This window comes from Narcine bancroftii, chromosome 3 (genome assembly GCF_036971445.1).
Source record: "Narcine bancroftii isolate sNarBan1 chromosome 3, sNarBan1.hap1, whole genome shotgun sequence".
Lineage (NCBI taxonomy): Eukaryota > Metazoa > Chordata > Chondrichthyes > Torpediniformes > Narcinidae > Narcine > Narcine bancroftii.
Window position 1 is genome coordinate 242,871,478 of NC_091471.1, and position 72,089 is coordinate 242,943,566.

The 72,089-nt window shown below is 44.7% G+C and overlaps 2 protein-coding genes and 1 pseudogene across 4 annotated transcripts; all 3 read left to right on the top strand.

Annotated features, from left to right (window-relative positions):
- Window positions 1-7,716, top strand: part of LOC138758430 (ras-related protein Rab-3D-like) — a 34,072-nt pseudogene extending 26,356 nt beyond the window's left edge.
- A 10,166-nt stretch (window positions 7,717-17,882) lies between these two features.
- LOC138756430 (tetraspanin-1-like) lies at window positions 17,883-32,329 on the top strand. The gene is made up of 7 exons (XM_069922926.1): window positions 17,883-17,939; window positions 18,805-19,011; window positions 22,396-22,470; window positions 26,694-26,801; window positions 28,061-28,186; window positions 30,554-30,637; window positions 32,182-32,329. Exons 1-7 carry the CDS (start codon window positions 17,883-17,885, stop codon window positions 32,245-32,247), a joined length of 723 nt encoding a protein of 240 aa, XP_069779027.1. The 3' UTR covers window positions 32,248-32,329.
- A 2,029-nt stretch (window positions 32,330-34,358) lies between these two features.
- LOC138756431 (tetraspanin-16-like) lies at window positions 34,359-48,332 on the top strand. 3 transcript variants are annotated; one of them, XM_069922927.1, is made up of 8 exons: window positions 34,361-34,548; window positions 35,834-35,923; window positions 37,295-37,492; window positions 40,574-40,648; window positions 43,206-43,313; window positions 45,733-45,885; window positions 46,012-46,095; window positions 48,174-48,332. In XM_069922927.1, the coding sequence occupies exons 1-8, from the start codon at window positions 34,537-34,539 to the stop codon at window positions 48,225-48,227; spliced, it is 774 nt and encodes a 257-aa protein (XP_069779028.1). In that variant the 5' UTR covers window positions 34,361-34,536; the 3' UTR covers window positions 48,228-48,332. The 3 variants fall into 3 exon arrangements, with proteins under 3 accessions (XP_069779030.1, XP_069779029.1, XP_069779028.1); XM_069922929.1 differs by lacking the exon at window positions 45,733-45,885 and having other exon boundaries at window positions 34,359-34,548; XM_069922928.1 differs by lacking the exon at window positions 43,206-43,313 and having other exon boundaries at window positions 34,360-34,548.
- The last annotated feature ends 23,757 nt before the right edge of the window (window positions 48,333-72,089 follow it).

The following is a 72,089-nucleotide window of genomic DNA, read 5'->3' on the forward strand; positions in this document are numbered from 1 at the left end:
TTCATTGGCCAGTCTCCTTGTTGTAGAATCTGGGGCAGTGGTGGGGGGAATAGTGGGATTGATATAGGATTAATGTAAATGGAGGGTTGGTGGTTATGATAGCTTGTTAGCGGAGCGGTTAGTGTGATGCTATTATAGTGCAAGCCACCGCATTTGAATCCCGCAATGTCTTTAAGGAGTTTGTATGTTCTGCGTGGGTTTACCCCAAGTTCCTCCCACCTTTCATTTAGGTGTAATTGGGTGACAGGTTTAAATGGCTGAGATCTGCTTCGACTGTGTTGTAATTAAAATTCTAAAAATTTGGCGGGGTGGAGGACTCGTTTCTGTTTTGAATTCTGTTTGACGATGCTCGCATCCTGCAGGTACAACCCAACGAAACCGTGTTCTCTGGTCCTCTGTACAAAAAAAAACATGTAACCAGATGTAACATGAATGCAGACAAACAATACATATACAGTTCCTCAGCCTGGTGGTTCTGGTTTTGATACCCTGGTGGGAGCAGCTGAAAGGTGCTGTGTGTGGGTTACCATTTCCTCTTTGATTTCCTTGGATCTGCAGTGATAGTTTGTGCCCTGGGTTCTTCTAAAATGTGCAGACGTGGATGGAAGATCGGGGTGGGTTACTGTGGAAACTTGCTGAAGTGGTGAATCTCTGCCCCTGCGGGTTGTGAAGTTGGATCAGTGGAGATGGATAAATATTCGCATGTTGGAGGAATAGAGGGTTATGGAGAAATCTTTCTGATGTGGCGTGGAGGCTGGCATAGATTAGCACGGTTAGCACCGTGGTTAGCCCAATGCTATACAGCGCCAGCGAACTGGGTTGGAATCCCACCACTTTCTATAAGGAGTTTGTACGTGTTTCCGCCCCCCCCCCCCCCGGCGTGTGTTTCCTCTGGGCCCTCCGGTTTCCTTCCACCTTTCAGAAATGTGCAGTGGTTGTAGGTTAATTGGTGTATTTGGGTGGGAAGATCCTGTTACTGTGCTGTATGTCTAAATTTCAATTGAATAACTCACTCTTAAATTTAAATGCTATTCAGCGGTGGAGTTAAACAAGTAGTGGTGCCCTGCCAAACCGAGGCTATGCAAATTGAGGAACAACACCTAATATTCCATCTGGGGACTCTGCGACTAGACGGCATTGCACCGACTTCTCCGGTATCCATTCAGTTCATTCCCCAAGACCCTTTCTTTCCCTCTGTCTGCGTTCCTCTAGCTCCTCACCCCATTCTCTCTCCATTCAGAGAGCTACTATTCAGACGCAAGGTTTGAAAGACTGGACAACAGGCTTTATTTTAGTTAAAGTCTTCTGCTGTAGTTAGCTGCAACTCTGTGTGACTAACCTCGAGGAGCCGGATGCAGCTTATATCCCGATGGATGATTGGCAGCCGACCTGGTGGGGCTTGATCCATTCAGGTTGGCTGATTGACAGCCAGCCAGGTGTGGTCTGTCTTCCGGTGATCTTCCTGCAGGTACACAGGTCGCCCCCTGCAGTTGGCTAGTGGTGTAACACCACAACCCTCCCACCTGTATCATCTTTTACCTGTGTTCCTCTCCCCATCCCACTTCCCCACTCAGGCCTGTTGTATTGCTCATCCCTTGACGAAGGGCTCAGGCCCGAAACGTTGGCTTCCTGTGGATGCAGCGTGGCCTTGCTGAGTTTCTCCCAACAGATCGGTGTATTAATTGAAGGCTTGGATGGCCTACTCCTGCTCCAATCATCTTGTGTTTGTAAGGTGCATTACATTGAGTGGAAGCACATTTCCATTTCGGGGAGATTATAATAGGCAGCTGTTACTGATCCAACAAGATGCAGAAAGAAAATAAGATTGGTGGTTAGCTGTGGAGCCAAACCACATCTCCTAATTGCTTCAGATATCTTAAATACATCTGAAATGATGGATTGCTCGAGGCAAATGACCGGAGCCTGGTGATCTGATTGATTTTAATGCACAGTAAGTGCATTTATATTTCCCTTCCTGTTTTGGTCACTCAAGCTGATGTGCTCAGGAATGTATCCGGTGTGTGGAAAGACTCTCTGTGAATTCGAAGGCGTTCTCTACTTAATTATTCCCAAAGGGATCTCAGGAACAACTGGGTGCCGTGGGGATTGGAGCAGTGACATCACACAGTTCCCGTGGCCTGCCCAATGTGGCCAAGGATGCTGGCGGGGCAGGGCATAGTGGTTAGCGCAATGCCAGCGACAAGGACCAAGGTTTGAATCCCGCGCTGTCTGCAAGGATTTTTGTACATTTTCCCCGTGCCTGCGTGGGTTTCCCCCAGGGGCTCCAGTTTCCTCCCACCCTTCAAAATGTATCTGGGGTGTAGGTCAATAGGGTGTAAATTGGGTGGCACGGACTCGTGGGCCGGTGGGCCTGTTACCGTACTGTATGCCTAAATTTAAATTTTTTAAAAATTCCCGCATCTCGGTTGACTTGAAACAGGCTCAGTCGCCATCCAGTGGTTTAAGTGTTGAACATAGAATTGTGAGGTGGAATCTTGTCAGGCTGTTCTACAGAACCTGATCCTACCAGTAAGGGCAGTATTCAAATGGTAGTGACTGCTCCGAGACAGGTTCTGAGTTCCTCTCTCGGGGGGGGGGGGGCTGTGCGCACACTCAGTGACATGCAAATTTGTCCAGCCACCTGAACATGCACGCCTTGTTTGCGAATGCACCTCCTCCCATGGCCAGTCAGCCCAGATTGCTGCTGTGAACAGTTACTGCCCGATCACCACTGGAAATTTTGGGTAGAGAGAGGTAACGGCTCTGTAGGTGGGTGGGAAGGGAGTCTGGCCCAATCCTGCTCTGTCAGTGACTTGCAACCGTGGCGCAAGTCATAAGGTAGAACAGGAATGAAGAGGATTAGTGGGGGTGAGAGGCTGGGACGTTGAGATTGCGGTTCACCGTTGAGCTGTGACTGGTATTTATTTCTTCAGGACACTGCTGGCCAGGAGCGTTACCGAACCATCACCACAGCCTATTACAGGGGGGCCATGGGGTTCCTGTTAATGTATGACATCACCAACCAGGACTCCTTTGGTGCAGTGCATGACTGGTAAGTGTTGCGGGCTTCCAAAAGGCAGGTCAAATCCATCCATCCCATCCGAGCACCACTCCATGGATGTGCCTGAGTGGATTTTAGCCCTTGACTGTATTTTGAAAGCCCACAGACCAATCACGCTCCTGCTCTCAAGTGTGACTGCAGGTATTTGCAAATCATGATCTTGGCCTGGGCTGGCGTCCAGTATATTTCTGGCCTCGGTGTTGTGGTGGTTTACCTACAAAGAGGAACGGGAATGTGGGAGTGTTCTCTTTGGAGTCGATCAACGGCTTTGGCCGGACGAGAAAGAACTGAGCTACTTCCCGAATCAAATCAGTCGGTCATCAGAAGATTGGGAACACCTTTCCTAAAAGGCTGGTGATCCGGATTCAAATGGAGTTGCCGCAGAGGTCAGGACATAGAACATTACAGCACAGTACAGGCCCTTCGGCCCTCAGTGTTGTACTGACCTATATATTCCTACCAAAAAAAAGTACTTTGTAACCCTCTTTTTCTTTCATCCATGTGCCTGTCTAAGAGTCTCTTAAATGCCCCTAATGTTTCAGCCTCCACCACCATCCCTGACAAGGCATTCCAGACACCCACAACTCCTGTGTGTGGTGGGCAGAAACCTGAAAAAACACAACCTCACCCCTAATGTTTCACTTAAATATTCCTCCCTTCACTTTGTAGAGATGTCCCTTGGTGTTTGCTATTCTTGCCTTGGGATAAAAGTGCTGGCTAACCACCTCTCAGAATCTTGTAGACCTCTAATAAGTCTCCTCTCATCCTCCTCCTTCTCCAAAGAGAAAAGTCCCAGCTCTGCTAACCTTGCCTCATGAGACTTATTTTCCTGGTCAATCTCCTCTGCCCCCCATCCATAGCTTCCACATCCTTCCTGTAATGAGGTGACCAGAACAATGTCACCAGAGATTTGAGGAATTGCAATGTGGCCTCTCGTTTGGAGTTTGGAGAGTTGAAAAGGTGGGCTGAATAGCTGTCCTTTGTGTAATCCGATTCAGAATCATCTTAAGGCCCAAATGGAGTGATCAGGCCCTGTTGTTTAACTGTGGTATCCTATTGTTTTCCTATTGTTCAACAGGGCCACGCAGATCAAAACGTACTCGTGGGACAATGCGCAAGTGATCCTCGTTGGCAATAAATCGGATCTGGAGGATAACCGTGTTGTACCCACAGAAGAGGGAAAGAGATTGGCTGATGAATTAGGTATGCAAAATGGCCTTACTCAGGCCCCACTCCTCTTTCGCTTTCCCCCCCCCACCACTTGCCCGTCACCCACACCCACCATTTCCTTCCCTCCCACCAACTCCAAATCCCTACATCCCTTCCAGTGTTCCAAAGAAAAATATCTACCTTTTTATATCCGCTAAACCTTAAACTTTTGGTTGTTTTCTTCCACTCTTTTTAATTCCACCTCAAAGTTGACTCCCTACGACCTACTTGTTTGAAAGTCTGTTACCCATGCTCAGCCATTGTCAACCTTTTGTCACCTATGGACCCTCCTTCTCCTCAATGTCTTCAATTTAAAAGGTTTTTTCCCCACAATAATGAATAGCATGTCCTCATGACTATATGAAATGATTCTTTATTCTAAATTGTATTTATTAAAGCATTGTCCAGGAATGCAATCCTATCATGAATCAGAGTATACAACCTGTAGGATTTAAAATGATGTTCCAGCAAAATGGAGCCATATTCAGTAAAGTCACTGTTATCTGGAATTCAAGTAACGGGAAAAAAAATCGCAGAAAATGAATAGGCTTTTTTTAAAAAAAATTAAAATTGGCGCCCCCCTCATGGTCAGTTCTCCATTCGCGTAACGCGCAATCTCAAACAACCTGAAAATTAGCTTATCTGACATCTACCAATTCCAATATTTGTCGGACACTGGAGGTTTTACTGTAGTAGAAAGAGTGGCCATAAACTTTTTTTTTCAAAATTTTAAAAGCTGCTTATAAATGGATGTGGAAGATTGAAAGGGAATTCTAGAACTTGAGGTCTTAGAAGCTCAAGACTGAGTTGCCAGCAATGGAACCAAGGCACGTGAGGTTGGCAAGATATTAAAAGAGAGATGATATCTTTCATAAAGGCAGCTTTCAGAATGTTTTAGCACTAGGAGAAGGCTGATGGCATTTTGTGGGACTAGAGGGTTGTGAAGTTTCACAAATAATTAACTTCACAGTCGCTGAGAAGTCTTGATGATGTTCTTTTTCCACAGGAGGGAATATATCTCTGAGTTAGGACGCAGATGTGAGGATTTAGGTTGACACTCTCTATTTCCTTTTTTTGGGGCAGGATTTGAGTTTTTCGAGGCGAGTGCGAAAGAAAACATCAATGTGAAGCAGGTCTTCGAGCGTCTGGTCGACATCATCTGCGTGAAGATGTCCGAAAGCCTCGAGGTTGACCCCTCGGTGCTCGGCAACAAGAACCCCTCCCTTGTCGAGAACTCTCGGCCACACGAAGGCAACTGCGCATGCTAGGGTCCCTCACCTCTGACCTTTGACCTAAGCCATCCTCCACACGGCGGTCACATGGATACGAATGGATTTGGGGAAGGGGGTGACATTAAAAAAAATATGCTCAAGGTTCAGGATTACAACTTGCATTTTACTTTTATTAAGTATTTTTACGTGATGGCGAGATTCGTTGGCCCATCCAGTTAAGGGATTCCTTCCGATGTTCGCTCATTTAAAACCTGAAGCCCCCATTGCAAGGTCACCAAGGGCACACTGCGAGAGCCATCTGATTGATGCAAGTTCTTCTCTGCAGTCGGGTGTGGATCCTGCACCACTTTTGTGGCTTCCATCTTTTGGGAGGGATGTTCCCGAATTTGAAATTGAGAGCTCGGGTTCCAGTTGGGACTGAAACATTATAAATAAAACAGGCCCTGTCGGAGGATCGGATCAGGGCAGGGGTTGCCCTCTGCAGTTGACCCTAACCTGGAGGGAGATCTCTGTGCCTCATTAAATCAAATAAAACTTCTTCACAGCCAAGTCTGGCCATTGAAACCTGTGCCACCCAATTATATCCAATCGTCAGCGTCAGAGCAAGTCTAATTGGAGGGCATTAGGGTAACCACGGAGCTGAATTGAGAAGCCATGTTCAGATTTGCTGAATGAGTGTTTTGCGCACCAATACTTGGTGAACATGGTTTTGATTTCTATTTGCATCAGTGATGCCTACATTAGCCGAACTGCAGTTCGTAGGACTCCTTGCAGGTTAATGTGCTTGCTTGTCTCTCATTTGCTTTTACTGGTGTCCCTCCATAGATTCAGAGAGTTACCCTGCTTAGAGACAGGTCCTTCATCCCAATTCCTGCCAAGATGTTTATCCATGTTCATCTAATTCCCTCTATACCTTTCCTATGGATATTCCCCAGGGGTTACGAACACCCAACACATGGCCGCTCTCCTGCACTCTTTCTGCTCTCCCCACACACTCCCCCGTGCCCCCTCGCCTGGTCACTCTCCCATCACACGCCCCCCCCCCCACCCTTCCTGTGATCTGCACCCACAGGCGATTTTTGTCCTCAGACATGCAGGCAGTTCAGGATGCGAGCGGTTCCCAGGAACAGGGAGACTTGCACCTGTCCAAATGTCATTCCAAACCTGGGAATTGTATCTGCCTCAATCACCTCCTCAGGCATAAACCATCCACTTTCGGGGGGTGAGGTGGGGGAGAAAACCTGCCTCTCAGATCCTGTGAAATCTTTTCCCTCTCAGCTTAAAAAAATATGCCCATTGTTTTTAGACTCTCCAACTGTGAAGGTAAAGGTTCCATTATTGTCACATAATACTACATTTAAAATGTAACATGCATCAAATTCTTTGACTTTTGCCTGTCAGCTTTTTATTAAAAAAAAAATCCAGAACGTGACCACTGCCAGTATTATGACTTTTAGTTCAGTAACTGGGGGCCTTGAGGACTGATTGGCCCTCTTGTCAATCCAAAGGGCTTTACAGCCAGTGACGTGCCATCAGCCATGCCTTTGGTAGATGGTGTGGGCTGCGCAGGGTGACTCTTCCCATGTACATCCTATTTTGTGCCAAATAAACTTCCGCCTCAAAATTGCACAGGAAATAGGGCCATGCTCCAGGCCCATGATATTCCTCCAATTAACATGCGGAGACCTGTTTGAAGTTGCATTTGGGATGGATGGTCCTTTACAAACATACTAATGACACAGAGATGTTTGGGCTGAAACGTGTTCTTGAGGACGGAGGTTACTCTCCACCACCTCTTTCAAGCAGGGAGTTGACTCTCTGACCCGCTGCAACCTGTTTCCTTAACGGCGTCCACCTGCTTCATGTCTGTGCAATAGGTCTCCTCCTCCCTCCATTCACGAAGCCCAGCGCTGACTTGTTTTTGAATGCCTGCGTGTTTAGAGCTGTAAATTATTGAACCAAATTCCACAAGAAGCGTTTCCCCTGTGCTGCCTGGGGGAGGATGTGTTAATTTCATGCCAAATTTGGGAGAAAGAAGTACTTTCAAGGGAAGTTTTAAAAATATATATATAAAGGTGCTGTGAATATGAACCTCTTGATCTTGTACCTGAATGTATTGTTGGGACTTTGGCTGGAGCCAGCTTGTTCGTGTTTGCAACTTGTGTGTCCGGAAAAAGAAATGGACAAAAATAAATAAATATTGACATTCAAAAAGTGACTACGTTTTTTCTGTTGTATTCCACAAATCCATTAAATAGGTAGTTGATCTCATGAGCTTCATGTCAGTTCCAGGCAGTAATAAATACTCAGAATTACTGGAGAAACTCGGCATCCAAGATTATTGCTATGTAATGAAATTGAAAATGTGATATTACACAAAATTCCCTTTACCAAAGGCAGACAAGGATTCACCAGAAATTACCTGGTTTCCCTCATAGACGGAGAAAGAAGCAAAAGGGAGCCCCCCCACCCACCCAGAGTCTGAGTATTCGTGGATTCTCCTCCAGCTCTCCCACAGCCTTCAGTCTAAACAAGGGGTGGGCCATCTTTTTTTTAAATTCACAAGTGTTTTGTGATTAGTGAGGGATTGCTTAAGATGGTATATGAGTGGAAAGAAAATCACTGTTTTAATCGTTCCTGATTGACTCGTTCTGTGCATGGTTTCATAACTCCAAAGGAAATGGACCAATGACAATTTTTCTCCAGCTAAATATTTCAGTCACAATTGGGTATAGAGTAGTGATTCTCAACCTTCCCTTCCCACCTTAAACAACCCCTCACTAATCACAGAGCACATAGGGAATATTTAAAGTAGAATGTGAGGTTTTTTTAAAAAAAATGTTGCCCACCCCCTGGTCTAAACCATCAGCAACTGGAGCTCCAGTTGCAAAGCTCTGACCCTTGGCACCCTCTTGCGTCTCGGTTGCGATACCTAATGTCCCTTTTATCTTGATCCCGTCTGCAGGCTGGTGCGATTCCCTTGACGGCAGTTGCCAGCAGCCTGCATGGGTATCTCGCCTCGAGCCACCAACGACCAGCCATTTGTGAGTTCTTCAACCTCAGAGCCCACCGTCCCGTGGGTCATCTCTGCTTCTCCTTCTCTGGCTGGGAGAAGACTGAAGATTAGGAAGGAAAAGATGAATTATGAAAGGAGGTTAGAAATTAATATCGGAGGATATTAAAACTTAAAAAAAATCTATAAAGAGTAAAAGAATGGCCAAAGGAGACAGGATGGATAGAAAAAGACAATGGAGGAATTGTAATGGGAGACAAGGAGATAGTAGAGGAACTATTAGTTGTGGAAGTATTATTCCTGGCTCTCTGGGAAGAGAAGTGAGTGTGGTCAAGATGATGAGAGAGAAGATGCTTGGAAAGCGAAATGGTCTAAGGGTAGATCAATGGTTCTCGACCTTTTTCCTTCCACTCCTATACCACTTTAAGTATTCCCTATGCCATCGGTGCTCTGTGATTAGTAAAGTGATAGGTGAGTGGGAAGGGAAGATTGAGAATCGCTGCTCTAGACCCAATGGTGACTGAAATATTTGGCTTGAGAAAAATTGTAATTGGCCCATTTCCTTTGCAGTTCTGAAACCGTCCCCATAACGAGTTCATTAGGTACGATTAAAACTGGTTTTCAAACTTTTTCTTCCCACCCACATAGCAATCCCTTTCACTAATCACAGAGCACCTGTGGCATAGGGATTGTTTTAAAGTGGGATGTGAGTGGAAGGAAAAAGATGGAATATGGGTTCTGAAGGAGGTCCTGAAGAGATTGTGGAGGCATTGGTAATAATCTTCCAGGAATCAATGGACTCTGAGATGGTTCCAGTAGACTGGAGGATCCTGTTTAAGAAGCAAAAAGGAAATTATGGACCTATTAGTATGACATTGGTGGCTGGGAGGCTGTTGGGAGTCAATTGTCAAGGATGAGGTTATCGAATACCTGGAGATGCATGAAAAGATAGGTCCCAGTCATCATGGTTTCCATAAAGGAAAATCAGGCCAGACAAGCCCACTGCAATTTTTTGAAGAGATGGCAAGTCGGGAAGACAGGGAAGATGCAGTGGATGTTATGTATTTGGACTTTCGACAAGGTTCTACATAGAAGGCTGATAAATAAAATGAGAGCCCATGGAATTACAGGAAGGATACTAGCATGGGCAGACCATTGGCTGGTCAGCAGGAAACAGACTAGAAATAATGGGATCCTATTCTGCTTGGCTACTGGTTACCAGTGGAGTTCCGTGAGGGGGTGGGGGGGGGTGCGCTTCTTTTGCATGTAAATGATTTGGATTATGGAATAGATGGGTTTGTGGCTAAATTTGTAGATGACAGCAAAAAAAGGTGGTGGGGGTGGTGCTGAGGATATGGAAAGGCTGCAGAGAGACTTGGGTAGTTAAGGAGAATGGCAAAGAGGTGGCAGATGAAATTTCCCCTAAATTTTAAATTTAAACATACAGCACAAAAACAGGCCATTTTGGCCCATGAGTCCTTGCTGCCCAATTTAAACCCCATTAACCTACACCCTCTGTATGTTTTGAATGGTGGGAGGAAACTGGAGCCCCTGGGGAAATCCTATGCAGACATGGGGTGAACATACAAACTCCTTATAGATAGCGCAGGATTCGAACCCTGGTCGCGATCGCTGGTGCTGTAAAGGCATTGCGCCATCCTGCCACCCCACTACTAGAATGATAGCAGGAATGAAAGGGTTAGTATATGAGGAATGATTGCCGGCTGATATTCTGTACGGAAGGATAAGGGGAGACCTCATAGAGACATTTTCAATGCTGAAAGGCCTGGACAGAGCAGATATGGCAAGGGTGTTTCCCATGGTAGGGGAGTTGAGGACAGGAGAGTATGCCTTCATGATAAAAGGGCGTCAACTAGAAAAATGTTTTTAGTCAGAGGGTCGTGAGTCTATAGGACTTGTTGCCACAGGTGGCTGTGGAAGCGAGGTTGTTGGGTGTATTTAAGGCAGAGATTGAGAGCTATTTGATTAATCAGGACATCGAGGGTTATGGGGAGAAAGCAGAGGAGTGGGAAGATGGATCAGCTCATGATTAGAATGGCAGAACAGATTTGTTGGGCTGATGGGCCTCCTTCTGCTCCAATATCTTGTGATTTTTCTGCAAAATATTCTTTTTTGAGTTCCAACCAGTTGCCAAGGGCTTCCGTGTGGGTGATGACTCTTTAAACCTAACAAGGCAGACCGACTTTATGCAGCCAATGAGGTGAACATGTAAAGCCTATTCAGAACTTTTCCCAATGGGAAAGCAGGAGATCAGGTGTAGATCCAAAGTTAAACACCTGGGCATTTGCATAACTAAAGAGGGCTGCTCTCTTGCAGACAACACCGATCCTTCGCTGCACAACTGATTTAAAACTGAACAATATCCTCAGTTTCAGACTTAGAGGAAAATCAACTCACCTTTGTATATGAGAAGATTCGAACAGTTTTATTTCTTCAGGTAAGCAAACAAGCTAAACCTGCTTGTGACTCTTTGTTTCTCCCTGGCCTAATATTTGTTGGATGCAAAATCAACCACCATTTTCTTGGACGGATTACATTTCCATGATAGATATCCCGCATGATTCGAGATGTTCGTTGTTTTAGTTTATTGGCCTGAGATTGTATGTTCAGTTCGACTTCATCTGGTTTAATGTTAGAATAGATTTCTGTGATGGTCTGGAGTACTAGTTGTATAATGAGATACATGACATCGGACAATGAAGATTTTGCTTCCTGAACACTTTTGGGTGTATTTTATCGACTTGGGATTGCTGATCATAAAAATAACCTTAAAATCTTTCTATCACATACTGGTTTTTTTAGATATAATCTATTTTTGTGATTTCCTGTCATATTTTAAGCCTATTTTCATGCATGCAGAACTGTGAAGTGCAACGTGTCATTGAAAATTCATTTCCTGCATTCACTGGTCTTGCCGTCAGTGACCAACACGGTGAAAGGTTTCACCAGGACATTGCGACCATGGGAAAAAATGGGATCAGGGCAACTGGAATCCATCAGTGCCGGCCGACTATTGTTGGACACTGACACAAGAGGCATCAGATGCTGAGTACAAACGAAAATCAGCGGCAAAACATTTTAGGTCAGTTGAACTCATGCAATGTGTCAGCATCGTGATGTGACTAAACATCAATAAATGTTTACGTAATGTTTCTCCAACTTCCGACGTGATGCAGCAGATCGGAAATTATCTTTGTCTTCAGCTTGAAGTTGAAGCAAACGTTTTGAAAAATCATTATCGTCCAGTGTCATCAACCTCCCCTTCCCAAATATGCTGTAGGGTTGGAAAAATAGTGTTGCCTTCTTCTACACAATGAATCTTTTCCCTTTTTCATTGACTTTAGAGAGGTTGAGGGCTGCTTAAAAGATAAGCTAAAAAAAAAGTGTGAATGAAACATTTCTGTTGTGGCTCTGTAGTTACAGTGTGTCTTTAGAGTGAGCCATTGTGGTTGTACGAATGTATTAGAATTTCTGTCCAGAAAATCTAATTCATAATATCAGTTCAAAAACAAAGAGGTAGCAAGTCTGGAGCAAAACTCGAATGTGATTGCAATAAAAGCTGGAGGAACTCGGCTGGTTTCACAGCGTCCACAGCAGGGAAAGATATATAACCAACACTTCTTACCTTGAGGAATGGCCCGAAACATCAGTTATGTATCTTTACCTCCTATGGACGCTGCAAGACTGGTTGAGTTCCTTCAGCATTTACTGTGCTTCTACTAGGTAAAAGGTTTGGCCCAATTTCTTCTTAGATCCTGCAGGTCCAGGTGAAAAGCAAGCTTAGGAATTGATTCATACTTTTACGTACAATGAAAACCTATGGTGGGAAAGATTTCAAAGTAAAAGGGGCATCCGTTGTCTAGCAGGGATTATTTATATTCTCCCTGTCTAAAACTGGACTCTGGATGAGTAAATTCAGAATTTCAACCCCTTTCTGATAATAAGGATTTTCTCCCGGATATGCAGCCAAGTTAATGACGCATCATCAATAATCACAAAAGACTGAAATTGTGAAACGGACAGGCTTTTATTAACTCTAGACTGGAACATCCAACAACCTCATTGACTGGTCGAGGCAGAGTGGAATGGGGGAGCAAGGGGCTAAGAGCGTGTCCAGCCACTGCCGGTTGCATGACAATTGTTTAAAATATGAAGTGTTTCCTGCAACCATCGAGCAAAAATAAACTTTATTTCTGCGTAGTTATAAATGATTCTACACAGTAAAAGTGCTGGAATTTTATTGTTCCCTCGTTGCATGGTTAATGGTCAACCGTTAATTTTAGATCTGAGATTCAGAGAAGCAGGGAACTTGAACTAAATTCAGACCACTGTTCTCAAAATGCATATGGCGTAGGAGCAGGAATAGGCCATTCAGCCCATTGAGTCTGCCCCGCCATTTAATCATGAGCTGATTTCCCCATTCAGTCCCACTGCCCGGCCTTCTCCCCATAACCTATGATACCCTGGCTTATCATTCCCTGCCTTCAATAGACCCAGTGATTTGGCCTCCACAACCTGTGGCAACAAATTCCACAGATTTACCACCCTCTGGCTGAAGAAATTCCTCCACATCTCTGTTCTAAGTGAACATCCTTTTGTAACCATCCTCCCATACAATGCACTTAGACTGTTTGTTAAAAATCTTGTAAAAGAGCCTCGTTAGAAGAACAGGTTGACACTTCCATGCAGATAAATTAACTTCAATCGTGAAGTTGTGCCCTCTTGCCCTAGATTCTCCCTCCATGGGAAACAACCTTTCCACATCTACTCTGTCCACACCTTCCAACATTCAAAATGCTTCAATGAGATCCCCCTCATTCTCCTAAATTCCAATGAATATAGGCCAAAAGCTGTAAATGTTTCTCCTATGATAACCCATTTAGCCCATTGCCTGTCTACCAGCTCACAAGTAATCCCATTCCCCCAATACTTTTACCTGTAACCTATTCTCTCTGTATTGTGAAAGTAGATTAGTTGTCAAACCATGGTTACAAATTTCACCGTACTTTATTATTGCTTTGCAAAGCACTATAACTCTGTTGCAGCAAGGACCATTGCCACAAAGAGCCAGTCTCACCACAAGGGAGTCTGCCGCAAGTTGCATATTTATACAGACAAACTTCTAGTTTTCCAGAACATCTAAACAGACTTTTCCATCTAAGTGCATATTTCTTAGGATTCGTTATTATTGGACCTTGTTCCTTGCCCGAAGGTTGTTATTTTTTTTAGACACACAGTACAGTAACAGGCCATTTCGGCCTGCAAGCCCCTGCTGCCCAATTCCACCTAATTAACCTACAACCCCTGGTACATTTTGAAAGGTGGGAGCAAACCGGAGACCCTGAAGGAAACCCACGCAAACGCTGGGAGAACGTACAAACTCTTTACAGACAGCGCAGGTCTCGAACCCCGATCACTGGCGCTGTAACAGCATTACGCTAACCGCTGTGCCACCCCACATAATGGTCTAACATATAATAATCAAATAATAGTTTGATGGTCTTTTACTATCTTTACCAAATATAGAGTTGTTGTTGTAGCTTTTCACAATCATCAAACACTTAAAATTATATCCCAGCTGGCTGGACATATGATGAGATTGGTGTAACTCTAAGAGTTTTGTGTGCATTTCCAGAACGATCCTTTTAATGAACAGCACTTGATGACACCCAACTGTGTGATTTATCCAATGAATCCCTAATGTCATAACATACTGAGCATTTGCTAGTGGGCCTTACTTTACGCAGTGATTTGAAGAGGGGCATTCACTGTGAACTGGAAAAATAGCAAATCAATTTAATCTAGTGCTTTTGTCAATAATGGATGCTGTTCAACAATGCGACAACACACTGTTTGCACATTCTACTTCTTGCAGTAAACTAAGGCTGTACCACAAAGCTGAGTGTTGTACCCTCTGGGACTGCCATTCCACAACAGTTCATCAACATCATTAGAATTAAAAAATAAGTCCTGTTTGTTCAGGTTAAATTGCTCCTGTGATTATAGGGAGAAATAATAACTGAGTACAAGGAACTCATTTAAGATTCAAAACCATTCTCCCAATTAAAAGGGACTTGCGTAGCTTCTTTGAAGAGAAGGGAAGGCAATCTTTTTTTCTAATTCATGCACAAATAAACAGCAGGCAGAAAGAACATAGCAGATTACAGGCCCTTCGGCCCACAATGTTTTGCCGACCAATAAAAACAAAACCCTTCCTACTTCATAACCCTCTATTTTTGTTTCATCCATGTGCCTGCCTGAGTCTCTTAAACGCTTCTATTGTTCCTGCAGGGAACTGGGATTCACTGGTAGGGTGTGTGCTGATGGCTGGTTCCACCCCTATCAGCTCACTTATAACCCTGACTTCCCGCCTAAACCCAGAACCCTTCCGAAGACTACTGTGAGACCCTACCCTTGGTTATAAGCTAATAAAAGCGCTTGTTCTCTCTCCAGTCATGAGAACTTTTTTTCATGCTAAAGTTCCAGCCTCCACCACCCCCGGCAAAGCATTCCAGGCACCCACTCATTATGAAAAAAAAACAATAGCCCCTGACGTCTCCCCTAAACTTTCCTCCCTTCACTTTGTGTAGATGTCCTCTGGTGTTTACTACTCCCGCCCTGGGAAAAAAAGTGCTAAAACTGAAATTGCTTCTCTTTCCAAAAAATGTTGATTATGACTCTTAGAAACTGAAAAGTGGAAACAAAGTTATACAGTGTGCAAATGGCCATTTGGTCCATCATAGAGCTGCTGTCTGGTAGGTGCTCATCCAGCACTTGACCCATAGCTCTCAAAGTCTAGGCAATTGAACTCTCATCTGTACACCCAAAGGCTCCTTTTATTGTCACATAATAGTTGCCTTAAGCATCGCCCAACGCCCCTAACAACAGGAGAAAGAGAAGCAAAGGAGAGCCCCTTCAGAGACACTGAGAGTCCGAGGATTCACCTCCAGTGCTCCCACAGGCTCTGCAGCCACACAGATTCCTTCACAAACCACCGGCCACCCGAGCTCTGCAGAGGCCTTTCAGGTCCCTTTCATTGCCCTCAGCACCCTCCTGAATCTCGGTTCGGATGAGCAGGCCTCCTGCATCCTGCAGGTGTCCTTTGACCTCAAGTTGCCAGGAGCCCACAGCCTTCAGCCGCTGAACCCCTCGATGGTCCACTGCCATCACACAACGTCAATGCGATTCATCCACTCTCTCTGCCCCTGCATGCCAGGCACTCCCCACCACTGATCGATCCTTCTGAGTTGTGCGTGTGTGCGTGCACACATTCGTTTTGCAACCGGCACACAAAAGGTTAGTTACCTAAAATAACAGTAATTAATAATGACTTATTGAAAATAATCTCTTAGCAAACTTTTTCTGTTAACCTACATAACTGTGCTATTTGTTTGTCAACTAGCTTTGTAATTGGATGAGTTTGATTTAACCATTTCCAGCAACTTTAATAATTATAATCTATGAATTGAAGGGTGTTATGGTTATTTATTTATTCAGACATTGCATCATGTAAAAATAAGAAATACTCATTGATATTTGATTTAATGCAACATCAAACTGAACAAAGTAGTTCAAAGTCTAGAATAAAATCTTAACTGTCTCTGCTGTGACATCATGTTTAAGTATGGAGAAAATGTGGAGTCGGACAGTTGATACATCTTTTAAATTTGAAGTTTGGCGTCCTTTTATTCAATATTTCCATATGGTTTAAGAATTATAATTTTATACTGGATTCTCTCCTAGTTCTTTATGGTAAATTTGGTTTTAACCAGGAAACCACATGGACGGCCCAGCCCCTCCTTTATTTATTTATTTGTTTGTTGATTTTTAGATTAGAGGGGATTTTGTAATAAAAATCAACATTTTCTTTTCTCTCGTCTTTTGGTTTTTTCAGAGGAGAAGAAATTTATGGTTAATATATATTTGTTTAAAAACTAATATGTTCTTTTTCTTATATAATTGTAAATGAATGTAATGTAACTCTCTCCTTGTATAAATGTTCGATAAACAGATTGAAAAAGAAAGAAAATGTTAACTAAATATGTGACTTTGTAGAATGAAATCATACTTGTGTAATATTAAAACATGCCAATACAGTTTTATTAGCTATGAGAAATGGGATGTGCCAAAATGATCTTGAAACAATTTCAAGTTTACATTTGCACAAGCATTCAGTGCACACATACTTTTGTCATAGGAAGAAAATTAACACACTGACTACTAAAAATTTGAGGGAACATTGCCCCCACTCTCTGGATGAAAAAGATCCTTCTCATATCCCCGCTAAATCTCTTACCCTTGTGCAACATCTATGTCCTCTTGCTTTGTTCACCTTTGATAAGGGGAAAAAGTTACCTGCAATCTACCAATCTTTACATTTTAACTTCATTTCCACCAAATGTTATATATAGTCCTTTGATTACAGTTCATGTGTGACAGCTCTGCCCACTGCCTGTACCCCATCTAATGCCAGGCCTCTTGCCAATTATTGACCTACCCTTGATCAGATTTACATCCACTGGGTCTCTCTTACAAGCCCACCTCACTGTACTTTGTGAGGTGTCTGAGGAGATTCGCTATGTCACTGAAGGCACTCGTAAACTTCTACAGGTGTACCATGGAGAGCATTCTGGCTGGTTGCATCATTGCCTGGTATGGAGGTCCCAACCCTCAGGACAAGAATAAACTCCAGAGGATTGTTAACTCGGCCTGCGACATCACAGGCATCAGACTTCACTCCGTTGAGGGCATCTGGGGAAAAGGGTACAGGAACCTAAAGACGAGCACTCAGCGGCACAAGGTCAGCTTCTTCACCGCTGCCATCAGATTCCTGAATGATCAATGAACCAAAGACACTGCCTTACTTTTTGTGCACTATTATTTTAATTTTTTTATAGTAATGTTAGAAGATGTGATTGTTTGTACTGGGATGCTGCCTCAAAACACTGAATTTCACGACTTGTTCATGTCAATGAATTCTGATTCTCTTGATCAAAGACTTTACATCTCCTGGCAGGCCTGGTAAATATTTAATGTAATAACTCTTTGTATTACCTGCACTATGTGTGGATTAAGCACAAATTAATTTGAATGCAGCTTCTCTGACTTGATTTGGTGAACATGTTTAGAATTATTGCGAATTGTATAATTGTTTTCAGGAAGCGCTGTTACTTGGCCGGGATCTGGTCATTATAAATATCCTTCTTAATGGATTTCCAAATAATGGTTGCACCAAAGAACTATTAAGAGGGGAACTGTTCATACTTAAGGAGATGGTGAAGAAAAGACTTGAAATCAAATGATTTTTACTCTTGTTTCCAGATAACACAGCGCACAAACAAAAAAGATGTCTTTCTACAAATTTTTGAAGATGTCAATGGTCATCTTCAATTTCATCATCTTTGTAAGTAAATACTGGGCGGCACGGTTGATGTAGCAGATAGCGCAACCCTGATACAGCGCCAGCGAACAGGACCTGGGTTTGAATCCGGCGCTGTCTGTAAGGAGTTTGTATGTTCTCCCCGTGTCTGCGTGGGTTTCCGCCTGGGGCTCCAGTTTCCTCCCACCTTTCAAAGGGGGGGGGGGTGTAGGTTAATTGGGTGTAATTGGGCAGCATGGGCTCGTGGGCTGAAATGGCCTTTTATCGTGCTGTACATCTAAATTTAAAATTAAACTAAATTTAAATTTAAAGTTCTTGACACTGCAGATCATTTCAACATTATAGATAAGCTCATGGATGAACCAACAAGTTTGAAGCTTATAAGAGACTTATTTTAAATGATGCAAAACGGTTGATACTGAGCATTTGAAAATGCTGAGGGAATTTGGCATGTTAAGTGCTAAAAAGAATTTTCCACGATCAGTAATCCAGAACTTGGGATATAATTTCACAACAAGGGGTCATCCATCAATGGTAAAGATGGGGATTTCATCTCTCTGGGGGATGGGGGGTTATGTTCTCTCTACCACACAAAATTGTGGAGGCATTGACGACGTTCAATATGCTTTTGGGCTATTCTCGTTACTGTGTAATAGTGGATCCCGTGTAAGTCGACTGCCCTATTTTTGGCCTTGACCGCCCGCCCGTCTGAGCTCCTGACGCTCCGTCCATGGACACTCGGCTCGTCCATCCACCTGTACTGAACTCCTGATGCCCCAGCCGTCTGTGCACCGGAGCTTCTAACACCCCGAAAGGGACATGATGGGCAAGTCTTTCTCAACCAGTGAATGATCTTTGCACGAGAACCAATGTTCCTCATCTTTTGCAGATTGGAGGTGCCATTTTATTGGGAGTAGGAATCTGGATTAAAGTGGATGGCAACTCCTTATTCCAGCTCCTGGAGAAAGTGACAGGGTCCCTGAAGGTGCTGGCCCATGTAGGGTATCTCTGCATCGCATTAGGTACCTTCTTAATGGTCGTTGGTTTCCTTGGGTACTGTGGAGCAAGAAAAGAAAACCAGTGCATGTTGATGACGGTGAGTAAAACCTTCTTATTTGTCCATCTCTCTTTATTGCCCAAGGGAAAATGAGGTGACAAAATTGACTTTCCGGTTAAGCACAAATCCCTAAAATTAGTTGGTTGAATGAGTTCCAAGGATATAGACCATTCATTTATTTCAGATTTATTGTCAGAGAACGCACGTGTCATCACATAAAACATTGAGTTTCTTTTCTCCTGCAGACAGGGCAGAATTAGCACTTATTGGCAGTGCAAAAAAACTGACTCAAAGTGCACATGTAAACAAATAAAGAAATGTAAACAAACTGACTGCGATACAGAGAGGGAAATATTCAATCGATTCAGATTTATCGTCAGAGTACGTACATGACGACTCACACAACCCTGAGTTTCTTTTTCCTGTAAGCACACCAGAATTATCACTAATTGGTAGTGCAGAAATGTACCGTACACAATGTAAACCTGTAAATAAATAAAAAACTGTACACAGATAATGAATATAAATGAACTGACTGCAATGCAAGGAGAATTTTAAAAAATCAATAAAATGCAAAAGTCCTTAAATGAGCCCCTGATTGAGTTTGTGGTTGAGGAGTCTGATGGTGGAGGGGGATCAGCTGTTCCTGAACCTAGTGGTGTGAGTCTTGTGGCCCCGATACCTCTTTCCTGATGGTAGCAGCGAGGACAGAGCGTGTGCTGGGTGGTGGGGATTGACCATTGTCCACAGAATCACTGAATCATTTCAGAATAATATAATTGATATCAGGAGTAAGAGGATTGTGTATTTTTTTAAGTGCGACCAAAACGTTCTGAATCAAAATTGGTTCAAATTTCAAAGTTCTGATTTATTGTGAGAGTATATACATGACAATGCATACAACCCTGAGATTCTTTTATCCCGAAGGCCAGGCAGGATTTACTGCAATAAACTATACTCAAGAAAAGGTACATTTGGAAAAGAGAGAACTATAAACAATGAAATAAATATAAACGAACTGTGCAATACAGAGAAAAATAATTAGTAATAAATAATGTGCCAAGTATAGTCCTAAAATGAGTCCCTGATTGTTTGTTGTTGAGAAGTCTGATGGTGGAGGGGTAGCTGCTGTTCCTAAACTTGGTGGTACGAGTCTTGTGTCCCCTATACCTCTATCCCGACAGCAGCAGCGAGAACAGAGCATGTGCTGGGTGGGTCTTTGATGTTTGCTGCTGCTCTCCGACAGCAGCGCTCCTTGTAGATGCCCTCAATACTGGGGAAGGTTTTTCCTATGATGTCCTGGGCTGTGTCCACAGGGCTTTCCACTCAGGGTTATTGGCACCCCCATACCAGACCATGATGCACACTTTCCACCACACCTCTGTAGAAATTTGTAGAATGTCAGTTGGCCAATATTAATCACTCCTGATGTGTAGGTAAGTGGTAGAGATGTCAGGGGTAATTTTTTTAAAATACAGAGTTGTGGGTACCTGGAATGAATTTGTAAGAGTGGTGGCGGAAGATGGTACAATAGGGACATTAAAAAGAAATGCTTAGACAGGCACGTGGATGAAAAAAAAATAGAGGATTAAGTTTGTGATTGAGGAGTTTGATGGTGGAGGAGTAGCAGCTGTTCCTGAACCTGGTGGGTGTGAGTCTTGTGGTCCATTGTCCACAGGTAAAATAGATGGGGGACAGCCAGTGGATGTGGTGTACCTGGACTTCCAAAAGGCCTTCGATAAGGTCCCGCATAAATGACTGGCTTACAAAATCAAGGCTCATGGGATTGGGGGAAAAGTATTGATGTGGATTGAGAACTGGCTGGCAGGTAGAAGACAGAGAGTTGGGATAAATGGCTCATTTTCTGAGTGGCAGGCGGTGACCAGTGGGGTGCCACAGGGATCTGTACTGGGACCCCAGCTGTTCACAATTTACATTAATGATCTGGATGAGGGGGATTGGATGTAATATCTCCAAATTTGCAGATGACACTAAGCTAGGAGGGGTTGTGTGCACGGAAGAGGGGGTCAGGAAGCTCCAGTGTGATTTGGATAAATTGAGGGACTGGGCAGATCCATGGCAAATGCACTACAATGTGGACAGATGTGAGGTTACCCACTTTGGTAATACAAACCGGAGGGCAGATTTCTATTTGAATGGCAATAGATTAAGAGATGGGGAAGTGCAGAGAGACCTAGGGGTACTGTACACCAGTCTCTGAAGGCGAGCATGCAGGTACAGCAGGCGGTTAAAAAGGCAAATGGTATGTTGGCCTTCATATCAAGAGGGTTTGAGTAGAGGAACAAGGATACCTTACTGCAGCTGTACAGGGCCTTGGTGAGACCCCACCTGGAGTATTGTGTGCAGTTTTGGTCACCTTATCTAAGGAAGGATGTTCTTGCAATGGAGGGAGTGCAGAGGCGATTCACCAGGCTGATACCTGGAATGGCAGGAATGACTGATGAGGAAAGATTGCACAAATTGGGATTGTACTCGCCGGAGTTTAGAGGATTGAGAGGGGATCTCATAGAGACATATCAAATTCTGGCAGGACTGGACAGAATGGATGCAGATGGGATGTTTCCAAGGATGGGAAAATCCAGAACCCGGGGCCATGGTTTGAGAATAATAGGCAAACCATTTAGGACCGAGATGAGGAGGAATTTCTTGACCCAGAGGGGGGTGAATCTGTGGAATTCATTGCCACAGAGGGCAGTAGAGGCAGGTTCATTAAATCTATTTGAGGGAATTAGATCTATTTCTTCAGTTTAAGGGTATTAAAGGTTACGGAGAGAAGGCGGGGACGGGGTCAGCCATGATCTCGTTGAATGGCGGAGCAGGCTCGAAGGGTCGAATGACCTACTCCTGCTCCTATCTTCTATGTTTCTTTGTTTCTATGTTTCTATGTAAGGAAGGTTACGTTTGTTTAGATCGGCCACATCATCATGGGGCTGAAGGGCCTGTATTGGGCTGTAATGTTCCATGATAAGTACACAAGACAGTAACAAGTAATGAACCAGTAATGCTTCATAATTCAGTAAAAACCCCTGGTATTCGGCACCTCTGGTGATTGGTAGATGCCGGATAAGTGAATTCCCGGTTACTTGAGATTGCATGCTGGATGATTGATGAACCAATTTTAAACTTTCATATATTTTACCTATTTATATTTCGTGATTTTTTTTGGGGGGCTGGTAACTTGAATTCCGAATAATGGGGATTTCACTGCATTAAAGCAATAATACCAAAGCTCGCACAGAAACATAAATTGTGCTGGTGTCAGGTGAAAATAATTTCAGATCAATGATCAGAAGTTACATAGGGGGTCAGCTTTATCCTGCAATGGAAAGAGGTGGGGGTGGGAGTGGGCTGCCCCAGAAGCTCTGGCCCTGCGCCAGTAAATGCTGTTGTTTCTCCTTCCAGTTCTTCTTGATAATCCTGGTGATCTTCCTCGCACAGCTCGTGGCCGCTGTCATTATCCTGGTATTTTCTGCTATGGTAAGCTTAGTTTGAAATGAAAGATTCACTGATACTGAAATGATAACCGCCAGGATGGCGTCTATTTCAGACACGCGCAATAACATTGACTAAGTCTAAAACATACTGATGTTGATCAGAGGGGCATGTGTTGAGTGAGTTGTTCCTGCTAATAGTAACATTATATAAGAATGAAATATGCATGATATACTTTGACTTCTGCCTGGCATATGGCAAAGAGTCACCATTAGCATGGCCCGGCGGCGCCCCTAACAATGAGAGAAAGAAAAGCAAAGGGGAGTCCCTTCGCAGACACTGAATGTCTGTGGATTCACCTCCAGCCCTCCCACGGCTTCTGCAGCCCAACGGATTCCTGTTCAAACCCTCGGTAACCCGAGCTCCAGATCCAAACCTCCGACGTCCTCAGTACTCTCTCGAATGCTGGTTTCTGATACCTGGTTCCCATGAGCCAGTCTCCGGCAGCCCCCAACCCGTGTGAGTGCACCAGCTGTTGTGGTCACCCTCTGTAACATGATCGATAGTACTCAGAGACCACTTTTATTAGCTTACAACTGAAGGCCAGATGCAACCAGATGAAGCAGTGTTTTTTTGGAACACGGTGGACACCCATACACTCACAATACCACTGCCTATCATCATCATGTACAGACATAAAACAAAGATATGTAAATATTCTGGAATAATTCATTTGTTTCATTCATAAATGGACCATTCATGAAATATAGACAATAGACAATAGACAATAGGAGCTGGAGTAGGCCATTTGGCCCATCAGGCCAGCACCGCCATTTTAGATCATGGCTGATCATTACCATCAGTACCCCTTTCCAGCCTTATCCCTATAACCCTTAACTCCGTTACCCACAAGAGTCTTATCTAACTCTCTTTTGAACATAGTCAGCGAATCCGCCTCTACCACCCTCTGTGGCAGAGCATTCCACAGATTCACACTTCTCTGGGTAAAAAAATGCTTTTTCATCTCCGTCCTAAAGGGCCTACCCTGTATTCTTAAACTATGCCCTATAGTCCTCGTCTCCCCCATCATTGGGAACAAGTAATCCGACTTCACCCTGTCTATCCCCCTGATGATTTTGTATACCTCAATCATGTCCCCCCTCATCCTTCTAAACTCCAATGGATACAAGTCCAGTTTTTCTAGCCTTGCTGCATATGACAACCCTGCCATCCCTGGAACTAACCTTGTAAATCTGCGCTGCACACCCTCTATAGCTAGTATGTCCTTCCTCAAGTTTGGAGACCAGAACTGGACGCAATACTCCAGGTGGGGTCTCACCAGGGCCCTGTATAACTGCAGAAGGGCGTCTCTGTTCCTATACTCCAATCCCCTCTTTATGAAAGCCAACATTCCATTTGCCTTCTTCACAGCTTTCTGAACCTGCATGCTACCCTTCAGTGACCGGTGAACAAGTACACCCAGATCCATTTGCACTTCCCCACTCCCTAGCTTGTCTCCATTTAAATAATACTCACCTTTCCTATTACTTCCCCCAAAATGAATAACCTCACATTTGTTCACATTGAAATTCATCTTCCATTTAGCCGCCCACTCCTCCAGCCTGTCCAAGTCCCTCTGCATTTTCCTTACCTCCTCCTCACACCCCACACTACCACCCAGTTTAGTGTCATCTGCAAATTTGCTCATGTTATTTATAATCCCCTCATCCAAATCATTAACATAAATTACAAACAACTGAGGACCCAACACCGATCCCTGAGGCACTCCACTCGTCACAGCCTGCCATTCTGAAAAAGACCCATTTACTCCAACCCTTTGTTTCCTATCTCTTAACCAATTTCCTATCCATGTCAGCACCTTACCTCCAATACCATGCTCCCTGATCTTGCCCACTAGACTCCCGTGCGGTACCTTATCAAAGGCCTTCTAGAAGTCCAAATACACCACATCCACTGGCTCTCCCGAGTCCACCTTCTTTGTCACATCCTCAAAAAATTCCAGAAGGTTAGTCAAGCATGACTTACCCTTAAGGAATCCATGCTGACTAGCCCTTATACTATTATTACTGACTAAGTGTTCTGCTATTTCTCCTTTTATGATGGACTCCAATATCTTCCCCACTACTGATGTCAGGCTAACCGGTCTATAATTTCCTGTTTTCTCCCTCCCTCCTTTCTTAATAAGCGGCACCACATCAGCCACTCTCCAATCCTCAGGGACCTCCCCGGAATATATGGAACTTTGGAAAATGTCGACCAGTGCCTCCACAATTTCCATAGCCACCTCTTTAAGCACCCTAGGATGCAGCCCATCAGGCCCTGGGGATTTATCAGCCCTCAGTCCCAACAATTTACTCATAACCTCCTGCTTCTGGATCCGGATATCCATTAGATCCCCTACCTCCCCAGTAAAGTTCCCCAAGTCTCTTGGTACCGCATGACCACTACCCCCTAACTGACTATAACCTATATCCTCCTTGGTGAAGACAGTTGCAAAGTATTTGTTAAATACCTCTGCCATCTCCTTGTTTCCGGTAATAATTTCACCCTTGCCCATTTTCAAAGGGCCAATTTTAGACCGAACCAATTTCTTCCTCTTCACATACTTAAAAAAGCTTATGCTATCCTCCGCAATATTATTTGCTAATTTCCTCTCGTACTTCATTTTCCCGTCTCTTATGGCTTTCTTAGTTACCCTCTGATGTTCTTTGAAGGTTTCCCAATCCTCTAATTTCCCACTCCGCTTTGCTATCTTATAATTACTCCCTTTGGACTTGATAATGCACTTGATTTCCTTAGTTAGCCAGGGCTGCCATTTGCATCTCCTAGAGCCTTTCCTCCACTTTGGAATAAATTTGTCCTGAATCCTGTGAAAAATGTCCATAAAAACCTGCCATTTTTCCCCAGTTGTCCTCCCAGCTAGTGTATCTTCCCATTTTATTTTGGATAGCTCCTCCCTCATAGCTGCAAAATTCCCTTTATTTAACTGAAGTACAGATGCTTCCGACTTCCTTTCCATTTCCCTTTCTAATTGCAGCTTAAAAGTAACCATACCATGGTCACTATTCCCTAATGGCTCCCCTACATCAAGGTCACTTATTAAGTCTGCGTCGCTGCACAGCACCCAGTCCAGAATCGACTTCCCCCTGGTAGGTTCCTCCACTAGCTGTTCCAAGAAAGTATCTCGTAGACATTCTATAAACTCGCTCTCTTGTGTTCCTGCCCCCGTCTGATTATCCCAGTCCACCTTCATGTTGAAGTCCCCCATAACTACCGTATTGCTACCACTTTGACATGCCACTCTTAATTCCTGATTTATACTACTACCGATATCTGAGCTACTTTTCGGAGGCCTGTAAATGACCCCCATTATATTCCTCTTGCCCTTGCAATTTCTTAATTCAATCCAAACAGACTCTACCTCACCTGTTTCAATGTCCTTCCTTTCAAACGCCTGAATCTCATTTCTTACCAACAGAGCTACCCCACCTCCTCTTCTTAACTTTCTGTCCTTTCTAAAGGACGTGTACCCTGGAACATTTATTTCCCAATCCTGCCCTTCCCGCAGCCATGTCTCCATTATTCCGACAATGTCATAACCTCCCATCGCCATTTGCGCCTCAAGCTCATCCATTTTATTCCTTACACTCCTTGCATTCATACACAATACCTTTATGCCATACCTCCTTTCTCCCTCCACCTTGGTTCTTGGTGCATTCGTTCTTATTCTCCTATCACTTTTAGCTCCCTTATTCCTTATTGTTTCACCGTCTATCGGAACCACCCCTATATTCTCTCTCCTATCTACTTCCCTATCAGTCCTGTTCCCTTCCCCCTGCCAAATTAGTTTAAATCAGCTCCGACAGCTTTATTAAACCTAACTGCCAGTATATTGGCCCCCTTCGCATTCAGGTGTAAACCATCCCTCCTGTATCTACCAAGCCTGAATTTCATGGTTAATTCTATAATGAAGGAACTAGTCTTTGTAAGTTGTGATACTGGTAATGCTCACGGCTTTGATTTAAATTTAAATTAGAGATACAGCAGAGTAACAGGCCCTTCTGGCCCACGAGCCCATGCTGCCCAATTTGAGCCCAATTAATCCCCGGTATGTTACAAAGAATGGGAGGAGACCAGAGCTCCCTCCTCACACTGGGGGAAACCCACGCAGACACGAGGAGAATGTGTAAACTCCATGCAGACCGTGCCGCCCTCTCAGTTGAAAATCATTTCTTGGTGTTTTCCAGGCTGACATCTTTTTGAGCTATATGAAGGCCTGGTTCCTGAACTTTCTTCAAAACGAATATCATAAAGATATGTCGATCTTCAATGCATTTGATGCAGTGATGATTCAGGTAAACAAAAGACAAGAGTATAAATAAAAAAATAAGCAGGCGCGCGTGCGCATGCGCGCACACACACACACACACACACACACACACACACACACACACACACACACACACACACACACACACACACACACACACACACACACACACACTCTCACGCTGTGCCATAATATTGTCCCATTCTCCAGTGAGCTTGAGGAAGATTTTCATGTTGGCGCTTGCAGCATGCCATACCAGTTCAATGCATCCTTCATAATTCCTTGAGCCTTTGGATAAAGCTGTAGTTTCCATCTCAATTTTGTGAGGAACAGAACAGCTGGGCCGTTTACTTGTAGCCCAGTTACATTACAATATGAACGAGGTAAAACACGCAAGTCTGCAGACACCATGGTTGAAGTGAAGGCACGATGTTGGAGAAACTCAGCAGGTCAAGCAGTAGCAAAGATAAAAATACAGAACCTTCATCAAGGTATGGAAAATGTAGGCAGGCGCCCGAATTAAAAAGCTATAACTTTATAATAAAATATAAACATTGAACAATATAGGCACTTCGATCCTTGATGTGGTGCCAACCCATATATTCCTTCCTAAAAAAAGTCCTAAACCCTCCCTACCCTGTAACCCTCTATTTTTCTTCCATCCATGTGTCTAAGCGTCTCTTAAATGCCCCTAATGTTTCAGCCTCCAACACTAACCCTGGCAAGGCTTTCCAGGCTCCCACAACTCTGTGTCAAAAAAAAAACATACCCCTGATGTCTCCCCTAAACTTCCCTCCCTTCACTTTGTACAGACGTCCTCTGGTGTTTGCTGATCCTTCCCTGGGAAACAAGTGCTAGTTGTCCACCTTTGATCTATACCTCTCATAATCATGTAGACCTCTAATAAGTCTCCCCTCATCCTTCTACACTCCAATGAGAAAAGTCCCAGCTCTGCTAAACTTGCCTCATAAGACTTGTTTCCCGATCCAAAAAGTTACAATTTAACTTTTAAAGGATTAATACGTCCTTCAGGGCATCACAGTTTTTGTGAATGAGCATTCAGGAGTTAATATCCAGAGATGTGAACTAGGTCATTTGCAGGACAGCACAGTCTGCACAATCAAGGATGCACATTGGACACGTGTCTACAGAAACAAATTGGAATTCTTACATAATAAAAAACTGACAGCTTATCGTTTTAAACTCTCCTGCAGTCTGATACTTCTTTGGAAACCTTAGGAAATGGAAAAGTGAACTAATTATTCAATTATTTTATCTTTCCAGTTTAAATGCTGTGGCATAGATGGATACATTGATTTCACAAACTCGGATTATGTGAATGAAACAGGTTTCTATCCCAGTGCATGCTGCCAATCACTAATTCATTGCAAGCAACCTGCTGAGATACCGGTAATGTATGTGTTTCTAAATCTTGTACATTGACACCTCACTATTTATGGATATATTCATTTGCTAAAAAAAAATCTGTCCAACTTCCAAAGTCCTCAGTTGGTTAAAGCAGTGAAAAATAGAGCCATTATCATCAATTATGATCATCATATTCTTATTGCTCTATTTGGGGAGGTCTGGGCCTGACGTCCCGCTCACCTAGGGAAATACATTGCCTCTCCTTTCTCTGTGTAGTAATCACTGCGAGGCCGCATCTGTAGCAGCACTTCCTCGTCGGTGTCCCCCCCCCCACCCCACATTTTTGGTGAGCTTTCTACGTCACGGCGCGACCGAGCGTCCGGCGGTATAACTGGACGGGTGGGCTGGGCTCATTAGCCTTGGCAGCCAGCCTGAGAGATGGAAAACTCTGATTTCAAACCCGGGCAGATGGGGCTCAGCCTAGGAGAAGGACACTCCGACGTAACACCTATGTCCCGAGGACTTGGTTGTCAACGTCTCAGCAGATAAACCCCGGGTGTAAAGGGTGGGGCCTGTTTCGCGCACACTGCACTCCACCTAAAAAAATCCATTGTGCAGGATCAAAGGTCATGCCCTTGTAGCTGCTGTATATACTACTGTGCCTGCCCATTGATGACTCGCTGGCCATAAAGGTCAATCTCCCTCCCTGTATCCATTCACACATGGAGTTGGGCCAATCTAGAGCGTATAAGTCTGACCCACATTGGCTTGGTCAGCCAACAGCAAACGTGGACAAGAATTGGTCTGAACCCAGATTATGCACTTACTGATGCCCTGCTCTAAAGGAGCTACGGGGAATTGAACCCAGCACCCTCTGTTTCCTGGGCAGCTGCTTTCCCATGTAAACCATGGTGCTGGTTCACTCATGTACAACATAGCTCTGAAGTTCTCTGCTCAATCTCAAGATCTACCAAATTGGTTGAATTCACCCACACTGAGGAAAATACATGAAATTATGTAACCACTTTTATGACCTTAATGTTTCGTCCATTATTTGATGTGAGATAAAACAAGACAATTTAACTTTACACCGACAAGCCCCACAAGACCAAAATCTAATGATGGCATTAATCTGGCTTATGCTGTTAATAAATAATAATTGTAGACCAGTATCATTTGATCTTTAGATCCACCAACAACAACTTTAATTACTCTTTTTTATGCCCAAAATTGCATATTTTCCATATACCCCGTGTAAAGTTTGACCCTCCAACCCCATTTTTGGCCCCAGCTGCCCACTCATCTGAACTCCAGATGTCCTGACCACAGATCCTCACTCTGGCCGCCTGCCCCCCTGAGGTCCCTATGTCCCATCTGCCCACTCATCCGAGGTCCCAACCCCCCAACTGTGGACCTTTGCTCTCGCTGCCTACCCACCTGAGCTGCCTACGACCCATCTGCCCACCCATCCGAGCTCCCAGTGCCCCAACTGTAGATTCTTACCCTCGCTGCCTGCCCATCTGAGCTCCCTACGACCCAACTGGCCACCCACCCAAGCTCTCAATGCCCTGACTGCAGATCCTTGCACCGGCCACCTGCCCATCTGAGCTCCCGACGCCCTGACTACAAAATCTCACCTTGGCCATCCATCCTGACACCCCGAACTTGGACGTACCCCCTCGTTCCTGTCATCCAAGCTCCCGACACCTTGAATGACGCAGGTCAAAAGTAGTATCCATGTAAAAGTTGACACCTCACATTTGACCTGAAAAATTGATCCTTAAATCTCGACTAACACTTATGGTACTTAATGTCTCATCTGCAACATGTCACCAACATGCAGTGTCACAATGGAGCTCATCCCCCCACCCCCAATATGAATCAATGTCAAGAGTGCTCCTATCATCTGAGGCTTTATTCAAGGAAGAAGCAACTGGCTATCCTCCCTGGACCTGATCATTGGGCCTCACTGGAACCGCACTTGTATGGACAAAAGACAGAACCGATCAGGATATCTTCTACACTAACACTGACTTGTCAACTAGCCAGCAGAATTTCAAGTTTATTTTATCATCCGATTGCACAAGTACAACCCAACAAAACAGTGTTCTCCAGCCCTCAGTGCAAAACCTTCAGACACACATACAGACGTAACGCACATACGGACAAATGCAGAGTATTTATAGACACATATTAAAATAAATAAATAATAGAGTTGGAAGTGTTTGTAAGAGCAGTGCATTCATCGTAAGACATAGGAGCAGCAGTAGGCCATCCGGCCCACCAAGCATGTCAGAGAATCGAAGTTGTCCTTCATTATAGCCTCTGCACCCCCACCCTCAGACAGGGGCGATGGGTCCAAGACATTAGCGGTAGATTGTTGTTGAGCCTCTGTTTTGTTGCTTTTAGGGTTGTTATCAGATAATCCTGATGTTTCTGAAGAAGAATACTATAATACTTGCTGCAATTGCACTGGTGGTCGCCGTGCTTGAGGTAACGTACCGTACACTCAATGTGAACGTGGGTGATGGAATGTAGCTAAGAGTGTTAAATTATGGGAAGACTGATCAACCTTATATTCTCTTAAAGACCAAAAGGAAGTAGGTGACCTACAGGTAAATTAATAAATGTTATTACTAAGACAGATGAAAGGGAATTATTTTGATTTAAGTGAAGGCAAGATTAAGAACTTTGAAAATATCTCAGACTGACATTATATTTCATCTTCCATGCCTTGTGATTTATTGACTATTGGTGAGTAATTTAACAATAATAAGCTTCAAATGTCACAGCCATGAGGAAATTCAAAATGAAACCCTTTCCCACTGGCACCTTGTCCCAGGAATTAACATGGAATTAACCGGTTAAGGGTCCAGTGGAAAAGGAAAACAATCAGCATGCCGGTGTCAAATCACGCCGGGGATTGACGGCCTCGACCCTTACTCCTATTCCTGGCATCAGCTGACATCAGCGGGCCGATTAAACCAATGGAAAAAGGACAACTTCCATCCATTCCATTCGAAGGAAGACTCTCTGATCCCCAGGGATGAGCTGTGCTCAGTGTAAAAGCAGTCAGGTTAAAGGTGGCCCAGTGGAAACAGCACAAACAGCTCCCTGTCCTGGGACACTCCACACCCATTTCACTAGGTGATGCACGATCAATTGCACAAAGGGTGAAGTAATCGAAACTGAAGGCTTTTATTTGGAAGAGATGGGCAGCATCCCTGTATTGTTCACTCATGCTGACCTGGACTCGAGCTGGGGGCCAGCTTGTGGCATGACAGCCTTGATGGGGAAGAAATGTCACGAGGCAGCCAGCGAGAGCAGGGTCAACCAGGACAGGTCATGTAATTTACGTACAACGAATATGTATCGTAGTGGTTTCACCACAGTGGGATGCCAGTGGGAAAAGGGCCATAGAATTGGTGATGTAACTGTTGTCACTTCAATAACTGATAGGTCTTTGAAACCTCCATTGTCAGGCAGGAATCAATGACTTCAACATCCCATCATTTATTTTTGTGTGTTTAAAAATTAAATGCACTACGTTCAATGGTTCAACTTACGATTTTTCGAAGTTACGATGGTTCGCTAATGATACGGATTCGGTAATATCCGTACTTCGATTGTTGAATTTCGATCTGTTCCCATGCTTTGGATATAGGCTGTGAGCTACGGTAAGTGGTCTGAACACATTTGAGGTAGGCTAGGCTAGGATGTTCGGGCAGTATTCTTTCCCGGCTTATGATTTCTCCACTTGCGATGGGTTTTATTGGAATGTAATCCCATCGTAAGTTGTGGAGCAGCTGTACATGATCAAGGAAGCCTGAAAAAAAATCCCATTGTATTAATTTCAGCCAACACCTAATATTTCTCAGTGGACCATCAAGCTGAAAGGACTGATCTGTAATAGACAGGAGAGAACTGAAATTAATGTTTAAGATGCATCTCATCAATGTTTGCATTTTTATTTTCTCTTGTAGAGAAGTTAAAAGAAATATGGATGGCCTTAACCTCCTTTTTCTCTAATTTTTCAGATGGGGGCAATGGTATCATCCATGATATTATACTGTCAGGTCAACAAGCAGAAAACTGTTGCATAAAAGTGGAGAAAAATGTGCTTCCAGCACCATTTTAATGATTGTTTCTTTCTTTTGATTGTAAAGGGTGATTATAGTGAATAAATAAAAAGCTTTTCAATAACTGTCGATCATGGAGCATTTACAAAGGGTATCGGTGAGAGAGAAATGTGACTCTTTACAACTATCATCCCACCATTCCCACTGCTCGGTCAACAGCTGCAGTCCCGAATTGCCTCTACCCTCCCCCACCCCGTGACTGGTCTCTCCTGTTCCGCCCAGCCAGCTGCCTCTTCCTCTGCCCCACCTCAGCCATCTCTAATAATTCCCCAAGCTCAATATTGGGGCCAGAAACGGTCCTTGGTGGACATTGACGGCTTTTTTTTTAAACACGTTTTTGAAAAAAAAATTGTCGCTGCAGCCTATACACATTTTCCTACAGGCTGGCTTAGCCCAGGATTAGGAGTGGGACAAGGGAATTTGTTTTTCAAAAGGTTTGCTTCCCGAAAAAGAAAATTATGATAGACAACTTCAATCTGAACACAAAGATAATTTCAGATTTGCTGCATCATGTAGGAAGATGGGGAAACATTAAATGAGCTTTGATTGAATTTATCATCTTTATCGCATAATGACGCTGACACATTGCGTTAGTTCAACTGAGCTAAAAATGCTTTGCCGCTGATTTTCATTTGCACTCACCATCTGATGCCTCTCTTGTCAATGTTCAACAATAGTGGTCCGGCACTGATGGATCCCAATGGCCCCGATCCCGCTTTTCCATGGTCACGGTGTCCCGGTGAAACCTTTCACCGTGTTCGTCACTGACGGCACCAAGATCAGCAGGGAAGATGTCCAAGTGCAAATGCAGAAAATGAATCTTCAACAACACGTTGCACTTCATGGTTTTGTCTACTTGAAGCAGACTTAAAATATGACAGGGAATCACAAAAATAGGTTATATCTAAAAAACAGTGCGTGATAGGAAAGTTTTAAGGTGATTTTCATGATCAGCGGCCCAAAGTCCATAAAATACACCGAAAAGTGTAATTTGTCCCGACACATCTCCATCGGGCACACAAAACTCAAAACGGTCAACCAGTTTACCTATCTCGGCTGCACCATATCATCAGATGCAAGGATCGACAATGAGATAGACAACAGACTCGCCAAGGCAAATAGCGCCTTTGGAAGACTACACAAAAGAGTCTGGAAAAACAACCAACTGAAAAACCTCACAAAGATAAGCGTATACAGAGCCGTTGTCATACCCACACTCCTGTTCGGCTCCGAATCATGGGTCCTCTACCGGCATCACCTACGGCTCCTAGAACGCTTCCACCAGCGTTGTCTCCGCTCCATCCTCAACATCCATTGGAGCGCTTTCATCCCTAATGTCGAAGTACTTGAGATGGCAGAGGTCGACAGCATCGAGTCCACGCTGCTGAAGATCCAGCTGCGCTGGGTGGGTCACGTCTCCAGAATGGAGGACCATCGCCTTCCCAAGATCGTGTTGTATGGCGAGCTCTCCACTGGCCACCGTAACAGAGGTGCACCAAAGAAAAGGTACAAGGACTGCCTAAAGAAATCTCTTGGTGCCTGCCACATTGACCACCGCCAGTGGGCTGATATCGCCTCAAACCGTGCATCTTGGCGCCTCACAGTTTGGCGGGCAGCAACCTCCTTTGAAGAAGACCGCAGAGCCCACCTCACTGACAAAAGGCAAAGGAGGAAAAACCCAACACCCAACCCCAACCAACCAATTTTCCCCTGCAGCCGCTGCAACCGTGTCTGCCTGTCCCGCATCGGACTTGTCAGCCACAAAGGAGCCTGCAGCTGACGTGGACTTTTAACCCTCCATAAATCTTCGTCCGCGAAGCCAAGCCAAAGAAAGAAAATGATGTGGCTCTAAATAATGTAAACTAAGGCTAAAATCTGGAGGAGAAATTATCAATGAAAATCTTTCTTAAAAAATAAATGACTGTCATGAGATGAAATGGAAACAATTAAACAAGAATTATTCTCCAAATAATAACATCAATGAGTTGGTTTCTGGGGGGGCGGGGCTTGGACGGCGTGAGGGGGGGCGGGGCCGGCGCACTCGCTCGCTCCTTTTGAAACGGCGGGGGGTTCGATTCCCGTTAACTCCCCTCGCTCGACAACAACAACAACAACAACTCCGCAAGTCCCAGACTCGATTCCATTTGCTTCCTGTCTCCTTGCACCCAAGTGGTGGCATCTCATTATCAACCCCGTGGATTAAAAATTCGTTCATTCCACCTGCTCTGCTCAAGTTTCTCCTGCATTGCCAGAATGGAAGAGAAGGTAATGATGGAAAGAGAAACTAATTTGCACTGAGAGAGAGAGAGAGAGAGAGATGGGTCCTTCATTGTGCAACTTCAGCCACATATGGTACCAGCCAAGTATCCCAATGCAAGTCCAGCAGTTAGATTATCATTGCCCTTTTGAGGGGGTTGAGTGCTGATTTTCCACTTGCCCCCCCCCCCCCCCTCCCATTCCCTTCCCCTTTCTGCATTTCTAACACACCAGAAATGACAAATTCTGGGCCAGCCTTTTGCAGGTGACCCATAGAAACATTCAGGCTTCTCTGGGATTTCGGGGTTGAAGTGGGCTCTTTGCCTTCTGTTGAAACTTCTTAGCCTTTCGATTCAAGAGTTTGAGGAGCCCATCTTATTGGCATTTAGCTTGCCGACAAATTGCGCCGTTCATTATTTTAGGAGGCAGCCAATCCACGAGGGAGTCTAGGATCAAATACTTTCCCTGTCAGGTAAAAGATTAACAATTCTCCTTCTTAATGAGAGGCAAAAGTAGAATAGTCTGAAATGGATTACCTCAGTAATTGCCCAATAATTGATCTCTCTGCTCTGGCATTTGTGCTCTTCTCCTCTCTGAACGTGAGTGACAACTTGCCGGGCAGCTCGCAGAAGAACCTTTCCCCGCCGTGTTCGGTAATTTCGACAAATAAATGGCAGCGCCCAAGATTGTCCGATCTTGGAAGCTAAGCAGGCTCAGGACTTGGGGGGGGGGGGGGGGACCGCCTAGGAGCACCAGGTGCTCTGGGTTTCCGTGAGGGACGCTGGGCAAAGGGGTTGTGGTGATAGGTTTCCTCCATTGTCTATAGTTATCATTGTCGGTTGTATATGTACATGGTGCTGGCCCGCCCACGGATGAATCATACCCTATGACTCCTCCCCTGTGGTCCAGGGCCATAAAGGTCGAGCCACCACTTCCTTGCCGCCAATTCCTATCCAGGGATCCGAGCCAGCAAGGTTCTTCTGTGTATTAGACCTTATCGTTTCCTCAGCTTGGTTAGTGCCTGACTCTTACGTTAAAGAATTTCATGTAGGTTATATTCTAAACGTAGGATTACATGACAATAACGGAACCTTTACCTTGACTTTTTCAACCTAAATTTAAATCTCTGGTGTTCCCCATTGATTTCTCTGTCCCACTGTTTTTCCTTTGGTGACATCTGCATGACCATTGGTGACAGATTAGAGTAAGGAATAGAACCCAATTTTCTAAGCATGTTGTATACATGAATAAAATGTGATTATTCTCTAATTTTCTTTTCATTTGTTTTAATTAGACAGAGAAAGTGGAAAACAAGAAGTCACGTGCCAGCAGTGTTTTCTTTTGTATAAAATTATTAATGATTGCAATCAATACTATTATATCAGTAAGTCATTAAAGATATCTATGTTTTCGGTCATTGTTAATGACCTTTTGCATTAAAAAGTACCAGCTGAGAAGCAATCTCCAGGAGAAGGGGCAAAGGCAACTTGAAACCAGTTGCTCCGGGCAGATGGGACTCATTAACCACGGATGGTAACTCATCTAGGAGAGGGAAAACTTTGATTTTAGATCTCCGCTGCTTTGTGGTTTATACCCGCTCACAGGGAAAGGTTTTGGGAGCAAACCCCAGGGAAAAATCCGGTCAGAGTCCTGAAGGCAGCTGACTGCTCTATCCGGCACTGGCACGGCAACTCCTGTGATGCTGCTGGCACCAAACTGAATCCACTTTTGTCGTTCCTTTGGACCTGGCATTAGTATGGAGGGGGGGGGGGGTCCCACTTCATGGGCAACAGATGGATCTCCATATCAACTCTGCCCTGGCTTGTGCTCTGGAGAGGCCACTCCAGCTTCGCTTTGGACACAGTACAATGCTATTGCAGCGCCAGTGACCCAAGTTTGTTCTGCTGGATGCTCTGGGTTTCACCCACATTCCAAATAAGTTCCAGGGTTGTAGTTTCATTGGGTGTAATTGAATGGAATGGGCTTGTGTGCACTGAAATTCATCTTTGCAAGAAGATAGATTTCAGATTTATTGTCAGAGTACATACAGCCCCGAGATTCATACTCCTGTGGGTGAGGCAGAATGACCACTTATTGGTAGTGCAAAAAAATAAACTGTACTCAACGTACACATATAAACAAATAAAGAAATGTAAACAAACTGACTGTGCAATACAGAAAGGAGAAAAAAATCAATAAAATGTCAAAGTACGAGTCCTTAAATGAGTCCCTAATTGAGTTTGTTGTTGAGGGGTCTGATGGTGGAGGGGGAGCAGCTGTTCCTGAACCTGGTGGTGCAAGACTTGAGGCTCCTACACCTCTTTCCTGATGGCAGCAGTGAGAACAGAGCGTGTGCTGGGTGGTGGGGATCCCTGATGATTGCTGATGTTCTCCAACGGCAGCGTTCCCTAGAGATGTTCTCGATGGTGTGGGTGGGAGCGGGGGTTCTTCTCTGTGATGTCCTGGGCTGTGTCCATTACCATCTGCAGGGCTTTCCACTCAGGGGTGTTGGTGTTTCCATACCAGATCATGATGCAGCCGGACAGCACGCTTTCCACAACTCATCTATAGATGATTTTCCAGGGTTCCTGGTGTCAATCCAAACCTCCGTAAACTCCTGAGGAAGTAGGGGTGCTTTCTTTATGATGCTATTAGTGTGTTGGGCCTAGGCAAAATCCCTGAGATAGTGATTCCCAAGAACCTCTGCAGAAGCATTATGTTGAACAAGACTGCAATGTCAAAATATTTGTTCCAGGTGGCTGGTTTGGTACTTCTTGGGTTCGGAGTCTGGATGATGGTTCATGGATATTCTATCCTACAAATCCTGGGGATCCGTGCAGGGCACTTGCTGAATGTGAGCTACTTCTGTGTTGTAGCAGGGTGCATCCTAGCCCTGCTCGGCATCTTCGGATGTTGTGGTACCATCAAGGAGAGCAAGATAAAATTGATGTTGGTAAGTTAATAATGCTGCTGTTCATAGAAACCTTTGATGTGGAAACAGTTTTGTAATGCCTAGAAGATGATCAAGTTCAAGTTTGTATACAACCAGACAAAACAGTGTTTCTCCTGACCACAATGCACACAGACACACACACAATACACAGTATATAATAATCACATGTATACATAAAGGTATAGTATAGAATGCAATATCCATCTATCTATCTATCTATATATATATATATATATATATATATATATTGTATCTGTATATATCTGTGTATGTGTCTAGCTACATACACACACACCCTAACACACCCACCCCCCACACACACTCCCACACATACACACACACAATATGTATATATATGTGTGTGAATTTTGTTACATACACAACAGCAATAGAAATGAGCCCAGATGGTGTTATACTTAAAATAATATTTTTAATTATTAATTAACAATTATATAACACCTAATGTAATTTAATGAATTTATCTAAACTTCACTAAATTTATATACAATTATCTAACTTAAAACTTTAACTATGTATGAATGTATTGGTGCGTGTGCGTGTGTGTAATACCCCAGGCCACTACAGCTTAAGGCTCAATTCTGGGAAAACAGTTCCAAATTCAAAATTCAGAAATTTAGTGATGACACATGGGCTTGAGATTAATGCGACTCGCAGGCTTTAGATGGTTGAGGCCCGCAGGCCTTAAATGAATGGTGCGACATGTAGGCCTTAGATGAAGTTAGCAGTTTCTGAAGTGGGTGTGTGGTGCGCTGTTAGACAGAATCAGACACACACAAGGTAAAGACTGAACAACAGGCTTTAATCCACAAAAACTTCCGCAGAGCCAGGCTGGCTGTGGCTGCAGCAACTCAGTGTGAGGCGTCGGGAGGCCGGCACAGGCATATCCCGGAAGGTGATTGACACCTGACTGGTAGGGGCTTGATCCATTCAGACCAACTGATTGGCAGCCGGCCAGGTGTTGTCCTGTCCCCTTACACTCCTGCAGGTACAGAGGCTGCCGCCTGCAGAAGGCCGGTGGTGTACCACCGCAGGGTGAAAAAGAATGAGGGTAAGAGAAGGATGACCTGGTTGAGATACTTCAGAGAAATGCCCTTTTGGGACCCTTGCTTTCTTCAGAAATTAGAACCCTTTTCGTGGGTCAGTGGAAGTAGAGGGGTCTCTCATTCCTCGGTAAGCAAAAGGAAGAACTCCGGCAGTGTTGTCTATGGCCACACAATGAGGCCAAGTGGGTTTCTCAATCCCACGAAGGAGGTCGAAGAGCTGGTTCTCTTGTGTCACTTCCTTTAAAATGGCCTCCAGCCACTCCTGTGCGTTCAGTCTCAATCTGTTGGTCACATGGTCTCTGCGCCTGGGTTTTGAAAACGCTGCCTTGCTTCTCTTCAACTGTCTGCATTTAGGAAGGCACTGTCCTCAGCCTGCCAGCTCAGTTTCACAGACCCTCCAAATCCTGCAGGCAGGCTGTTAATTCCGTTCTCGTAAAGGGATTGTCCCACACAAATAACATGAACTGAAAAATGGGGGGAGGTACACAGATATTGAAGGAATTTGCTTGGAGACATGATGATGTATTCATCAATCATACAGCCTGTGGAAAGAAGCCTGGCAGCCCAAATTTTGACTTTCCTGTAGCTGCTCCCTCTTGGTGGGGCAAAGGTGGGAGTTCTGAAATTCCGGATGTGGTGCGCTATCGAACAGAAGCAAACACACAAAACAAAGTCTGTTCTACAGGCTTTATTCAACATAAACTTCCACAGAGCTGGCTGTGAGGAGTGCTGTTGCAAGCTCTGAGTGTGTCTTCGAAGGGCCGGATCTGGCTTATATCCCAGAGGGTGATTGACAACTGACCGGGTGGGGCTTGGTCCATTCAGGTCGGCTGATTGACCGCCGGCCAGGTGTTGCCTTGTCCCTGTGCCCTTCTGCAGGTACAGAGGTCGGCCCCTGCAGTAGGCCGGTGGTGTACCACCACACCGGACAATAGTTTTCTCCTCTTCAGGCGAGTCGTGGGTGTGAATCCCACGCAAAGAGCAAACTGCAGAATGTTAATTAGGTGAGACCTTTCAAACTCATCATGAAACAATGTCATTTCAAATAAGAACAAGAAGCTGATAGTGTTAGAAATCCCAGATAGAAATCCTGGAATTAACGCAGGGTAGACAGTGTATGTGGGAGAGATGATGCACCATGGTTACTTCAAAGACTAAGATTTATAGAGAAACTGATTGACAACAGGCCTGTCCGTGCTGGTCGCTTGCCCTGGACTGTGGCACAGTTGCCTTTATTCAGGTGCAGTCAGCAAGGGGCGTGTCCTAACCCAACCAAACATATATACAGAGGTTTACCACAGGAGAAAAGCAAATCCCTAGTTTTATGAAAGGCCATCGACCTGAAATGCTAATTCGGGTTTTCTCTCTCCACAGGTGCTACTTCACTAGGTAGGACCAGCATTTTCTCTCATGCTTTTCCAAATGACCCCCTCTCACTTTCTTTTGAGGATGCTTTCCTTTACTCTTTTTAAAAAATCCAGCATGGACAACCCTGGCACTTTGTTTTACTGCCGCAGATTTGTGCGATTTCCTTTCCAAGTCCTGGAGTTATTAGAACATTGATTTCTTTTACACCAGCACATTCCCACTGCAGGGTGTCCTCATGCCTCTAAATGGCTGGGTGACGTCCATTGGTTAGGAAGAATTCCTTCTCTACAATCGTGACTGTAAGCTCGGGTCTCAGGGGAATCAATCTAGACCACATGATCTGACAAAAACATACGGCGTATTCCCCAAGGGTTACTCCTCCCACATAGCAACATTTTCAATGTTACGGAACTAGACTCAAATTAAATATCTTGGGTATTGTTTTGCTAAGTGGTTATTACTGAATGCGATCACTTCCTGTACTCAGTAATTTAATCTTCCATATTTCTTCTGAAATAAAATGTTAAATCTGCATTTATTGCATAGTGTAGGAACAATAGATTGTAAGAAATCTCTTTTTTAAAATGATTGAATTGATATAGTCATGAAATTAATTAAAATTAACAATGTTCTTTTTTTAAAATTGCAGTTCTTCATTGCCTTATCAGTGATTTTTATTGGAGGAGTAACATGTGCGATCGTCGTTTTGATCTTTAAATCAATTGTAAATATCACTCTTTTGGTTTTAGTCATTAATACAATGTTGTTTTCTTTTATATCATCTATTCCATTGTCCTCTCTGCCATAACGTTAATGTCCTAAAAGCTTTCTCTCTGTTATTCTGTTTATTTCTGAGCTGTCATTTTCAGATCTTTGGGACCTTCACATGGCATCACCAGGATCAAAATAGTGTTCTAATCAGTAACTTGTGAACTGGTTTTGCATTAATTTCTAAGCAACAACATGTAAACATGAATCAAAATCATGACTCTTCTGCAATTGAATTTGATGGATTGATTCTAGTAGAAGCAACGTGCCAACTTTTCTTGATCCTCAACTAATAGAAAGAAAGGCCTGCCCATCAAATCGATGTGTGCGCGCGCACACGCACACACATGCAGACATGTACATACATACATGCGCCCACACATCCACACAAGCATCCACATAAACACTTGCATGCGCACACAGACACACACATACATGTGCATACACACATAAACACTTGTGCACGCACAGACACACATGCACACACACATACGCACATATACATGCACACACATACACACATATAAACACTTGCACACACAGACACATGCATGCTCATACACTTACACACACACATGCAGACATGCATATACACACATACATGTGCCCACACACACACATACATGTGCCCACACACACACACACACACACACACACACACACATGGGCACACACATCCACACAAGCATACACATAAACACTTGCATGCGCACACAGACACACATACATGTGCATACACACATAAACACTTGTGCACGCAGACACACATGCACACACATACGCAAACACACACACGCACATATACATGTACACACATATAAACACTTGCACAGACAGACACATGCATGCACATACACTTACACACACACATACAGACATGCACATACACACATACATGTGCCCACATACACACACACACACACACACACACACACACACACACACACACACACGCACGCACGCACGCGCACACAGACACACATACTCCAACTTTCAACTCACTTAAAGCAAAACTACTTTACTTGTTTAGAACAGTGCCATTTCATTTATTGGATGGGGTTGATCTGAACCCAGAGGAGATCTCCTTCACTAAAACGCCTCTGAAAATATGACTAGGTTTCAATGCAATTTCTAACATAATTTAAGCAAGTGCCAAAAATCCTTTTGCTCAATTTCAGAGGGAATTGGTATTTTCATTCAAACTAGATAAATAGGTTTGAAATTGCAAAAGAATCTCATTTTTGAAAAAGTGAGAGAATTTTTTTGTGAACTTAATTTGCTGAGTGGGTTAACTTATCATAGAGCTGAAATGAAGGAAGTCTTTACAATCTAATTATTTTTTCTTCTTTTTACCATGTGGCAGAAGTGAGTGAAGAGATAAGTTGGCAGATGTGTTATATATTCAGATTTTAATAAGGCCTTTGACATTATTCTCTCTGGAAATTTCATACTAAGGAAAATCAGAAAGAATATAACAATTGAACTCCTGTTCCTCTTTCAAGATTGTGATCACTGTTTTTTTTTAAAGCCTTTATTTCCCAGAAGAGAATTCTGGCTTCTCTTCACAACCCGCCAACTGAATTTGACGTGGAGAAGGTTTCACTGCGAAATCTTCTGCCAAAGTCCACCTTTCAAGCAATGCTGATTTCCATTGGTGGATAAAAGTGATAATTCACAAGCAAAATACTTCCAATTTCACGGCTGGAAGTTTGTGCAGATCCTCTTTCTCCCAGCACAAAGTTGTTAACATTCCAGTTTTATTCCCAAGCTTCTAAAGACTTGGAACACATTTTTAGTCAGGCATTTAAGTTTCCTTCTTCAAGACTTATTCCTTTTTCAGCTCGGGTCTTCCCCCTGCTCTTTGGCATTTCTCCTTTCCTGCTCTTTCTACAGCCACCAGCGTTATTAAAGGGCCTACCTTTTGTCAACATCTTTCTCCTGTAAAAGGGGCAAAACCCTTTCCAAACTCCGCTTCTTTTCTCACGACGCATCGCCACACTCACACAAGAAAAGGAAAACACGAAAGCCTGCAGACGCAGTGATTGAGGTAAAACTGGAGGATCGGGCTTGAGGTATAATTGATGAAGGGCTCAAGCTCGTAACGTTGGCTATCTTTGCTGAATAAAGTACACTGTCTGTCCCGCTGAGCTTCTCCAGCACAAGTCTGGCTCTGTGAAGGCATCGTGAGTTTTTACTGGCTGTGACAGCTGTGGGCATGCAGTGTAACTTTTACTGGTCTAATAATCAAAATGCCTATTTAGTTTTTAATATCATTAAAAGAAAATGTTTAATTATTCTGTGCAGTGGACGTCAAGAATGTACTTTTGGGAAATTAGAATTCATCATCCTTACCCAGTCTACATCTGTATCTGCCTCCGATCCCATATCAATGTAGTTTACACATAAACTACAGGCCACTTTAATAAATAAGGATGCCTATTAAATGCTGCCCTCACACTCTAGAGGTGTAAACAGGAAGAAAGGGCTGCTGACTGGCTTTGTATCTTCCTTAGATTACAGTAGTATTTCAAGAAGAGGCACTTGAATTATTAAAAAATAATTACACTGGATTTGGTGATAAAAACTTCGCAAGTCATGGATGGGATGCTATTATGAAAACAGTAAGTAACAAAGATTTTGCAGCGATGCGCAACTTTGCCGTGGCGAACCGGCCCCGCTTGTTACGCGTGGTCAGCGGGGCAGTCGCAACAAAGACAGTGACGCGCATGCTTATAGTGCTCATGGCGCAGAGCTGCCGGAGCTGTTGGAATCTCTCTTCAACTGTGCCCCTCTCAGGTCTGCACTGCTACAGGACAATAACGGAATCTTGAATCATGTTGGACTGACAGGACGAACCCCCATAAAATGTTACAGAGTCCAGAGGACCCCAAAACCCAGCAGCAATCGATATGCACCACAACACAGGGTTACTTAAACAAAAGTAGTCTTTAATTATAATTGAACAAGAAAGCACAATTAAACTGTAACTTATTACTTAACCTACCTAACTATTTAATCCTGCCTCTAATACTAAGCGCAGGCATGTGTAACGTATATTTAAGATTAGAAAAGTTCTTTGGTTCACAGTTCAATCTCACTGGTTGCAGGCAAATCTTGTTCTGTGCACAGAAGTTAGCATTCACCAGTCTTTGGTGCTTAACAGGCAAATGGTTACCATTCAGGAGGGTTCTTGCTGGTTTTCAGAGAGAGATTCCTTTTCCAGGACATTCCTTCTCAATCAGTCTTGCTGACGAAACTTGTCCCCTTCAGGGTTCTCCAGATGATCCTCTTTCTTTCAGGTCACCTTTCAGACTGCCAATCTCCTCCTTTGACCAGAAAGGCTTGCCAGCTTGTCCTTCTGGAACTGATTTCTGTCTCTCTCCTCTCTGTTTCACACTCTCCCTCTCTGAGTGCAAACTGTTCTCCTCTGCCTGCAAAGATCACATGCTCTCCCTGGCAAACTGTTGTCGATACTTTGTTGCCTCCTGCAAAAAGTATTCTGCAAAAGTCCTGCAAATATTCTGTGTTTTAAAATGTGTGTGTGTGTGTGACGGGTATTGATCAATAGCGCAGTGTCCATTCTGACCATCAAGCATCAATTTACACCAGCCATTGACACCCTTTTCAGCTCAATGCTTATGGGCCCCCTGCCCTGTGAAGCAGCCAAGTTCCGGTTTCTTCCATAAGTCCAGGAGTCGGCTGTCTGGCCCGTCGAGCCTGCTCCGCTATTCAATGAGATCACGGCTGATCTGACAATGGGCTCATCTCCACCCACCTGTCTTTTCCCATATCCATTAGTTCCCCTGCTACGTAAAAATCTATCCAACCTTAAATAGATTTACTGAGGTCACCTCCACTGCTTCAATGGGGAGCGAATTCTACAGATTCACCACCCTCTGGGAAAGGCAGTCCCTCCTCATCTCTGCCCTAAATCTACTCCCCTTATTGTGTGAAAGGAGGCCATTCAGCCAGTCAAGACTGAATTGGTGGATCCAGCTGGTCCCACTTGCCTTCTCTTTTCCTGTAGCCTTGCAAATTCTTACTCCTGGGCTACATCGAGAACACTAATTTCAAAGTCACATTCCAGATCTCTATTCAGCAGTCTTTGACTGGCTCTCCATCTGTGTGAAGAGTTCTCCTCCATTCTTCATCGAGAGGCAGTGTCTAACAAAAGCAGCTTCTATCCTCAAGGACCCCCACCACCCGGGCCGTGCCCTCTTCTCACTGATACCATAAGGAAAGAGGTGCAGGAGCTTGAAGATGAACACATGGTACCAAAAAACCAGCTTCTTCCCCTCCACCATCAGATTTCTGAAGGGACAATGAACCACAGACACCACCTCACTTTTTTTCTCTTCTTTTGCACTATTTAAAAATATATATATACTTAAGGAAATGTAATTTATAGCACCTGCAAAGTGCAACAATTGCTGCAGCAAAATTTTGTGACACATATTCATGACAATTAACCTGATTCTAATTAGAACCATAGAATGCTGCAGTACAGCAAACAGGCCCTTCTGTCCCTCTTGTCTGAGCTAACCACTATTTTGCTAGTCCCACTGACCCTCCCCCCCCCCCGACTCCATATCCTCCAGACCCCTCCCATCCATGTATCTATCCAATCTATTCTTAAAACTCAAGGTCGAGCCCACATTCACCATTCCCATTCCCCACTCACTGAGTGAAGAACTTCTCCCAAATGTTTCCCCTAAACCTCTCCCCTTTCAGCTTAAAACTATGACCCCTCGTATTTATCTCCCCCAATCTAAGTAGAAAAAATCCTACTCATGTCCACTCTGTCTCTACCCCTCATAATCTTGTAAACCTCTATCAAATCTCCCCTCACTCTTCTTTGCTCCAAGGAATAAAGTCCTGACTCAATTCCCAGAGGCCTGGGAATCTTCTCTGCCCTCTTTCATTCTTATTGATATCCTTTCAGTAGCTAGGAATTATTTAATTCTGATCCCCCGAGTCCCCGATACCATCCACAACAGGTAAGAAGAGTCGTCTAAAAGCAAGTTCTTCTTATCGCTTCAGTTCCATTGCTGTGGATTAATGAATTATACGGATTTTGAGGGCTCCAACTATCAAAAACATAAAGGACGCTTGTATCCCAAGAGTTGCTGTCGAAACCCATTTTCTGCTGAATGTGACGGAATATCCACAGGGGCGAATATTATTTATACAAAGGTACGGATTGCTGTGAGCTGCCGGCTCGTAGCGACAGTTAGAATGGTGGGATTTGATAGCCAGGTTTTTTGTTGTTAAATTGTGTGGATAAAACATGGTCATTTTGTGATTTCTATTCACCTTTAGGGCTGTTTTTCTTCTGTGACCACAATGATTGAAAGGAACAGTTCTGTTCTTGGTGGCGTTGCTGTCGGAATTGGTATAATACAGGTAAGGTGCTTTTGCCAGCCTTGTCCTTCTAGCTGGTAGATACAGATGGTTTGGAAGGCGCTATCAAAATGTCGTATCATTTTGAGTTGCCAAGATAAATCAGCTTATTTTCTATCACAACATCAGTCAGTAGTGGAAGCTCAGATGTCAAGTCACCTTTATCGTCCATCCCACGCTCGCACAGTAAAGATGAGATAGCGTATCTCCAGGTCCATGGAGCATATTTACATAAATACAAGTTCAACACATTTAAATGTCAGAAGTCCAGGGTGCACTATCCACAAATGTTCTGGGAATTCAGGAGTCTGATGGCTTGGGGGGGGATAAAACTCTTGTCCAATCTGGATGTAAGGGCCCGGGTGCTGGAGTACCTCCTACCAGATGGCAGAACAGTTTGCATGAGGGGTGTGTGGAATCCTTCACAATATTTATTGCCTTTCACCTGCATCGAGTGTTGTAGACATACTCTATGGTAGGAAAAGAGCCCCCAATTATCTTTTCCGCGGACTTCATTATCCTCCGCAGGGTCTTGTGGTCCAAGATGGTGCTGCTTCCAAACCAGGCGGTGATGCAGTTGCACAGGATGTTCTCGATACATCCTCTGTAGAACGTAGTGAGGATGGGGGGGGGGTGGGAGATGGACTTCCCTCAGGCTTCATAGGGTGGGCTTTCTTGGCTATGGAGTTATTGGCTTCATCATTTTCTCACCATTAACGTAGGGTTGGAAACAAAGGCATCAAGCTCTTGGTGAATCATCCTTGTGTGCAATGCACCTTATCATCAGGAAATCACTCCTAGCAAGCCATGCCCCTGTCATACAACTATAACCCTTCTGCTTGCTTGAAGTACCCTGCAGTCATTTGCCGTAACCAAAATCATGTTCAAATGAGATTGAGCGAGAACCACTTGCCCCTTTTGAACCAATCCTTACTTCAAAGTACGGACTTTGATGGAAGCCTGAAAGATTAAGCAAAGACAGTAGATAGGATGGTAAAGAAAGCTTTTGGCATCTTGGCCTTCATAAATCAAAGTATTGAGTCTAGGAGTTGGGAGGTTATGGTGAAGTTTTATAAGGCATCGTTTAGTCCAAATTTGGAGTATTATGTGGAGTTTTGGTCACCGAACTACAGGAAAGATATCAATAAGACTGAAAGAGTGCAAAGAAGATTTACTAGGATGTTGCCAGTAATCAAGGAACTGAGTTAAAGGGACAGTTTAAACAGATTAGGTTTATTCCCTGGCATGTAGAATAATAACGAGGGGAGATTTGATAGGAGCAGACAAAGAAGATGCAAATAAGATTTTTCCTCTGAGAGTAGGTGAGATACAAACTTGAGGACTTGGGTTAAGGGTGAAAGGGGTTAGGTCTGGGGGAACAAGATGGGGAACTTCTTCACACAGAGAGTGATCAAGCTGCCAGCTGAAGTGGTGAATGTGGGCTCAACTTAAACAGTTAAGAAAAATTTGGACAGGTACTTGGATGGGAGGGGCATGGAGGGCTATGGACTGGGTGCAGGTCAGGGGGACGAGGCAGTGTAATAGTTTGGCACAGATTAGAAGGCCCAAGGGGCCTGTTTCTCTGCTGTGGTTCTATAAAAAGATTAAGCCAACCTAGAGCGTCTGGAATTCCTCTAACAATGAATGCTATTTAGTTGGTAATGGAGAGGTGATTCTGAAGCAAGAGCCCAATTCACAGGAAAATAGTAAAAAGGGACGTTCAGCTTCCAATTTCCAGTTGATTTTGGAAATAAACATTTAGCCCATCGTGGGGTGGCTTGGTTCACATAGGGTTAGTGCTTTGCTGTTACAGAGCCAGTGTCCTGGATTCAAATCCAGCGCTGTCTTTAAGGGGTTTGTGTGCTCTCCCTGTTTCCGCATGGGTTTCCTCCAGGGACTCTGGTTTCCTCCCACCGTTCAGGGTTTTAGGTTAATTGAGGGGTTTGGGTGGCACGGGCTTGTGGGCCTGTAACCGTGCTGTTCACCTAAGTTAAATTTAAATTGTCACTTATATTTTAAATATAAATTGACTTCTTCTGACAGTGAACATTAACGTTGTTTCTTTTACTTCCTGTGTCTAGCTGATGGCCATGGTAAACTCGCTGTCGCTATTCATCTACCTATTCCGGATTTGATGCCTTGAATTTAGGAACATTAGTTTTCTATTATATTCCTTTTTCATTTGTTAAACATTCATGTAAATAAGAGATTGGCAATAAAGATGCAATGAAACCGTAAAAGTGATCTCTGCACAAGATTCCAATGCTATTAAATGAAACACTCCAACATCAGGATAAATGTTGATTACAATGTGTTTATATTGAAATTTGGCCCTTATCAACCTTTTTTTTAATATCAATGTTATTTATTCATAATGTTATTAGTGAAAAATTTGTCATTGGTGGACGGTGGGAGGAAATCAGTTGGTTTGTCATAGATATCAGTGGTGGACGGTGGGAGGAAATCAGTTGATTTGTCATAGATATCAATGGTGGACGGTGGGAGGAAATCAGTTGATTTGTCATAGCTATCAGTGGTGGATGGTGGGAGGAAATCAGTTGGAAATTTTCAAATAATAGCTCTGCTCTATATCAGTCATTTCATTAAAATACATTTAGCGCAACGCTGATACAGGGCCAGCAACCCAGGTTCAAATCTGGTGCTGTCTGTAAGGAGTTTGTACGTTCTCCCTGTGTCTGAGTGGGTTTTTTCCGAGTGCTCTGGTATCCTCCCACCCTTCAGAATGTACCGGGGTTGTAGGTTAATTGGGTGATCAGTAAAACCCCTGCTATCTTGAATTCAAGCAGTCGGGAAAACAAAAAGGAAAATAAATTAAAAAAATTAAAATAAATAAGGATAAAATAATAGGTAAGTTTAAAATTGTTAAAATAAATGTTCTCTGAAGTAAGACATAAAACTTTGGTGAAGATGGGAGCAAATATTCAGCCAGCAGAGGGCCTTGGTCGGGCTTTGCTTGTAGCAGCTGTTTGAATCAAGTTGTGTGAAATTGTGATGGTGTCGCCCAGGATGAAGAGGTGGTTGATGCCGCTCGCCATTGGGCTGACTCTCTTAAAGTGTCTCCTTATCCCTGCTTAGTACAAGTTGCCCCAGTCAGAGGCTTTATCTGTAAGCATGGGGGGAGGGGGTGGGTGTAAATTTATTTTAATGCCATTGTTCATCTTTCAGGTGGATCTGTGGGGGGGGGGGGGTGGGCATCTTGCAGATGAATGCAATTTGGTTGGTAATGGAGAGATTATTCTGAAATAAAAGCAAAATCACAGGAAAATAGCAAATAGGGACATTCAGCTTCCAACTGCCACTTGATTTTGGAAATAAACATGAAGCCCATCATGTTTTCAAAGAACGTGACTGAAAATAAAGTAAAATGCTTTAAGGTTTATATATTCATGCAAGTCAAGTTTGTTCAGTGTAAGTACAGTTGTAGAGCTCGTCGAAAGAATCAAAGACTTGATCCAAACCAAGGCTTTTATTAGCAAAAGACAGGAGGTCTTCACAGGTGGCCGACCAGTCCGGAATGATCCGACCTGGCTAGGGACACAACCCTTTAAGGCCCAGACAATAGGCGTGGCTTAGCTCTCAGCCAATCGCTGTAAGCACAGTCTAGATACAGTAACTATATACACTATGTACATTGGTGATAGATCTGTACTATCACAGAGGGCGGCAACCGAAGCTGGAGGAAGCTGATCCCGTTGGAGGGTGCCCAGACAGAATATGAGGTGTTTCTTCTTCCTCAGTCAGGCAGTGCATAAGGTCAATGGGCAGACAACGTGAACAAGGGAATGGGGTGGGGAATTGAAATGGGTGGCCACTGGTGGCTGTCGGCAGAGTCGAGGTGCTCCGCTGTAGAGGGGAGTACGACAGGGGTACCGGATGCCGTCAATGACCCCCTGCCGATTCACAAGGGAAATGTTGCTTCACTTGGAAGGACTGTCTGGGGCCCCGAATCGTGGTGAGGGAGGAGGTGTGGGTGCAGGTGTAATGGCACAGTTAGGGTAGTGTTTGCTCAATGCTAATACAATGCCAGTGTCCCGGTTCAAATCCGGTGCTGTCTGTGAGGAGTTTTTACATTCTCCGTGTGAGCAGGGGGCTCCGGTTTCCTCCCATCCTCCAATAACATAAGGGGGTTGTAGGATAATTGGGTGTAATTGGGCAGCAGGGGTTTCAAGGTCTGGAATCGGCTTCTACCATGTGCAAATAAAATTTTTTTAAAACTTCCTGTGGTCATGGGGTAGCTGCCAAGGAGGCAATTGGTGGGAAGAGAGGGAGTCACAGAGGAAGTAGAAGGTGGAGAGGGGAAGATGAAGGAAAGGGGAGAACCAATCAAGGGTCATTGCTCAATCCTAGTCAGGTAGAACAGGAAAAATAAGGTGACTGAACATCTGAAGCAATAGCTTTGACAAATAGGGTGGGGGGCAGGGGGGGGGGGGCGGGAGAAAGCCCTTAAAATTGAGACTTTGCAGGAATTCTGCAGCGAAATGCAACACTCCTGTCGGTAAGCTCAACGCTTGAGAATCCTGGCCAACGGATCCTTGCTGCTCTCTGCTGATATAAACAGAGAATACATCAGCTGCAGCTGATTGTTTGCAGTTAAAGAAAGATCTGTATTTTCTGTTGCATTTTTCATAAGCTTAGGATGTCCCAAGGTACTTTCCGAACGTAGTCATGAATGCAATATGAGAAGGACTCCAGCAAACTCTCAGAAACAGCAATCCAGTTAATGATCAGGTCACCTGTTTTGCATGTCATCTGGGATATACACCTAGAGATTTCAGATTTTTTTGTCAGAGGCCTGTGACGAGAGGTGTGCCTCAAGGATCGGAGCTGGAACTGCTGTTGTTCGTTGTTGATATCGATGATCTGGATGATCATGTGGGGAATTGGATCAGCAAGTTGACTGATGACACTAAGATTGGAGGCGTTGTGAACAGGCTTTCAAAGCTTGCAGAGGGATCTGGACCAACTGGAAAAATGGGCCAGAAAAGGGCAGGTGGAATTTAATGCAGATAAGTGTGAGGTGTTGCATTTTGGAAGGACAAACCGAGGTAGGTCGTACACAGTAAATGATCGGGCACTGAGGAGTGTGGAGGAAGAAAGGGATCTGGGAATTCAGATACATGTTTCCCTGAAAGTGGCATCACAGGTGGACAGGGTTGTAAAGAGAGCTTTTGGCATCTTGGTCTTCATAAATCAAAGTATTGAGTACAGGATGTTATGGTGAGGTTGTATAAGACATTGGTGAGGCCAAATTTGGAATATTGTGTGCAGTTCTGGTCGCCAAGCTACTGGAAGGATATCAGTAAGATTGAAAGAGCGCAGAGAAGATTTACTAAGATGTTCCCAGATCTTCAAGAGTTGAGTTACAGGGAAAGATTAAACAGGTTGGAACTTTATTCCTGAGAGTGTAGAAGAATGAGGGGAGATTTGATAGAGGTTTACAAAATTATGAGGGGTATAGACAGAGTAAATGTGAGTAGGTGCTTTCCACTTAGATTAGGAGAGATAAATACAGGCTTTCGGGTAAAAGGGGAAAGGTTTTTCACTCAAGAAATTCCTGGTGGGAGTGTGGAACAAGCTGCCATCTGATGTGGCAAATGCAGACTGTTGTGTTTTAAGAATAAGTTGGATAGATACATGGATGGGAGAGGTCTAGAGGGTTATGGAATTGGTACAGGTCACTGGGACTAGTGGAATGATGTTTCAGCACAGATTAGAAGGGCCGAATGGCTCGTTTCCTGTGCTGAAAGAAGGAGACGGCGGCGGCCCCGATACGGGCAGGAACAAGGGGGAGACGGCGGCCCCGGCCTCGGTCGTGTGAGGCAGGCGGAGGCCCCGGTCCGGGCAGGGAGTGGGAGGCGGCGGCCCCAGTCCGGGCACAGGGAGAACAGCAGCGGCCCCGGCCCCGGTCCGGGCGAAGGGTAGACGGCGGCGGCCCCGATACGGGCAGGAGCAAGGGGGAGACGGCGGCCCCGGCCTCGGTCGAGTGAGGCAGGCGGAGGCCCCGGTCCGGGCAGGGAGTGGGAGGCGGCGGCCCCAGTCCAGGCACAGGGAGAGCAGCAGCGGCCCCGGCCCCGGTCCGGGCGAAGGGTAGACGGCGGCGGCCCCGATCCGGGCAGGAGCAAGGGGGAGACGGCGGCCCCGGCCTCGGTCGAGTGGGGCAGGCGAAGGCCCCGATCCGGGCAGAGAGTGGGAGGCGGCGGCCCCAAATCCAGGCACAGGGTGAACTGCGGCGGCCTCGGCCCCGGTCCGGGCAGTATGGACCGACCTAGGAGGGGAGGCAGGCCCCTCCAGCCCGGGTAAGAAACCTGCATAGGAGAAGGCCACTCCGATATAAAACCTACGACCCAAGGACCTCGCTGCCACGTCCCAGCTTGCTTGGCCACGGCACACGAACCATGGGTGTAAAGGGTGGGGCCAGTACTGCGCGCACTGCACTCCACCTAAAAGCTCCTTTGCGCAGGCCCGAGGACAGGTCCACGTCCTCCCCCCCCCACGTCCTCCCCCTCCACGTCCTCCCCCTCAAAAGATGCTCACAAACTCAAGCTAGCATGCTGGAACATCAGAACCATGCTAGACAAGGCTGACAGCCACCGACCTGAACGTCGGTCTGCCCTCATTGCACATGAACTCCTCAGACTTGACATCGACATAGCCGCTCTCAGTGAAGTCCGCCTGGCAGATGTAGGCAGCCTCCAAGAACGCGGCGCGGGCTACACACTCTACTGGTCTGGCAAGCCTTTGGATGAACGACGCCATCTGGTGTAGGCTTCATGGTCAAGAGCTTCATTGCCTCCAAACTCGAAAACCTTCCGACAGGCCTCTCGGACCGAATCATGTCCATGCGACTCCCCCTTCAAAACAAGCGTCACATCACCCTCATCAGTGTCTATGCTCCAACCCTCCAGGCGGAACCAGCAGAAAAGAACAAGTTCTACACCGACCTGCGCAACCTCATCCAACGTACCCCTACAGCCGACAAGGTTGTCATCCTGGGCGACTTCAACGCTCGTGTCGGCAAAGACTCAGAAACCTGGCCAGGAATCCTGGGCAAGCATGGCGTCGGCAAGTGCAACGACAATGGGCGCCTCCTGTTGGAGCTCTGCGCAGAACAGCGACTTGTCATTACAAACACCCTTTTTCAGCAGAGGGACAGCCTTAAGACCACCTGGATGCATCCCCGATCCAAACACTGGCACCTCCTGGACTACATCCTGGTGCGAGAAAGTGACAAACAAGATGTGCTCCACACCAGGGTCATGCCTAGCGCGGAATGCCACACTGACCACCGGCTGGTTCGCTGCAAGCTCAACCTTCACTTCAAGCCAAAGCCCAGGAACAATAAAGCCCCCAGAAAGAGGTTCAATGTTGGAAACCTGCAGTCAGACGAAGCGAGAGGAAACTTCCAGGCAAACCTCAAAGCAAAGCTCGACGTTGAAACCCGCCTCACGGACCCGTCCCCTGAAACCCTCTGGGATCAGTTGAAGACTACCATACTGCAATCCACTGAAGAGGTGCTGGGCTTCTCCTCCAGGAAAAACAAGGACTGGTTTGACGAAAACAGCCAGGAAATCCAGGAGCTGCTGGCAAAGAAGCGAGCTGCCCACCAGGCTCACCTTACAAAGCCGTCCTGTCCAGAGAAGAAACAAGCCTTCCGTCGCGCATGCAGCCATCTTCAGCGCAAACTCCGGGAGATCCAAAATGAGTGGTGGACTAGCCTCGCCAACGAACACAGCTCAGCGCGGACATTGGCGACTTCAGGGGTTTCTACGAGGCTCTAAAGTCTGTGTACGGCCCCTCACCCCAAGTCCAAAGCCCGCTGCGCAGCTCAGACGGCAAAGTCCTCCTCAGCGACAAGATCTCCATCCTCAACCGATGGTCAGAACACTTCCAATCTCTTTTCAGTGCCAACCGCTCAGTCCAAGATTCCGCCCTGCTCCAGCTCCCTCAACAGCCCCTAAGGCTAGAGCTGGATGAGGTTCCCACCCTGGATGAGACATATAAGGCAATCGAAAAACTGAAAAGTGGCAAAGCAGCAGGTATGGATGGAATCCCCCCAGAAGTCTGGAAGGCTGGTGGCAAAACTCTGCATGCCAAACTGCATGAGTTTTTCAAGCTTTGTTGGGACCAAGGTAAACTGCCTCAGGATCTTCGTGATGCCACCATCATCACCCTGTACAAAAACAAAGGCGAGAAATCAGACTGCTCAAACTACAGGGGAATCACGTTGCTCTCCATTGCAGGCAAAATCTTCGCTAGGATTCTACTAAATAGAATAATACCTAGTGTCGCCGAGAATATTCTCCCAGAATCACAGTGCGGCTTTCGCGCAAACAGAGGAACCACTGACATGGTCTTTGCCCTCAGACAGCTCCAAGAAAAGTGCAGAGAACAAAACAAAGGACTCTACATCACCTTTGTTGACCTCACCAAAGCCTTCGACACCGTGAGCAGGAAAGGGCTTTGGCAAATACTAGAGCGCATCGGATGTCCCCCAAAGTTCCTCAACATGATTATCCAACTGCACAAAACCAACAAGGTCGGGTCAGATACAGCAATGAGCTCTCTGAACCCTTCTCCATTAACAATGGCGTGAAGCAAGGCTGTGTTCTCGCACCAACCCTCTTTTCAATCTTCTTCAGCATGATGCTGAACCAAGCCATGAAAGACCCCAACAATGAAGACGCTGTTTACATCCGGTACCGCACGGATGGCAGTCTCTTCAATCTGAGGCGCCTGCAAGCTCACACCAAGACACAAGAGAAACTTGTCCGTGAACTACTCTTTGCAGACGATGCCGCTTTAGTTGCCCATTCAGAGCCAGCTCTTCAGCACTTGATGTCCTGCTTTGCGGAAACTGCCAAAATGTTTGGCCTGGAAGTCAGCCTGAAGAAAACTGAGGTCCTCCATCAGCCAGCTCCCCACCATGACTACCAGCCCCCCCACATCTCCATCGGGCACACAAAACTCAAAACGGTCAACCAGTTTACCTATCTCGGCTGCACCATTTCATCAGATGCAAGGATCGACAATGAGATAGACAACAGACTCGCCAAGGCAAATAGCGCCTTTGGAAGACTACACAAAAGAGTCTGGAAAAACAACCAACTGAAAAACTTCACAAAGATAAGCGTATACAGAGCCGTTGTCATACCCACACTCCTGTTCGGCTCCGAATCATGGGTCCTCTACCGGCATCACCTACGGCTCCTAGAACGCTTCCACCAGCGTTGTCTCCGCTCCATCCTCAACATCCATTGGAGCGCTTACACCCCTAACGTCGAAGTACTCGAGATGGCAGAGGTCGACAGCATCGAGTCCACGCTTCTGAAGATCCAGCTGCGCTGGATGGGTCACGTCTCCAGAATGGAGGACCATCGCCTTCCAAAGATCGTGTTATATGGCGAGCTCTCCACTGGCCACCGTGACAGAGGTGCACCAAAGAAAAGGTACAAGGACTGCCTAAAGAAATCTCTTGGTGCCTGCCACATTGACCACCGCCAGTGGGCTGATAACGCCTCAAACCGTGCATCTTGGCGCCTCACAGTTTGGCGGGCAGCAACCTCCTTTGAAGAAGACCGCAGAGCCCACCTCACTGACAAAAGGCAAAGGAGGAAAAACCCAACACCCAACCCCAACCAACCAATTTTCCCTTGCAACCGCTGCAATCGTGTCTGCCTGTCCCGCATCGGACTTGTCAGCCACAAACGAGCCTGCAGCTGACGTGGACTTTTTACCCCCTCCATAAATCTTCGTCCGCGAAACCAAGCCAAAGAGAAGAAAGAGAGAAGGGCCGAATGGCTCATTTCCTGTGCTGTAGTAGTGATCCTTGATGATTGCTGCTGTTGGAGAGCAGCAGCCATTATCAGGCATCCCCACCACCCAGCACACACTCTGTTCTCGCTGCTGCCATCAGGAATGAGGTGTAGGGGCCACAAGACTCGCACCACCAGGTTCAGGAACAGCTGCTCCCCCTCCACCATCAGACTCCTCCCAATCAGGGACTCATTTAAGGAGTCTTACTTGTGCACTTTATTGATTTTATTCTTTGTATTCCACAGTCAGTTTGCTTACATTTTGTTTTTTGTTTACATTGTGCACAGTTTTTCTCTGCACTACTAGAACATTCTGCCTGAATTAATTGATGTCTTTTGGATGGCACGGGGATGGGACAGAAGGGTCTGTTAGTGTGTTGCATCTCTAAATTAAAAAAAAACAGTGGGCCTCTCTGTTTAAGACAGTGGTTTTTGTTTATCCCACTCACCTACCACCTGAAGTAATCCTATGACATAGGTGCTCTGTCATTAAGGGAGATAGGCTGAAAACCACTTGTTTAAGGGAGCTGTGACAGGATGTGACATGAGGGCCTGCAAATGTTGAAATCGGCAGCCAAAAAAAGAAATCCGCTGGTGGAAATCAGTGGTTCGAGCAGGGCATCAGAAACAGGGAGAACACAAAACACCCCCCCCCCCCTGCCCCCACCGCCCTGCTGTGAAGGAGAAGCCGAGGAGATGACTCTACAGGCTGGCAGCGGACCAGCCAGGCACAGGCCATGGGCTGCTGGAGACTGGTATGGGAGCTAGTACTCGAGAGGGTGCCAAGGGCAAGAGGGGCTCCCTCAAGGTCTTGGGTGCAGAAGGCTTCCTGATTGTGACAGAGGTTTGGATCTGGGGCTTGGGTTGCCGATGAGCACAACAGGGGTCTGTGGGGCTGCAGAGGCCGCGGGAGCGCTGGAGGTGAATCCACAGACTCTGAAGGGACTCTCTTTTGCTTCTCTTTCTCTTGTACTGTGAGGGGAGGCGGGCGATACTAATGGTGACTCTTTGTCCGCCTCTTGGCAGGCAGACGGGAATTTTCTGTAATAGTACATGTTCTGTACTATTACACGTCAATAAAGGAATCATGAAGACTCTCTCCCATGAGGTCATCAGATTCTGGTGCGTGATCAGAGTATTTTGACAACATTTAGAACATTCATTCCCATTGATCAACATTAAAACTCTTCCTTCCTTTTAACAGAGTGCTCTGACTGCAGATGACAGAGCATGAAAGAAGGTGATTAAATAACAAAGACTGCCGACACTGGGGTCGAATGCAATGCACAGACCTGCTGGAGAAACTCACCCGGTCACCCAATGTCCAGAGGAAGCAAAAGGAAATCATCGTGATGGGCCCGAACCCTTCGCCAGGAACGTGCTGATTCTGAACAATCTCTTGCCTGTTACTTCTCCTCTCGATGTATTTAAATTTCTTTTTTGAAAGTGTCAACTGAAGCAGAATTTTTCAAGGAGGGCAGATCACAAAGATGTATCAACCTTCTTGTTGAATCTGATTAGATCCAAGCAGCGGGCTCAAGGGAACCAGGTAGCGGAACCGTGATTCGAGAGGGCGCTGAGGGCAAAAAGGGCTTCGGCTTCCTGACCGTGTCGGAGGGTTTGGATCTGGAGTGCAGGCGGCTGATGAACCGAACAGTGGTTCGTGCGGACACAGAGGCTGCGGGGAATGCTGGGGACGAATCCACGGACACTCAGCGTCTCTGAGGGCACTCACTTTTGCTTCTCTTTCTCTCATACTGTAAGAGATAATGGGCGACACTAATGTCTGCAGGTAGAAGTTACACTTTTAATGTATCATCACGTGACAATTGAAGGAATTTTGAAAAAAAAATCCATGGTTAGTGTCCATTCCCCTATTTTCTCCACACTTTTAATGGAAATAACTTTTATCTTCTTTTTAAAAATTTTATTTTTCATTTACATCAATACATATATATATATAATTCTTCATCATATAACAATACAATGTAATAAAAATGATACAAAATGATATATAAAGAAAAAGAGAGAAAAAAAACCACCTGAATTTATTTATCTTTCACTATTCATATATTCCAAACATATTATTCTATCCTGTACATATTAATTGGGAGGAGCGGTCGTTATGGATGATGTGGATGGACTCTTAATGACGAAATCCATATATGGTTTCCAAATCATATAAAAATTCTCAGGTTGATTCCTTAAATTATAAGTAATCTTTTCAAGATCTAGACAATTTTGAATTTCCGTATGCCATTTAATCCAACCTGATAAAATTATCTGACGTCCATGTTACTGCCATACATTTCCGTACCACCGTTACTGCTGCACTCAAAAAATTTTTGTTGATATTTGTCTGACTTCAATTTTGTGTCAGTGTCATATAAATCACCAAGCAAAAATATTCTGGGATCTTTTGATATCTGTAGCTTCATAATTTGTCCCAATAATATATTTGTCTTCCCAAAATTTTCCCACTTTTTCACAAAACCAAACTGCATGTAATAAGGTTCCTGTTTCATCTGAAATATTTGTCAGACCAATTTGAATTAAGTCTATGTAATTTCCTAAAGAAATCTCTTGGTGCCTGCCACATTGACCACCGCCAGTAGGCTGATATCGCCTCAAACCGTGCATCTTGGCGCCTCACAGTTCGGCGGGCAGCAACCTCCTTTGAAGAAGACCGCAGAGCCCACCTCACTGACAAAAGACAAAGGAGGAAAAACCCAACACCCAACCCCAACCAACCAATTTTCCCTTGCAACCGCTGCAACCTTGTCTGCCTGTCCCGCATCGGACTTGTCAGCCACAAACGAGCCTGCAGCTGACGTGGACATTACCCTTCCATAAATCTTCATCCGCGAAGCCAAGCCAAAGAAGAAAGAGTATAATTGGTGTAATTTGTATCTAACATTAATTGTATTGGTTACACACTCCTGGCACAATCTTGATCAGGCCTCATCATGAATCTTTTTCCCATTTTTTTTTAAACTTACTTTTCCTGCATTAGGTCCTGTAATTGTATATACATATTAGTAATAAATTTCTCTATAAATGTATTAATTATTAAGTATTCAAATGAGCTCTAACTTTCATCTTCTTTGCTGTTAATTAACCAAATGAGTTTTGTGGAAATACCCTTTTTAATTCAGGAACAATTTCTTCCGTGATATTTGGGATCAACTGTAGAGTTTGTGAATTGGAAATTAACATGCTTGTATATTCTATTCACACTGTTGATTGCATGAATTGGAATAAGATCTGTGAAATGTTTCTGCTGAAATGGACAACATTTGTTTCAAAGCCGGGAGTCACCTGCTACGTCTGTGGCAGATCTCACTGAATGCCCAGGACATCACAGGAAAAACCCTCCCCACTATTGAGAAAATCCATTGGGAACGCTGCCGTCGGAGAGCAGCAGCGATCATCAGGGATCCACTCCACCCAGCACACGCTCTGTTCTCGCTGCTGCCATCAGGAAAGAGGTGTTGGTGCCACAAGACTCATGCCCACCAGGTTCAGGAACACCTGCTCCCCCTCCACCACCAGACTCCTCCTCAACAAACTCAATCAGGGACTCATTTAAGGACTCTTACTTGTGCACTTTATTGATTTTCTTTTTGTTCTCTCTCTGGATTGCACAGTTTGTTTACATTCATTATCTACTTGCAGTTCTTTGTTTGTTTACATGTTCACGCTGTGTACAGTTTATTTTTTGCACTAATTCTGCCAGGAAGGGAATCTCAGGGTTGTATGTGATGTCATGTCTGACAATAAATCCAAAACCTGAAATGGTGAGACGCAAAAACTGCAGAATCATGAATCTCGATGAATGGTCCCTTCTCTCCTCACCCCCCCCCCCCCCCCACCAATCCATCTCTTCACTTGTTCCTTCCTTCCTTGATTTTTCAATAGATTGGATTCAACTGGCTGGGAGCCAATTGGCAACACTTGTTCAACACCTCCCACACTGGAGATAAAGCAAGGGTTTCTCAGCTGGTAGCTAAATATATTCAACTCAAGTTCACAGTCAGCCAACTCACCTCTAAGAACTGTGGCATTCAATGCTGCCTCAGTCTGTTAACACCCTCGATTATTTCATTGCTTTCTCTTTCTGGATGCACAACATCTCCTCACTTGTCAGGAAGGCGCAACAGTGACTGCACTGCTTGAGAAGACTGAAGCGGGCAAGGCTACCGGCCACCACCATGTCAACCTTCTGGGTGAGCTTTATCGAGAGCGTCCCGGCCAGCTGCATCACAGTGTGGTACGGTTGCTGCAGAGATCAATCCACAGGACCAGAGAGAATCACTGGAGTCTACCTCCCTTCCCATTGATGTGATCTACCGCGATCATTGTCTGAAGAGGATGTGCAAAATCATTGAGGACCCCTTCCACCCTGCACACAGCATCTTCCAGCTGCTCCCGTCAGGGAAAGAGATCCAGTGGGATCAGAGCCAGCACCACCAGGCTGAGGAACAGCTTCTACCCACGGTCAGTGAGAATGCTGAATGACCAAAGGAGCTGCTCATATTAACCATCTGAGACTTTCATATTCATGAAACAATATCTATCTACCTACCTATCTATCTATTTATTTATTTATTTATATATGTGAATACTTTTCTGCATTGTTTGTCTGTGCGTGCATTACGTCTGTGTGTTTTGCACTGAGGACTAGAGAACACGGTTCTGTCAGGTTCTATTTGTACAATCAGATGATAATAAAACTTGACTTAACCCTTTTTTCTTGGATTGGTTTCATACCTGAGCACCAGCTGGTTCATATTGTAAAGGTTTTTCTCATGGACCCAGTCCCGAGTACGGAATATATTATGAAAGGTTAAAAATGGCTGGAGTCCAAAGGGTTAATTAAAAAAGTCATTTGGACATACAGCACGGTAACAAGGCATTTCGGCCCATGAGTCTGTGCCGCCCAGTCAACCCACACCCCCGGTATGTTTTTTGAATGGTGGGAAGAAACCGGGGCTCCCGAAGGAAACCCACGCAGACACAGGGAGAGTGTACAAACCCCCTTACAGATTCGAATCCAGTCCGGTCCCAATCATTGGTGCTGCAAACCCCTCCGCCAACTGGGCCACCCGTTAAGTATTTAAGCATCTGCCTGAACCTTGCGTTCAGCAGAATTTTCTAAGCTAATCAATTAAAAGACATGGAACTGTTTGGATATTCCGTATAGCCTCGAGGAAGGGAAAAATGTGGAGATCTGGGAAAGAGCGAGGGGACGAGCTCAGGCAGAAAGAAGGGCTGAATGACCTCCTTTGGCGATGTGATGATTCTATAACACATTTCCACCTTGCTATAAATGTAAATCACACCATGGAACTGGCTGTTCCACCCAGTATGTTGGTTTTTAATCACACTCTTGAATCTTTCTCCTAATTTATTCATTTCGTTATCCTTCTCTTCCTTTCTGCAAACTAAACAGAACAAAATTTGTGGTAACATTTGGTTGCTCATTAAAGCTGCCACGGCAAATCGGCAATCTGTCCTTGTGCAGGAGCAAATTCTAACAAGACAATAAATATTTAATATGCAGATCATGAATATTTCATGAACCATTTGTTACACAGAAGGAGAGGTGATTTAAGATCCTTTTAGAGCCTTCTCATTTCAAACGCCAGACAAGGCGGTCAAATCCAGGTCTAAGTCTATTTATTGAACGGCTGAATATTTTCAGCCAGGTCTATCTTGAGACTTGACAGGCCTTAATTCACACAATATTACTCCAGGCAGCTTTGAGTGTCAGAAATATTTGTATCCTTAGATTAAAAAAAACAGTGTATTGTGGGGTTAATTATACATTAAAACATACACTCTGGATGATTCCTTAATCAGCTTCAGAGCGTATCTTTCAAGCATTCAGGCTAAATGGATTTATGCACAGAAAGACTGAGTAGGCTGGGTCTTTATTCATTGGAGCATAGAAGGTTGAGGGGGGATTTGATAGAGGTATATAAAATTATGAGGGGGTAGACAGAGTAGATGTGAATAGGCTCTTCCCCTTGAGGGTAGGTGAGATTGGAATGAGGGGTCTTCAATTAAGGGTTGGGGGGAAAGTTTAGAAGTAACATGAGAGGGGGCTTCTTCACTCAGAGAGTGGTGGCTGAGTGGAATGACCTTCCAGAAGAGGTGATTGCAGCAGGATCAATTTTGTCATTTAAGAGGAGGTTGGATGAGTACATGGATGTGAGGGGATTGGAAGGTTATGGACAGGGAGCGGGTAGGTGGGACTTAAATTGGTGCGGACTAGAGGGGCCGAAATGGCCTGTTTCTGGACAATAATTGCTATATAGCAGATTTGTTTTCAAATTCACCATTTTAATTATTGTAATAGTTTTTCAGTTATTATTTTGATGTCAAATGCAGTCTGCTTTGTACATTTGCCAAGCACAGTAATGTAGTGACCTAACCTTGACACACCTCATCTCCTCATTCGTCAGGAAGGCACCCCAGCGGCTGCACTTCCTGGGAGGGTTGAGGCGGGCGAGGCCACCTCCCACCATCCTGCCAACCTATCGAGGGGCCAGCTGCATCACAGTGCCAGATGGTTGCTGTAGGGCAATGGATTGGAGGTCAACCCACAAGGACCATAAGAGCAGCAGAGGGGATCACTGGGGTCTTCCTCCGCATCATCCCCCCCCCCCCCACATCGATGTGATCTACCGGGACTGTTGTCTGATGAGGGCATGCAAAATCATTTAGACCAAGGAACGTAGGATGCTGTTTCATCCAATTAAACATTTAGATGAACTTAAACTTGGAACACTTTCACATGTATGAACTTTATGGAAGATTATTTGAATATGGAGCTTTACAAAAAAAAAAATCATGGCTCATCTCCTGCAACACAGTTTCACCTCACTTGCAATCTAATGAGGAGATCCAGATGTGCTTGATAATGGAATCGCAATATCTGTGATAGGTTATAACAGCTCATATGAGAATTATTGAGTGCGAAGTAGAGTGACTTGGGAGTTTGCATCTTGAGAGGAAACTTTGTTGGTGCTAATAGTTTGGATGACATACTGGCCCAGTTATTTTTCAGATGAATGTCTGAAAATTATTACAGATTTTTAAAAAAATTTAGACATACAGCACGGTAACAGGCCTTTCTGGCCCAGGAGCTCGTGCTGCCCAATTACACCCGATTGACCTACAACGTCAGTGCATTTTCAAGGGTGGAAAGAACCTGGAATACCCGGAGGAAACCTATGCCGACAAGGGGAGAATGTACAAACTCCTTACAGACAGGGCAGGATTTGAACCCCGGTCCCGATCACTGATACTGTAATAACCAACCGTGCCGAAAAGTGACATTTTTTCAAATGCCATCTATATATTTTATAGGGAACAGTACATTTCTTGCAGGTCTGAATGGCTGGTGAGATCAGATGCAAATAATGAGTGGAAATGGAAGGAAGACATTATAGAGATTGAAAACCGTATCCATTGCCAGATGATCACATGATCAGTGAAAATGGTGAACTCCCTTTTAATATATTCATCAGGAAGAACTTGAAGATCTTATTTTGTGTTATAATCCAATAGCAGGAGCAAAAGTTTAGGAGTACTGTATCATAAAAAAAAATCAGATTTCCATCCTTGAGTGTCCAGATGTAGAATGAGATCAAAGATCCAGCCGCCTACTGATAGACTGTCATAGGGCCCCTGCTTAAGAATTGTGCCATGGTTAAGAATGTAAGGGTGGAACGGTCAGCATAGGAGTTAACACTACACTCTTACAGCGCCAGCAGTCGGGTTCGAATCTGGCGTCATCATTTCTCCCCGTTCCTGTGTGGGTTTCCTCTAGCTGCTCTGGTTTCCTCCCACCCTTCAAAAGGTATGGTGGGGTTTAATTGGGTGGCACGGATTCGTGGGCTGGAAGGCCCTATTACTGTACTGTATGTCTAAGAAAAGCCTAAGTATCAAGTCTTGTAGGAAGATTCTGCCTTGAAGGCAATGGTGATGCGGGCAAAAGCAGCAGTTCATGCTGGACAGGAATATAAGGTCATAGTCAGATCAGCGACGATCTAATTGGATGTCTGAACAACGTTCTCCTCCAGATTTCAATGCACACAGGAGAATTGGGGTTAGCATTGGGGTGTCAATGATAGCATAGGGCAGCATGGTTAACATTGCGGTTAGCACAATGCTGTTACAGCGCCAGTGATCCAGGTTCGAATCTGACGCTGTCTGTAAGGATTTTATACGTTTTCATCGTCTTTCCGTGGGTTTCCTTCAGGTGCTCCGGTTTCTTCCTATCCTTCAAAACATATGGGGGCTGTAGGTTAATTGGGTGTAATTGGTCGGCATGGGCTAATGGGCCGGAAGTTTCTGTTACTGAGCTGTAATTTAAAAAAATTATGTCCATACATTTCTAACTTTATGCATTGTCACCGGCTCTCTATTTACACAATTGCAACCACTGTGGCACCTGGTCATTACTCCCCCCTCTTTTTACTTGGGAGGGGTTGACTTCAAAACCTGGTAAGGGAAGGACTTGAGACATGGTCCTGCCCCCCACAGTGCTCTCGCGAGGGCTGCCCCAAGTCTCAGGCGTCCCTCAGCACGTACTCCTGCAGCCTGGAAATGTGCCAGTCGGCAGCGTTCCCTCACCGACATCTTAATTCCTGATGGTTATTGCAGCTGTGTGTATTGGATGTAAGGTGAACATCCCTTTGTGCGCTAAGGACAAACAATGAGAGTAAATTGGTCCTAGTCTGCCAATTCAGAGCAAAACTTTAAAAAAAATTATTTAATTGTTTGCATCATTTACATGAAAAAATGAATGAAACATTAATCAAATATCCATAGCCAATAATTAAAAAAAAGTACTTTTATATTTTTTCTCCTCATCCCCCCTCCCACCTAAAAGTAAGAAAAGGAAAGAAAGAAACACATACCATTTAATATACAATAATATTAGCATAGACAATCATTAATTGTTATTAAAAATTATTAATTATGAGGAGTGGATAAGATAGAAGAAGTGGACGGAAAATTAGACATAAAATCCATACATGGTTTCCAAATACTATAAAAATTTTCAGCTCGATTCCTTAAACTATACGTAATTTTTTCCAAAGATGTACAATTTTGCATCTCATTATACCATCTTCTTAATAACACTTCTCGATCATGTTTCCATGATGTCGCTGTACATTTCTTTGCAGTTGGTATTGCAATACTTAAAATATTTTCCTGGTATTCGTTCAATTTCAATTTTGTATCGTTTTCAGAAATACCTCCAAGTAAAAATATTCTTGGATCCTTTGGTATTATTATCTTCATAATTTTCCCTAATAATAAACTCAGTTCATTCCAAAACCTTCCCACTTTTTCACAAGACCACACTGAACGCCCAAAAAAAGTCCCTATTTCTTTCGCACATTGTAAACACTCATTTGAATAATTGAGTCCATTTAACTTATGTGGAGTTTTAATACAATCGATGAAGAAAATTATATTGAACCATTTGATATTGAGCATTTACTGTATTCGTAACACTTTCATAACATAATTTTATATTTAAATTTGTATATTTAAATTTGTATATTTGTATATTTAAATCTTTCTCCCATTGAATTTTTGATTTATATGAATCTTTTTTTATATATATATATATATTAATAATAAATTCCTTAACAACACAGAGCACAACTTTGAACCATCACTGGAATTTGTTTTAAGTTTGAATTGATCACCTTAAACCACCTGAGACCAGTCTTGCCTCATCCTCAAACTTTAAATAGGAATTAAAAAATGTAGAGTTATTTGGAAAAGGGAGCAGTGCATATTTACTATACTTTTTGATACAGCCACTCTTGTTGAGTAGGAGGTGCTTCTGAGGCCAATCCCTTCTCCATGATCAACCACTGGCAATAGGTGAGGGGAGATTTTTCCTTATATTATTAAATAAAAGCCATTTCTGGCCTTTGTGCCACCAAACTACAGCCCTGTAAGTTTTGGAGGGTGGGAGAAACTGGAGAAGTAGTGGAATGTCCCATTAAAGAACGACATACAATACACGACATACCACTTTGGGGCAGGTGGAGGGGACCTTCCTTCGGCTGCAAGAGGAGGTTTCTAGCAATGTAATTTTTTTTTCAGAGAATCGAGGCCAAGTACATTGTCCTGCTGAGGTATGCATCTCCTTGCAACAGAGGGGAATGAGTGGAGAATTTTATTTCTGATGTCAGGCAATGGGTCTCACTCCACCCTTCTCAAGTCAAGAGAAGTTTATTGCCATCTGATTGCACACATGCAACCTGTCGAAACTGCGTTCTCCGGTCCTCGGTGGAAAACATGCAGACACTCAGCCAGACCTAATGCCCATACAGACAAACAATCTTTCTCCATGGATTGTCACCTTGTCGTGGTGGAGAAGCTTGTGTGGTCTTGTGATCCCGAGAGCAATGTCGTCTGGAGCTCTGCTCCTGGAAGGGATAACCATGGTGGTAAGGTTGAGGGTGAAGTCCCTTGACAAAGAATAATCCAACTAAGTCCTCAACGGTGGAACAGGTGGACGAAATTACTTCGAACTCAACGGCTGTGAAGGTGGACCAAGGCTGCAACAAATCCATCAGCTCCAATCGTCATGGTTTCCATGCCATTGGAACTAGTTGGTTGATTTGTGAAGTTTTGTGTGCTTCTTGGAGTGCAACATCAAGTCCACATTAAACAATACACGCACGGGCGTCTTCGCTTTGTGGATCTACGGAACGAAGCCCATCAACAAGTGATAGCCACGGTAACAATGACAGACAAACAGTACATATGCAGGACAAGTATTTATGTATACAGACAAACAAGTAAATAAATAAATATCGTTCAGTGAATATGAGAGTCTCGGAGGGTTAGTGTGAGCTGTTCCTTTGGTCATTCAGTGTTCTCACTGCCCGTGGGAAGAAGCTGTTCCTCAGCCTGGTGGCGCTGGCTCTGATCCTCCTGGGTCTCTTCTCCAATGGGAGTAGCTGGTAGATGCAGTGTGTGGGTGGAAGGGGTCCTCGATGACAATGATCCCAATGGATGGGGAGGGAGACTCCAGTGATCCTCTGATCCTCTCTGCTGCCCTGCGGGGGAACGTTTCGGTTCCATTCTTGAGGGAGTTCCGGTCACTTGCAAATGCATGAACTTGAAACTGAGACCCTACTCAATCCATTAGGAGGTCGCAACCTATCAATACTGCTATTGGTTACTCTCGTGCCTCAGCCAATATTTAAATAAATTAAATTTTTAATTTTAAAATTTAAACATACAGCACAGTAACAGGCCCTTCTGGCCCACGAGCCCATGCCACCCAATTACATTCAATTAATCTACAACCCCTGTATGTTTTGAAGGGTGGGAGAAAACCGGAGCATCTGAAGGAAACACACGTAGGCACAGGAAGAACGAACAAACTCCCTGCAGACAGTGGCAATTTAAAACCCGGGTCACTTGGCATCTTTACACAAAAACTTCGGAATTATTCCGAAAAAATTAGCATGTTTACCTCTGGTGTGCCTGATGTGGCCATTTACACAGGGGCACTTTTACCCATCCTTCCTGTGTTTCAGAATTTGTAGGAGGGGGAACGTCACACTTATCAGGCCTTTTTCTTACAGAGTGGCTGCAGTGCAGAATATTTCCTGCTCTCCAGCGGCTGTGTAAAAGTGCCTACTGGTGTTGTAATCTTCTTTGGCTTGGCTTCGCGGACGAAGATTTATGGAGGGGGTAAAAAGTCCACGTCAGCTGCAGGCTCGTTTGTGGCTGACAAGTCCGATGCGGGACAGGCAGACACGATTGCAGCGGATGCAGGGGAAAATTGGTTGGTTGAGGTTGGGTGTTGGGTTTTTCCTCCTTTGCCTTTTGTCAGTGAGGTGGGCTCTACGGTCTTCTTCAAAGGAGGTTGCTGCCCGCCAAACTGTGAGGCGCCAAGATGCACGGTTTGAGGCTAACTGTGCCATCCCTCAATTAACATCAGAACAATGTGCTAATTTGTAATGGTGCTGATTTACCTCAGTTTACAAATAAATAAAGAATACACTCACTCGTTTCTTTCAGCATACCATGAAGTCGACTTTCTCTTATTATTCACTAGGCACAACATTGCATTCTTCAACTCCGCAAACACCACCCAGCTAAACCCCTCCGACCTTCTCATTGGCTCACTGCCACATGGTGATCCTGATGCTCTCCTTCGTCTGAGATTCAGCACCTGAATACCGACGCTTAACACACCCGTGCACGCACACTATTACTCCCGCGTGTCGCTTACGTCATCAGTGGCGGCTGGCACCGTTCCCAACAAAGGTGACCGCGACCATTTCTATTGGTGAATCTTGCTCAGCATAATCTGGCTGTCGGGCTTCCTGCATTGAACCCTGTTTAATGGTTTCATCGTTGGCTGGAAACATGGTCCTTTCAAGATTTCTCTCCTTTAAAACCACAAACGTGCTATTTCTGAGAGCATTAAAAATGCATAATCTCTTATGAGCATGGACCTTCAAACGATGAGGATGGTTTCTGTTAACGTGACTCAGATTTAGCTGCCAGTATTTACAGGAAATGAGCTGGAAGTTGAATGGTTCAAGTGAGATGTAACTCTTTGTCGAGTTCAAGAGCCATGAGGTAACGTTGCAGTTATACAAGACCTTAGTTAAATCTCAATGGAATATTGTGTTCAGTTTTGGTAACCTCTGTGAAGTGCTGCAGTTTGAACAAAGAAGGTCAAACTACAAAGGCTGTACTACAGGCTTTAATTAGCTTAACACCGGCACAGTATCCCTTCTGGCTCCAAGTGCTCTACTGCCTATACAAAGGCTGGCGGGAGCCTTTATGTGGAGCCGGTGATTGGCAGGGAGTAGGTGGAGCCACTCTCCCAGGTCACCTCCCTTCAGGTACAGTGTGTTGCCCACTGCAGTTTGCAGTGCAGGAGAGCGGACAGGCGCAAGCAGGCAGGCACAGGCAGTCTGGTGGTTGTGTCACCACAACCTCACTACAGGAAGAATGTGAATGCTCTTGGGAAGGTGTAGAGGAGATTTACAAGGTGGCTTCCTGAATTGAGGAGTGTGCCTTATGAGGATAGGTTGAGTAAATGTGGTCTTTTCTCCTTGAAGCGATAGAGGATGAGGGGTGACCTGATAGAGGCCTGTAAGATGAGGAAAGGCATTGATCCTGTGGATGGCCAGAGGCTAAGATGGCTAACACGAGAAGGCATAGCTTTAAGGTGCTTGGGAGTAAGTACAGGGGGGACATTTTACACAGAGTGCATGGAGTGTGTTGCCAGCGACAATGGTGGAGGATCATTTAACAGACGATTAGATACGTACACAGAACTAAGAAGAATGGAGGGTTATTCAGGGAAATTCTAGGCAGTTGTTAGACTAGCTTATTAGATTGACACAACACTGTGTGCTGAAGGACCTGCACTGTGCTGTAGATTTCTATGTTCTTCTGTATGACGAATATCATTCTGACTCTTAAACCCATTGTTTAAAGAGTGAGAAAACCAAATTATGGCCAATCAAAGCAGGATAATATCTCCAGAACAATGAAGTGCATGGCAAATCGTTGCAAGTCAATTATGAGGGGTATAGATAGAATAAATGCAAGCAGGCTTTATCCACTGAGACAAGAGTTGGAGGACATGGGTCAAGGGTGAAAGGTGAAATGTTCAAAGGGATCGCTAGGGGGAACCATGCAGAGAGCGGCATGGTTAGCGTTGTGACAACTATTAATGCCACACTATTACAGCGCCAGCATCACCAACATCGAAGTACTCGAGCTGGCAGAGGCCGACAGCATCGAATCCACACTGCTGAAGACCCAACTGCACTAGGTGGGTCACATCTCCAGAATGGAGGACCATCGCCTTCCCAAGATCGTGTTCTATGGCGAGCTCTCCACTGGCCACCGAGATAGAGGTGCACCAAAGAAGAGGTACAAGGACTACTTAAAGAAATCTCTTGGTGTCTGCCACATTGACCACCGCCAGTGGGCTGATCTCGCCTCCAACCGTGCATTTTGGCGCCCCACAGTTCGGCGGGCAGCAACCTCCTTTGAAGAAGACTGCAGAGCCCACCTCACTGACAAAAAACAAAGGAGGAAAAACCCAACACCCAACCCCAACCCACCAATTTTCCCTTGCAACCGCTGCAACCGTGCCTGCCTGTCCTGCATCGGACTTGTCAGTCACCAACGAGCCTGCAGCAGACGTGGACATACCCCTCCATAAATCTTCGTCCGTGAAGCCAAGTCAAAGAAGAAGAAAGATTACAGCGCCAGCCACCAGTGTTCGAATCCAGCACCGTCTCGAAGGAATTTGCGTGTAGTCTCCGTGTCTGCGTGGGTGCTCTGATTTCTTCCCACGAGGTTTGTCGGTTAATTTGGACTCGTGTCCTGTTACTGTGCTGTATGCCTAAATTGAAAATCTTTAAATTTAATTTTACAGTGGTGGGAGTGTGGGAACGAGCTGAAGTGGTGAATGCAGGCTCGATTTTAATGTTTAAGAAAAATTTGGACAGGCACATGGATGGGAGGGGTACAGAGGGATATGGGCAGTTCAGGTCAATGAGACAAGGCAGAAAAATAGTTGGGTGCAGACTAGATGGACCAAAGGACCTGTTTCTGTGCTCTATGGCTCTAAATGGGTACAGTGGTTAATGCATCGCCTTTACAGCGGCAGGGTTCGATGCCTGTGCTGGCTGTAAGGAGTTTGTAAGTTCTCCCTGTGCCTGAGTGGGTTTCCCCCCGGGAGGGAGGGAGGCTCGCTTCCTCCCAACCTTCAAAACGTACCAGGGGTGTTGGTCAATAGGGTGTAAATTGAGCGGCACGGGCTCATGGGGCGAAATGGCTTGTTACTGCGTTGTACCTCTAAATTTTAAAAAAATGTAGATGTAACTGAAATCATTGAAAAGAGTTCTGCCTCTGTGAGTGTAAATCTTGAATCTCAAGTGATAGCTGATTGGCTGCCAGTAACAATCAGAAAATCTGGCTGAGCTCTTTAGGCTGGCGAACACCCCTGTGGGGTTATAATGCAGCAACAACAGACGTTGGAACAACAAGCTTTTCACAACATAACTGAAGATCTTTTTAAACATTTTTTTTTGTTCAAATATCTGTCCATCTACAGCATAAACGCTGTAATGGGACGTTCTTCTGAAGCATCTCTCAAGGTCTTGATGAACACCTTAATGAAGGGCTCAAGCCCGAAACGTTCGGTTATGTAATTTTACCTTTGCTATATAAAGGACAGTGTTTGACCTGCGTCATGTTTTTTTTTAACCTTAGGATCAGGGATTTGATTTGTAGTATCTGTGGCAGCTAATGAGGCCAATGTGAGATTCTTGCAGAGATGGGGCTTGTTCTGTTTACCACTCAGAGCATATAGAATACAACAGCATAGTACAAGCCCTTTGGCCCTCGATGTTGTGCCAAAAAAAACTAAACCCTTCCTATTTCATAATCCTCTATTTTCTTCATCCATGTGTCTAAAGAGACTCTCAAATGTCTCTAATGTTCCAGCCTCCAACACCACCAACAACAAAGCATTCCAGGCACCCACACGTCTCTGTGTAAAAAACAGATGTCTCCCCTAAACTTTCCTCCCTTCTCTTTGTATAGGTGTCCTCTGGCATGGGTAAAAGATGCTGGCTGTCTATCTTATCCCTGCCTCTCATGGTCTTGTAGACCTCTATTCCTTCTTCATTTGAAACATTCCCAGCTCTGCTAACCTTAAATCATAAGACATATTTACCAATTCAGGCAACACCCATGTAAATCTCCTCTGGACCCTCTCCACATCCTTCCTGTAATGAGATGACCAGAATATTCCGTGTGGTTTCACTAGAGAGTTGTAGAGTTTCAGCATGACCTCTCGAACTCAATCCCTCAACTAATGAAGCCCAGTATCTCATAGGCCTTCTTAACTATCCTATCAACCTATGCAGCAACCTTGAGAGATACATGGATTTGAACCCCAAGGTCCCTCTGTTCCTTCACACTGTTAAGAAACCCTGTACTCAGATTTGACCTTCCAAAGTGCATCACCTCACAATTACCTGGATCGAACTGCATCTGCCACTTTTCTGCCCAACTGTCCACGTACTGTGGTAACCAATGTGGAGCCTCTGTGCAGTCCTGCAAATTTCTGAG

What these genes read in the sequence shown, in the direction of transcription:
- LOC138756430 (XM_069922926.1), top strand. Translation starts at nt 17,883, where the DNA reads ATGTCTTTCTACAAATTTTTGAAGATGTCAATGGTCATCTTCAATTTC. An exon ending in ACCAGTGCATGTTGATGACG is followed by an intron (nt 19,012 to 22,395) that starts GTGAGTAAAACC and finishes TTCTCCTTCCAG; the next exon opens with TTCTTCTTGATAATCCTGGT. An exon ending in TTGATGCAGTGATGATTCAG is followed by an intron (nt 26,802 to 28,060) that starts GTAAACAAAAGA and finishes TTATCTTTCCAG; the next exon opens with TTTAAATGCTGTGGCATAGA.
- LOC138756431 (XM_069922927.1), top strand. An exon ending in GCAAGATAAAATTGATGTTG is followed by an intron (nt 37,493 to 40,573) that starts GTAAGTTAATAA and finishes TTAAAATTGCAG; the next exon opens with TTCTTCATTGCCTTATCAGT. An exon ending in CGAATATTATTTATACAAAG is followed by an intron (nt 45,886 to 46,011) that starts GTACGGATTGCT and finishes ATTCACCTTTAG; the next exon opens with GGCTGTTTTTCTTCTGTGAC.